At 41.6% G+C, this 72,089-nt stretch overlaps 4 protein-coding genes across 4 annotated transcripts; 1 reads left to right on the forward strand and 3 right to left on the reverse strand.

Annotated features, from left to right (window-relative positions):
• Positions 1-11,739: 11,739 nt before the first annotated feature.
• LOC134079145 (E3 ubiquitin-protein ligase TRIM35-like) lies at positions 11,740-16,193 on the reverse strand. The gene is made up of 6 exons (XM_062535327.1): positions 15,566-16,193; positions 15,242-15,337; positions 14,444-14,674; positions 14,272-14,294; positions 14,081-14,184; positions 11,740-13,054 (listed from the first exon to the last, which is right to left on the reverse strand). The coding sequence occupies exons 1-6, from the start codon at positions 15,959-15,961 to the stop codon at positions 12,546-12,548; spliced, it is 1,359 nt and encodes a 452-aa protein (XP_062391311.1). The 5' UTR covers positions 15,962-16,193; the 3' UTR covers positions 11,740-12,545.
• A 952-nt stretch (positions 16,194-17,145) lies between these two features.
• On the reverse strand, positions 17,146-26,117 carry LOC134079148 (E3 ubiquitin-protein ligase TRIM39-like). Its single transcript, XM_062535331.1, has 6 exons — positions 25,508-26,117; positions 23,120-23,215; positions 20,767-20,997; positions 20,600-20,622; positions 20,411-20,514; positions 17,146-18,243 (listed from the first exon to the last, which is right to left on the reverse strand). Exons 1-6 carry the CDS (start codon positions 25,901-25,903, stop codon positions 17,738-17,740), a joined length of 1,356 nt encoding a protein of 451 aa, XP_062391315.1. The 5' UTR covers positions 25,904-26,117; the 3' UTR covers positions 17,146-17,737.
• A 2,218-nt stretch (positions 26,118-28,335) lies between these two features.
• LOC134079052 (zinc-binding protein A33-like) lies at positions 28,336-45,705 on the reverse strand. The gene is made up of 9 exons (XM_062535221.1): positions 45,310-45,705; positions 43,405-43,500; positions 41,490-41,720; positions 41,034-41,056; positions 39,288-39,392; positions 38,002-38,015; positions 30,024-30,086; positions 29,341-29,428; positions 28,336-28,708 (listed from the first exon to the last, which is right to left on the reverse strand). The coding sequence occupies exons 1-9, from the start codon at positions 45,703-45,705 to the stop codon at positions 28,336-28,338; spliced, it is 1,389 nt and encodes a 462-aa protein (XP_062391205.1).
• Positions 45,706-57,061: 11,356 nt separating this feature from the next.
• LOC134079157 (zinc-binding protein A33-like) lies at positions 57,062-63,380 on the forward strand. Its single transcript, XM_062535341.1, has 7 exons — positions 57,062-57,191; positions 57,702-57,977; positions 59,561-59,644; positions 60,163-60,381; positions 61,228-61,244; positions 61,720-61,850; positions 62,011-63,380. Exons 2-7 carry the CDS (start codon positions 57,726-57,728, stop codon positions 62,484-62,486), a joined length of 1,179 nt encoding a protein of 392 aa, XP_062391325.1. The 5' UTR covers positions 57,062-57,191; positions 57,702-57,725; the 3' UTR covers positions 62,487-63,380.
• The last annotated feature ends 8,709 nt before the right edge of the window (positions 63,381-72,089 follow it).

A 72,089-nucleotide genomic window follows, 5' to 3' on the forward strand; every position in this document is an offset into this window, starting at 1 on the left:
TTCTTGTATTAATGCAATTGAGATATTCTTTCGCTTGAGAAGCTCTAAACATTTGGTGCGTTTGATTGGGGAGTTGAGACCATTTACATTCCAAGATAATATATTAACCCCCATCATCCCATATGCGTGATTGTAGCATCAGGATGCTGAAATGTAGTGAATCAAACAAAAAATAACATAATGGTAATGGATGAAGGCTCTGGCGCAGAACGTGTGAAACACACATCAACATGAACATCGAAACAAAAAAGATCCACCCGCAGGAGGTCAGACAAGGGTCTCCTCCTAGGCTGGACAGTAATAAAAAACTTGTCAAACCAATGGCTTAAACAATACATGTCTCAAGTCCTTGCTCTATTAGGTATCAAATATCTAGAACTACCTTGTAATGTAGAGTGATGATGCTGAAATAAACAACGACAAAATAATCTTTCGGCATAGCGTCGTCGCCCCCCTCCCACGCAGCCTAATGATAAACGGGTACAAAACCAGGTTGTGTGGACATGATCATACCAATATAAACAACCAGAAAACGAAAAAGAAATACATGGTGAACGGATGAATAGTGAGAGAGCAGCACGTATAGAAAATGTTTACTTGTAAGTCTACTTTGCCACAATATGTACTGGACAGTTCTTGTGCTGCATGCTAACGTTATTGTCTTACCACCACTCAGTTAGTTAGCAGGCTAGCAGTAGTATCGGGAGCTGCATGGGTATCCATGTCGTCGGGCAGTGGTGGCAGCGTTGATGAAGAAAGTTCATCAGGAAGGCCGTTGTACCTGGAGGATATGGTGACAGCAGGCGGTCGATCGAAGGTGGACATAAACTTTTCGGCGTCTTCCACGGATTTGAACTGACGAGTCAGGCCATTAACTTTGACTTTAAGGATTGCGGGATAGATCAGAAACGGACAAAGACCCTTCGCCAACATCAGCTTTCTCGCTGTATCAAAGTTCCTCCTTCTCTGTGCAGTTGCATTGCTGTAGTCTGGGAAAAAGGCAAGCTCGGCCGTGTCATGCTTAGCAGCGGAGGTGAGCGACCGTACTCCCCTCAGAATTCTATCCCTGTCCTGGTTGCGGAGAAGTCCAAAAATGAGAGTGCGGGGACGGCTGCTATCTTTACGAGTGGAGTAGATTCTATGGGCTCGCTGGATCTCGATCGGCTGGCCTTGGAGTGATGGTATCCATTTAGGCAGATGAGTTTGGAGAAACTGGATAGCATTTTCGCCCTCAGCTGCTTCAGGTAAGCCAGTCAAACGCAAATTGCACCTGCGTGATCTGTCCTCCATTTCAATTAGCTTTTCACTGAGATCAGAGATAGCTGACTGTTGTTCATTGAGATCTTGCTTGACAACTCTCACATTCGAATGCATGGCGTCCACTCGAGCCTGTAGCGTCTTGCTAACATCGGCTTGGTAGGCTATATCTTGACCCAGCTTGGTAACAACCTTATTCAATGTCTCCATCATGAGTTTTAGGGTCCGTAATTCGCCAGACAGTAGATCTTCCACGGCTTCTCTAACTACTAGCTTTATCATTGTTGTTAGCCTTTCTTCTTGTTCTTTTATAGCAGTCAAGATGGCAGCGTTCGATGCGTCTGTAGGCTCGTTGTCCTTGAATTTCTTTTTTATCGGTGAATCACCGTTAGGTGGCTTATTTTTCAGTTGTTTCGGTCCCGATATATTCACAGTTGTTTTATCTAAGTATTTTGTAGTCTAGTATTTGAGTTGAAGCGTATTGTCGTTAATTATCGGACTGAAGGAGACGGAGCTCAGATTTAAGCGTGCATCGTGGACAGGCAGCCACCGGAAGTCCCTCTGCCTGGTTTTCTCATGCAATGACTCTTAAGGATCTTTGATGCTGACTTGGAACGCATGTGCAACCGTTTTCACGTGTTCGTGCAGCTCGTGTTATTTCCCTGCCAGTTGTTTTTGGTCCGTATGACAGCATTTACAGACAAAAGCGTGATTTAAGCTACATTGTAACAACTCATGTTTAGTTTGATACTGATAGCAAAATGTGCAAGATCGTTCAGAAGTAGGCTGTAATATTTACACATGTGCAGGTCGCATTTACAGCACTTTTATATGTTGATGTTAAATAAAGCATAAAATGCAACTCCTCACTCATACTAATGAAAGGAGAGAAGAGGAATGCACATTCTAATATGCAGGGGTGTCCAGAACATCTTTATTGGCGATTTAATATATATTGCCTTCATCATTTCTATGAAAACAAATCTGACGTCAATTCCCTTCTGCCTTCAAGCGCATCCGAAATGTATCACAGTTTTAACCCCTACCCCTGAGTGTTACTTGAAAAGGAAATTCACTCGCTAACCGAGTCGAAGTGAGTAGGGACTTCGTTTCGGAAAGGGCCGAAGACTTTGCATTGACTTTGAAGGTGACTTTTTACTCTTGTTCTTCTCTTTAACACAAATTATTGCAAAGAGCCAAGAATGTGACTCACCTTAAGGTCAGCTGCTGCCTCATCCAAAAGGTTGGAACTTGTGGTTGGTGTGTTTTCTTGAGTCTCTACACACCACACACACAGGCTGTTTGTCCTCCACACAGAAGAGCTTGAGTTTCTCACTGTGCAGACTGCAGAGCACCTCAGACCCTGCTGAAGCTCTCTGACTTCTCTCCCTTAAATAAGCTTCACACAGGCTCCTTAATGCCATGTTAGGTTGATAGTTTTCTTTAGAGCACTTCCTCCTGCAGTAGGGACATTCTCTGGATCCTTTTTTCTCCCAGAACTGCTGCAGGCAGGCTTTACACACACTGTGAGAGCAGGGGCCTGTACTACGAAGCGGGGTTACTGGCTTAGCTGGGTAACTTCGAGAGTAAGTTGATCACGTGTGGCGTAACTTCCCGGTTAACCCGTACTACGAAAGGTGGATAGGTTTTAACCTAGGTATGCTGCCATGGCAATTTACGCTGCATCTCAAACCTGCTCCGAGCAGGTTATGATCTTGTTTAACCCGAGGTTTGCGCTTAACCACACCCCACAATGTCGACGTAGGCTACTTTGAAGATACATTATTGGAGCGCAAATTGTAAGCGCCTCTCTTCGCAAGGCGAGGGTTTTTAAAGACCGCCAGAATCTTTCTCCATATAATATTCTCTATGAAAGATAGCCTCTATACATTCTCAGCCGAGGGAATTCGTTGCATTTGTCAGCTGATCGAGGCAAAGTGGAGGCTATAAGCATGGGCAATATAACATATTTTCATAATTAAGAAATATTAATGCAAGCTATAACTAGGCCCATAAACCTTCTGAATGTTTTTGAGTTTCATTTTCACCTGCTGCCAGCGGCACTGCCGTTGCATCTAAAATGTTCACAGGATAGGCATACACTAAATCAGTCAATGGGGCTAAACATTCAATTATCCTGTATTAATATTTATTAATATACATGGCATGAATTGTGTTGCATCTGTAGGACTCTCATGAACTCAAAATGTATTTATTTCAACACATTTCAGACATTCTGCAAGCTATTAATCCTCCGTAACACATAGGCTATTTAAGGAACATGAAATAAAACTTTACTTTCATATATCCGATCTGCGATAGCCTACGTGCCAACAGCCTTGTCTTGCTTTGTTTGCTGCCGACGTATTTGATGTATCGTAAAGTGGGTTTTAATCTCGCAACTTTTTATAATCATTGCGCATTGCTTATCCGTAAAATAACGTGATCGCGTCATCATTAAAAGTGCTGATTTGCTGATTTGCGCTGCAACCCGCCCATTTTATGTGAACGCGCACCAACTCCGATGAGGTTAACCCCAGTTCAACAAATCAACTTCTTACTCAGCATCGTAGTACCGATTAACACCAATGAAGATAACCAGGTTTTGTCAACCCCGGTTAAGCAAAGTAACCCTGGGTTACATCTGGGTAGGTTGAGCTCCCTTCGTAGTACAGGCCCCAGGTCAAAATGACGGGATCCTTGTAGATGTCACAGCACACAGGACAGCAAAACTCCTCTTCAAGGTTTGAAGCCATTTTCTCCCGTGAAAATAACTCGTCTGGTTAGTTTCTACTTTCACTTTTAACAGCTAAGACAATTGTGATTTAGTCTAAATGACCCCTGTGTGTACCACTTCCTGGCACAGATTATCCACCTCTTACACGTCTGTTAACTACAAGAGTTACATCTCACTCTGAAATTACCTCTGATCAAACAACAATCAGTATCTCACCCAATCTGCAGGCTAACTCCGTCTCAAAGGTAACTTCCTTATCCAGGGAAGTGGATGGAGCTGTTTGTTTTTTTTGGGGGAACCTGATTGGCCAGTCTCAAATGAAGTCTCTTTTTTGCTGCTAGTCATTCCAGTACAGAGCACAGAGCAGGGTGTGGGTGTAACTGACTGTGTCTGTCTATAAGGAATGCATTGTATGAAAGTTCTGGGAACAAATTTAAACACAGTTTTGTTCCTCACATGACATCTCCAATGTAAATATTAATGTTACAGAATGATAGCATACACGTTTGAGTTACAAAAATCACAAGTTGTATTCTGTAGTACACCATGTGGTCTTGGAGAAGGAGACTCTTTCCACAGTGAACAGACTCTTATGGGGACTGCTATGTCTCTTATGGGGACTATAGTGGAGAAGGAGACTCTTTCCAAAGTGAACAGACTCTTATGGGGACTGTTGTCTCTTATGGGGACTATAGTGGAGAAGGAGACTCTTTCCAAAGTGAACAGACTCTTATGGGGACGGCTATGTCTCTAATGTGCACTATAGTGGAGAAGGAGACTCTTTTCACAGTGAACAGACTCTTATGGGGACTGCTATGTCTCTTATGGGGACTATAGTGGAGAAGGAGACTCTTTCCACAGTGAACAGACTCTTATGGGGACTGCTATGTCTCTTATGTGGACTATAGTGGAGAAGGAGACTCTTTCCAGAGTGAACAGACTCTTATGGGGACTGTTATGTCCCTTATGTGGACTATAGTGGAGAAGGAGACTCTTTCCACAGTGAACAGACTCTTATGGGGACTGCTATGTCTCTTATGGGGACTATAGTGTAGACAAGCTCATCATTAAGTGTTAAGAGTGACCTCATACGTCATACGTTGTACATACGTGATGCGTAATGTTTCCTATAAATGCTGGCGCACAAATAAAGTCTTTCTCTTTTCCGGCCTACAACCGATGTGAGCAGTGTGATTGCCTCTGTGCATGCTAGTGGTTTTCTACACACAACACGAATAGAAAAGCTCTCCAGATATTGCAGGACTATTACGCAGGTAAAGGAAAACCCAGAGTGATTAGCCTGTACACAGAGTTAACGTCTTTGCAAAAGACTGCAAACGAGACTGTTACGGAATACATTATTCGGGCAGAATCAGCCATTACAGCACTACGGAATGCTGAAGAGAGGCTAAGTGATGGACTTTTGATTGCAATGATTCTGAAGGGGTTACCCGAGTCATTTAACCCTTAGATGCATAAGTGGGGTCAAAAATGACCCCAGAGGTTGTTTTCTTGCAGTATCTTCTTCATTTTATTTTTTTTTCATTTAACCTTCTATGTATTCCTCAAATAGGTTGTCTTTGACATGAGGCCATTTGGATTTGTGTCTAACTGTTATATTTTTAAAGTAATTTAATGTTTTGTATCAGTACCACCGATCCGCATAGGTGGGGTCAAAAATGACCCCAAGCATTTTCTATGGAATTTCAAAAGTTAACCCTAGGATCTTTTGATTTTTATCAACTGTGGCAGTCAGGTATACATTTACTGTTGATTATCACATCTCATGTCAGCAGTTTCACCATCCTGAAGGCTATTTTTACACAACAACATAAATCTAAGTATCATCATATAATGTGGCGGCCAAGCGTTCATAGCGACGTCGCTTTTTGATCCTTCGATGTCCGCTCTTCCTATAATTTTGAAGCAGAATTCACCAAGCGATATTTACAGAGGGATTTGTTGATATAGCATTCTTGGCCTGATTTGTATGACTTTTTATGCCTAAAAATAGGGCAAAAATCATTTTTTTTAAGCCAATTGGCAGTACCTTCTGATTTACTGGATAACAAAAGAAGATATTCATAATCACCTCTGTAAATGTTTTTTTATTTGATATATTAACACTACAAAAAAAATATTTTCAACCTGGCTTTTTCCAATGGTCAGATTCTTCGCATCAAAACGTATATGCAAATCAGCGCATATTTAATTAGACATGACCTAATTAGCATATTTAAACATAAATACAGAAAACTTGCAATACGTTTTTTTCTCCTATTTATGTGAGTATTCAACTGGTAAAGTTTCATGAAGATATCTCTAAGTTAAAAATGTTACCCTATTCACCTATGTTGAGATCATTTTAGGATGTTTACCTTTTTTGCCTATCTAAAAGCTGTTTTGTAATAAAATGTTAATAAAAAGTGATGCATCAATATGTCCAACATGAAATAAAAACATTTTAGACAAATATATAATAAAAATCATCATCTTTAACCAAAATGAGAGACATTATTTGAGTTTACAGCAAAAAACACATGCATTCTAATTGGGGTCATTTTTGACCCCACTCATGGAAGAGTGTAGGTATTGGTAGCCTATGCATCTAAGGGTTAAGCCCTTCGTTATCCATATTACACAGGGCGATGAACATTTAGCTTTTGCAGAGTTTAAGACTAAGCTTAGAAGTTTTGAGGACACTGAAAAGTTGCGTGCTAGCTCTGATGACAACGTGATGAAAGTGAATGCCTCGACCCCTGCGTGGAGAGGGAGAGAGAAGACGGTAGGCCCTGACGTTGTATGCTACAACTGCGGTGTGAAGGGACACAAGGCCCGTGCATGTCCGAACGAACGACAGAAAAGACAAGCACAGTGGTGCGGGTACTGCAAGAGCTCGACACACTCCGAAGCAGCTTGCAGGCGTAAACGAAGAGACAACGTAAAACAAGCAGTTTATGAAGAAAGAAATGAACACGAATATGCTTTCAAAGTAAGCGACATAGACGGATTGAAACAGAAAGGACTGATGGTCGATACGGGAGCAACGTCCCACATAATCACGGACATCGGGAAATTTAAGAAGTTTGACGAGATGTTCCAGCCAGAGAAGCACTTCATCGAATTGGCCGACGGCACCAGAGCAAGCGGCGTGGCGCTCAAGAGGGGTGACGCTGAGGTGAGCCTGATGAACCGCGAGGGAAAACGAGTGAAGGCCAAGCTGAAGAATGCGCTGTACATCCCGTCTTATCCACAGGACATTTTCTCGGTAAAAGCAGCAACAACCAGCGGAGCTTCGATCAAGTTCCAACAAGGCCATGACGAACTCATCCACGAGAGCGGTACCACATTTGACATTAAAGAACACAATAGGCTTTATTATTTGAGTACTGTTAGTGATGATGGTAATGATGATGGGGATTTTTGTAACGGCTGTTATGATATCCAAACTTGGCACGAAATTCTTGGGCACTGTAATTATGATGATGTTTCCAGATTGCAGGATGTCGTAGAGGGAATGCAGATTAAGGGTAAAATTGATAAATCTAAACTAAATTGTGAAATTTGCACTCAAGGAAAATTTGTTCAGAGCAGGAACAGAGAACCAGATACACGGGCGACAGCAGCACTTGAACTTGTACACACAGATTTGGCCGGTCCTATAGACCCCATAGCAAAAGATGGATTTAGATACTCTAGCTTTTACAGATGACTACTCAGGAACAGTGTTTGTGTATTTCCTTAAAGCTAAGAGTGATACAGCGAAGGCTACTGAGAGATTTCTAGCTGATGTAGCACCTTATGGGAATGTGAAGTGTATTAGGTCGGACAATGGCACTGAGTTCACAGGACAAGAGTTCCAGACCTTGCTGAACAGGAATAGCATAAGACATGAGTCCTCAGCACCATACTCGCCACATCAAAATGGCACGGCTGAGAGGAATTGGCGCACATTATTTGATATGGCAAGATGCATGTTGATTGAGAGTAGCTTACCAAAAGAGTTGTGGACGTATGCTGTAATGACAGCTGCAGTGATACGCAACAGATGCTTTAATGGCAGAACAAAGCAAACTCCATGTTATATGCTGACGGGCAAGAAGCCTAACCTAGCTAGAATGAGAGTCTTTGGATCTGTATGCTATGCATACAAACATGACAGGAAGAAATTGGATTCACGATGTGATAAGGGAGTTTTTGTAGGGTATGACAAAAATAGCCCTGCATACCTAGTGTATTACCCTGACACTAAGAAAGTCATGAAACACAGGTTAGTTAAGTTTGTCTCAAAGAACATAGTTGAGAAAGAGACTCAGACAGACTCAATGATGTTGGATGATGATTTTCTTGGGAAGAGATATGTGGACCCTAGATCAAGAGCAAATGAGACAGAAGAGAGTCAAGGGCAGACAGAGGTATCTCAGGGAACTTCTGATAGCCACGATACTACTCAGATTGAGGGAAATGAGCCTCGCTATCCTAAAAGAGATAGGAGAACCCCATAGTACCTCTCTGAGTACATTACTGAGGATAAGTCAAAAGATCAGGTTTCAATTAGTATTGACTACTGTTACAGAATGTGTGATGTACCACAAACTTTTAAGGAAGCTATGAGCTCAACCAAGGCAGAGTTATGGGCTAATGCAATGAAAGAAGAAATTAATTCTCTTAGAGAAAATGACACATTCACATTGACTACCCTACCAGAAGGTAAACATGAAGTAGGAGGAAGATGGGTTTATGCAGTTAAAACTAATGCAGATCAGTCAGAAACATACAAGGCTAGATATGTTGCCAAAGGTTACAATCAGGTGATGGGAATAGATTACAAGGAGACTTTCTCTCCAACTGCAAATTTGACATCAATACGTGCACTTATGCAGATGGCTGCACAGTATGATCTAGACCTGCATCAAATGGATGTCAAGACGGCATATCTTCATGCTCCTATTGATTGTGAAGTGTATATAGAGCAACCAGACGGATTTGAGGTGCAATCCAACACAGGAGAAAAATTAGTCTGTAGACTAAATAGATCACTGTATGGTCTTAAGCAGTCCGGTAGAAACTGGAACAAAATGCTGAGTGATTATTTAATGGAGAGTGATTTTGTGCAAAACCCTGCAGATCATTGTGTCTACAGTAAACAAATCGGAAAAGAAAGAGCAATAGTGGTAATATGGGTTGATGATCTAATTATTGCTGCTAGTAATGATGATTTGTTGAATGATGTGAAGAGAACACTTGCTGTGAAATTTAAGATGAAGGATCTTGGAAAGCTGAAACACTTCCTAGGCATTGATTTTGATCAGAAAGAAGGAGTGGTAAAGATGTCTCAAAAGAAGTACATATCCAAGGTACTAGATAGATTTGGTATGTCTGATTGTAAGCCAAGGTCAACCCCATGTGAACAGAAGCTAGAATACAACAGTGATGCTGACCCTGTTGATTCCAGAACATACAGGGAGGTTGTAGGAAGCTTGATTTACATAATGATATGCACCAGGCCTGACTTAAGCTTTGTTGTGAGTAAGCTATCACAGCATTTGTCAGAACTAAATGAACAACACTGGGTAACAGCTAAGCATGTGATGAGGTACCTGAAAGGCACAATTGACCATGAGTTATGTTACAGGAAAAGTGAGACAGATTTAAAACTTGTGGCATATAGTGATTCAGATTGGGGAGCCGATTTGAGTGACAGACGAAGCACTACAGGATATTGCTTTAGTCTAACTAATGCTGGTCCACTCATTTCTTGGAAATCTAAGAAACAGGCCACCGTTGCTTTATCAACATGTGAAGCTGAATATATGGCGCTGGCTGCGACCACCCAAGAGAGTTTGTATCTTGTACAATTGATGAATGGAATGGAAAATGATTGTCAGTATGCACCAGTGAAGATTTTTGAGGATAATCAAGGTACAATAGCCTTTTCCAAAGATCCAGTGTGCCGCCAGAGATGTAAGCACATTGATATAAGGTATCATTTTGTTCGTTCAGCAGTTAATGATGGCAAAGTGGTAATTGAATACTGTCCTACAGGTGATATGGTGGCTGATGTTTTCACCAAGCCAGTGACGAAGTTCAAGATTGAGAGATTTATGCAATTTATGTTTGGTGTGTAAACTGTAAGCTCTAAACTTAACCATTGAAATGTGAGATTGTTTTTGTTAACATTATACCAATTAGAAGAGTTGGATACATTATGATTTATACAGCATGAGATCAAGTGGGGGTGTTAAGAGTGACCTCATACGTCATACGTTGTACATACGTGATGCGTAATGTTTCCTATAAATGCTGGCGCACAAATAAAGTCTTTCTCTTTTCCGGCCTACAACCGATGTGAGCAGTGTGATTGCCTCCGTGCATGCTAGTGGTTTTCTACACACAACACGAATATGGCTGCGCCAACATTAAGAATTGCAGACCTGTTGGTCCACAGATTAATAAAGTGGCAATTGTACAATGAAATACAGCATGTTACACAACACATGAGAGAGCAAGAGCACACAGGAGCGGTAACACCACTGCACCGTTTACAAGATGACTTTGCTGAAAGCTTGTGTTAAAGGAGTCATAGAACGCATTTTTTGACCATTACAAATTGATCTTTGAGCCTAAATAATGTCATATTTAAATTGGTGGGGCTGAAAACGCCCCAGGAGCACTGCTAGATCGCCTAATACAAGGTCATAAATAAGCCTTGCAATGAAACAGTTTGTTTTTCCCGCCCACTCAGCAAGTTCATGAATATTCAAATGAGATGCGCGCTGATTGGTCAATTGGCCGATATGTCCTGAAAGTTGATTGGCTCAATCCACCGGTCTGAAGCTAGAGCAAAGTGAAACTACGTTTACTGCTGGTAAATAAAGCCAAAGTCTTTGATAAAGCTATCAACAATGGATTTAAATAAGGAATACAGCCGTACATGTATAAACCGAGTCAGAAGAAGGTTCTGATGAAGATGAAGTGCAGCAGATTCCCCAACAGAATGAATGTGTTAGATTGGTAAGTTTTACATTTCTTAGTATAGTAACTCTCCAAAGTTAGCTGTAATAACGCTAGCATTACAACGTCTCTGCCATAGACCACATATCTAGATACTAGCATCGTAAGAGCAGTTTAACAAGAATTATTAATCGAAGGTATGCAAATGAGAGGGGGTGTATCTAAAGGGGGATGGGCGCCTATTACGTGTTATCTGAGCTCTGTTCAGATTGGACCATTTCAACACGGCTGTTTCTATTTCCCAATTTGCATACGAAAGCAGGCGGGGGACGCGGTAAAGTCTTTGGTGTTGTCCTTTGGACACTGCTTGCAGCCTAAATTGAACAGGAACAAGGTGAATGTGGTTTTGAATTCTAGGACTCCTTTAAACAAATAAATATCCAGGCACAAGGACAAAAGCATGTACACTATAAGTAGCTGAACAATCCTGTAGCTTCCATTATGACATTATACAGTAGCTCATTAAAAATATAGATGTTTTTTTTTTTTATCATCTACTGTATCTGTCTTTCAAACCTTCTGCAGTTCTTGGTGATGCCACTAGGTGGCACCCTATCTTCATGAATGTTTCCTCTGGCTGATTATTCAGTGCTGGAATTCAGCTGCTGAGTGTGGCTTGTTAGCTAATAGTTATCTGTAAATTGTCATCAAACTGCATTGTTCAAAAAAGGTGAAATTCAAAGTGGTTATCAGATCAGTCTTGTAGACATTTTATTGTTTGTGTCAGTATCACACCAGATCACCAGACTGCACAATCTTTGTCTGTTGGCACACATTTGGAAATAAGTGGCGTAAGTAATCAATCAATTTAATAACTTTACATTTACATTAAAGATAAAGTTACGTGAGCTACGGCTCCAATCTTGCTCTGCCCCACCCTCTTTTACCTTCAGCATCCAATAAGGGCAGAGCATTCCTCTGTTCTGAAGTGACACGGTCTGGGGGGAGGAGCAATTGCATCTGTACCACATTCAGGGTTCAAATCTGACCCACATTCATCATTAGCATGCTCGGTCATCATTAGTATACTCAGCCATCATTAGTATACTCGGCCATCATTAGTATGCTCGGCCATCATTAGTATACTCAGCCATCATTAGTATACTCGGCCATCATTAGCATGCTCGGTCATCATTAGTATACTCAGCCATCATTAGTATACTCGATCATCATTAGTACACTCGGCCATCATTAGTATGCTCGGCCATCATTAGTATACTAGGTCATCATTATGCTCGGCCATCATTAGTATACTCGGTCATAATTAGTATACTCATTCATCAATGGTATACTCGTTCATCAAAAGTATACTCGGTCATCAACAGCATACTCATTCATCAATAGTATACTTGGTCATCAATAGTATACTCGGTCATCATTAGTATACTCAGTCATCATTAGTACACTCGGTGTGTTAATAAATCAATACATCTCCTGGTTTAAGTGTGCTACATTCAGCACACCTCCTCATCACACCTACTGGCCTCATGAGAGTCCAGTCTGAGACACCATCAGCTCCATCAGTGCTGCTCTGATGCTACTGAGGACTCACTGGTAGGATCCTCAGAGGAGAGAGACTACAACCAGTATTCATATATGGGAACACTCTCTCAGTGAATGTGTGTGTGAGAGTGTGTAGGTGTGTGTTATTATCAGGGTCAGAGAACGACAGCTCTCCTCTGTCCCAGTCCAGCTGCACTCTGATCCTCTGGAGTTTCTCTGGCTGCACTGTGAGGAGAGTGGAGCGCTGTGGTGCAGCACATGCTCCATATTCACCATCTGTATACCACACATACCAGCATCCACTCACAGCATTATAGTTTCCCTTTCTCTGGGCAGACTCTGTCATTACACCCACATACCACCCTGTGTTCTCTCCAACTTCCACATCCCAGCAGTGAGTCCCTGAGTTAAAGCCCTCAGAGCCCAGCACACTCTTATACTTATGAAACCTCTGTGGGTTATTTCTAACATATCTCACGCTGGTCAGATCCTCAGACAGGATGAGATCTGGGTGTGCAGTGTTGGGATCCAGCGTCACAGGAGCTGCAGAGAGAGAGAACACACACACATGAACATGCAGAACTCAGCATTCCACATGGCAATGAGATCTAAATCAGACATAAAACTACTGTAGATGTACTGCAAAGCGGTAGAAAATATGACTTGTATGTATGTAAATGAGTGTGTGCATGTGTGTTCTTGCTTTTCTGCATGTGTGCTTCTCTGTGTGTGAGTTTTTGCTTGTATGTGTGGTGGGTGTAAAGGGATGCGTGTGTGTATGTCTGCTTGCCTGCCTTTGTGTGTGTGTGTGTCACTTCTGGAGTGTGTGGGAGGGGGGGTAATGGGGCGTGTGTTTTTTTTCATGTGTGTGTGCGTGTTTGTGTGTGTGAGTGCATCCGTGTGGGTGTGTTTGTGCATGCGTGCGTGTATGTGTTTGTGTGTGCAAGTGTGTGTGTGCATGCATTTGCCTCAGGGTGTGTGTGTGTGTGTGTGTGTTTATGTGTGTGTTAAGACCAACATACAAAAAAATAAGGTCCTCCTAGGTCCTACGGTTCTCCAGGTTCCGCCTTAAGGCCCCATCACATTACAGGCGGCATGCGCTGCGCCCACCGCTAGAATACTCTTGGTTGAGGTAACGTTCTAACGATTGTTGTTGTGGTTACCGCTGGGTTCCGCGCAAAAGACCATTGACTTACAGCGCGCCGCGGTCAAAGTTCAACATATTTCAACTTTGACCGCAGTAGCGCAAGAACGGCAAAGATGCCGCTATACTGAGCGCAGCGGCAGACCAGTTCTTGCGCTCTCAACCCATTGAAAGTAATGGGCTTCTAGCGCATGCCGCGTGTGATGTGACGGGCCCTTTACCCTCCTTTCGTGGGGTCCAGTCCGGCAGGGGGGCGACGGATCAAAACCAAAAACAATGCAATGGCAACATGCTATCCATGTGGGGCTACATGCCTACCAAGTTTCATGCACTCCAGTCTTTCAGTCTCTCGGGAATCCTTGACGGATATTTGGCTTGCACAAACAAAAAACTTACTTATATGTCATAATAAAGGTGTTACTGACCAATCATTTTTTTCCAGACCTTGACCTTCAGGTTGCCCAGGTGCTTTGCCACATTGATCAGAGCTCCTGAAACCCTCTCTGGATCCTGCAGTGTGCACTGGGCTCTGGAATAACATTCAGGAGTCAGTGCTGCTGTGGGTTTGGGTTCAGAACCACAGAGAAGAGAGAGAGACAGGAGGCAGATCACTCACCTTTCCACTGTGCTCTTGTAGGTCTGTAGAGAAACAAATAGATTACTGTAGGTCCATACTGTAGATTCATACATGAACACCAATGCCAAGTAATTACCCAAAGGCACTATTATGATCAGCAGCTATGCATGAATATATGCATATCTACCATCAACGTTAGATTTGTTTTTACCTGCAGGAATGTGACATCATCAGCTACCATCTTTTCCTGTATGGCTCTGATAGTGTCTGAAAGAGATGAGATCTCTCTGCTCAACTTCTCAATCTTCCTCTTCATCATCTGACTCTTCTGCTCCTCTTCCTCCCTCAGTGCAGCTATCCTGGCTGCCTCTTCATCTCGTAGAAACTGGTGAAGCTTCTCAAACTCCATCTTCATCTGCTTCTCTGTGTGCTGGGTCTGAGTCTGGAATAACACACATAGTAAGCCACCATGAAGCTGCTGCACAGCCAATCAAATGTCCCCCTCCCCTCTGAGCTTAGTAACATGCTGATTGGCTGAGAGCAGTTCCATTGTGTTTTTCCTGGAGTATTTTTGAGTGCACACACATGGAATAGAGTTCTATATCAGTGTACAGCATGCAAATCCTTCTACGGTATCCAGTGTTTAACTTAAACAATTAGCTTTAACTGAAACACAACGGACAATTTCTTTACCCCAAATTTCTTGACAATGTCTATTGCTGAGATAATTAAGGACCTCATATTTGTCCTTTTTACAAAGCAGTAGTACTTAGAACCCTAGAAAATAAATAATAATTAATTCTATAGAAAAGAAGAAGTTCGGTGTGTTTGATGAGGCTCCAATCTCCCATTGCTCTACACAGCCCAATTTAATCTGCTGTTAACAGACCTCTTGCTCCTGCCAACTGTTACCCCTCCATTCATATCACCCCAGTCCACTAAAGTTCAACACAGTCAGTGATGGTCAACAACAACATGCAGCTGCTACACACATTCAGGAGGACCTCACCTTAACATGTTCAGCGGTTTCATCACAGGAGAGTTTTGCTTCTTCAAAGACCTTCAGCTTCTTCTGTAAGGACTCTAGTTTAATCCTCAGCAGCTCCTGAGGTAAACAGAGAGAGAGAGAGAGAGAGAGAGAAGAGAGAGTGTGTGTGTTACATCCATTGTGTAACTATGCAACAGACTACAGTGTAAAGACTCCACCTGGTGGTGAGTGATGAACATTACAATTACTCCAAGAGGAGGACTTTGCACTTTGACACTGTAGGTGTTGTGCGCCGATTCTTCTCTTTAATACATATCATTTCAAAGAGTCAAGAATGTAACTCACCTTAAGGTCAGCTGCTGCCTCATCTACAGGTTGGAACTTGTGGTTGGTGTGTTTCTTGGAAATCTGACACACCACACACACAGGTTGGTTATCGTCCAGACAGAAAACCTTGAGTTTCTCACTGTGCAGACTACAGAGCACCTCAGACCCTGCTGAAGCTCTCTGACTTCTCTCCCTTAAATAAGCTTCACACAGGCTCCTTAACGCCAGGTTCGGTTGATAGTTTTCTTTAGAGCACTTCCTCCTGCAGTAGGGACATTCTCTGTGTCCTTTGCTCTCCCAGAACTGCTGCAGACAGGCTTTACACACACTGTGAGCGCAGGTTAAAATGACGGGATCCTTGTAGATGTCACAGCACACAGGACAGCAAAATTCCTCTTCAAGCTTTGAAGCCATTTTCCTCTGTGAAAAACTTAATACGTCCGGTTAGTTTTTACTTTCACTTTTAGAGGGTGAAAAAAACGGCGTTAGTTTAAATTAAACCTATGTGTACCATTTCCTGACGTAGATTATCGACCTCTTACATGTCTGTTAACCATAAGAGTTTACATCTCATTCTAAAAATACTTATCATCTAACAAAAATCAGTATCACACCCAATCTGCAGGCTAACTCCGTCTAGCAGGTAAGTAACTTCCTCATTCAGGGAAGTGGGCTGGGCTGGGGAATCTGATTGGCCAGTCTCAAATGAAGTCTCTTTTCCTATTTGCTAGTCATTCAAGTACAGACCAGGGTGTGGGTGTAACTGACTGTGTCTGTCTATAAGGAATGTGTTGTATGAAAGTTATGTGAATAGATTTAAACACAGTCTTGTTCCTACATGACATCTCCAATGTAAACATTAATGTTGGAGAATGATAGCATATACTTTTGAGTTAGAAAATCACATGTTGTATTCTGTAGTACACCACGTGGTCTTGGAGCAGGAGACTCTTTCCAAAGTGAACAGACTCTCATGGGGACTGCTACAGTATGTCTCTTGTGGGGACTATAGTGTAGACAAGCTCATTATTAAGAATTCCCAACGTGTTGGTCTCCAGATGAATAAAGTGACTGTACAATGACCATGAAACATGAAATTATATGATATTCTCTGTATTCTCTATAGTAGCCTATGTTTTCATTAAAAAAAAGTTTACTAAACATGATGCCTGGAATACATCAATAGAATGTGTTACTGTTTACTGTAATGTATCGGATGGTGGGGGTACGTGAGCCAAGTCAGGATGTAGAAGGTGGTACGTGGGATACAAAGTTTGGGAACCGCTGATCATAAAGATTACAGGGTTTTTTCATTCTTTATCTATCTACTGCTGTCTTTCAAACCTTCTTCAGTTCTTGGTGACCGCCACTAGATGCTAGACGATTTCACATTGACCGTAGAGTTAGCGTTTTCACAGGAGGGTGTATGAATCGACATGTTTGACACAGAAAGACTCTCAGATACTTCTGACCTACTTTTGTTGTTAATAGTAATTTGTACATTTCATCAAACTGCATTGTTCAAAAAAGGCTAAATTCAAAGTGGTCTTGTAGACATTTTATTGCTTGTGTCAATATCACACCAGGTCATCAGACTACACACTCTGTGTCTGTTGGCACACATTTTGAAATAAGTGGCTTAAATAGAATGCATTCTATCACTTTAAGTAATCAATCAATCTAATTTACATTGGAGTTGAAGTTATGTGAGCCAAAGTATGACTCCAATGTTGCTCTGCCCCTCCCTCTTTTACTTTCAGCATCCAATCAGAGCATTACTCTATTCTGAGGTGACGTAGACTGTGTGTGTGTGTGTGTGTGTGTGTGTGTGGGGGGGGGGTTGTTGACTGTGGTGCAAATGCATTCAGGGTTCAAAACTGACCGACGGTCATCAATAGTATACTCTGTCATCATTAGTATACTCGGCCATCATTAGTAGGCTATACTCGGTCATCATTAGCAAACTCGGTCATCATTAGCATACTGTACTTGGTCATCAATATACTCATCATTAGTATACTCAGTCATCATTAGTATACTCAGTCATCATTAGTATACTCGGTGTGTTAATGAATCAATGCATCTCCTTGTTTAAGTGCGCTATATTCAGCACAGCTCCACAATCACACCTACTGGCCTCATGAGAGTGCAGTCAGAGACACCATCAGCTCCATCAGTGCTGCTCTGATGCTACTGAGGACTCACTGGTAGGATCCTCAGAGGATAGAGACTACAGCCAGTATACATATATGGGAACACTCTCTCAGTGAATCTGTGTGTGAAAGTCTGTAGGTGTGTGTTATTATCAGGGTCAGAGAATGTCAGCTCTCCTCTGTCCCAGTCCAGCTGCACTCTGATCCTCTGGAGTTTCTGCTGCACTGTGAGGAGAGTGGGGGACTGAGGAGGAGCACGTGCTTTATATGCAGCACCATCATACCACACACACCAGCGTCCACTCATGGAGGTGTAGTCTCCTTTCCTCTGGTGAGACTCTGTCATCACACCCACACGCCACCATGTGTTCTTTCCAACCTCCACATCCCAGCAGTGAGTCCCTGAGTTGAAGCCCTCAGAGCCCAGGACACTGCGATACTCATCAAACCTCTGTGGGTTATGTTTAACAGCTCTCACGCTGGTCAGATCCTCAGACAGGATGAGATTTGGGTGTGCAGTGTTGGGATCCAGAGTCACAGGAGCTGCAGAGAGAGAGAACACACACATGAACATGCAGAACACTCAGCATTCCTCACGGCAATGAGATCTAAATCAGACATAAAACTAGATGTACTGCCAGGCGCGTAGGAACGTAGTAAGCATTGGGGGGGGACAAGAATGAGGTCTGTCACGCCGAATTTTTTTTATATTAATAAATAAAGGGGGGCGAATTATAAGTCACACAAGAGATAAAAACCTATTGCTGAAGTTTTAATGGCCCTCTGTAAGATGCCGTTTTGAAGTTGAAGTTTGAGTTATGTCAGCTGACAGATGGATGCGCGTTTTGGGCACAATGAATGGGTTTGCCCTTAGTTTAAATGGAGACGCAGGGAGAGCGTGCTGTGGCCAGAGCCATATAAATTATATGGCTCTGGCTGTGGCTATTGTTACCTATGCAGCCAGCTCAACAAAGTTACGTGGTTAGAAGATTCCTGCTGCATTGCCGTGACCATTTCCTTGTGGATTTTTGTCATTGGAATACAGCTAACGAACGCGAAAGCTGAGATTGCGTTGCACATCAGTGTTGGAACGACTAGGCTACTCAACAAACTGTGAAATAAACATTGTTTTTCGTGTCTGGGAGATCTCGTCGTCGTTTTGGACTGTCGGATTATTATGCTTATTGTTTGGACTTATGGACACTGAACTTTGGGGGGGGGGGCTTTGTGTTAATTAGTATGTCGGGCCTTCACCTCAGCGCGTAAGTTGCGCGCTAGGTGGCCACGAACTCATTGCTTAATTTGTGACTCAATACAGTGTGTAGCCTATTCATAATGCCTTTGTGTTTTTTTCATTTGTTAGATTATGGCATGTTTGACAAAGTTTGTAAACAGGCTTTCTGCCCGTTTATCTTAAGTCAACCGAGGTTATCAACGCAGTTGCTCATATCCGCCCATAACCTTATGCTATATGTGCGTCGTGACAGTGTCTAGATTATAATACGAGGCAAATTGTTACACATATCATTTTAAAAGCATATAATAGGATGAACAAAGTGTATGGACTTGCTAAATCCAGGTAAGCAGATAATTAGGCTATGTGCCACGTCCGATTTCGCAAGTGCCTACATTTAAAAATTGACAGCCGTCTGTAAGACTATGGCTAAAACTTATTTAGGCTATTGTAGACTACTGTATTCACCCACAATAGGCTATCCTCTTAACCATTTCGAAAAGAATGAAAGAAGGCCGTAGACTAAATATATGGACTGCGAGAGTAGCAGCTTTCAGACACTCAAGGTGAGGAAGTGCTGCATGCTGCATTATTGAGACGGGCTTCGTTTCGGGAAACATTCTTAAAACACAATGTGAAAGACCTCCGATGCGCACTGATATAGTTATGCTATAGTTAGCTATAGTTATGGGGCCGTAACTCAGGAGGATATAATTGAGCCTAAGAAATCAACAACATCTGTACTTTTCAGCGTTTTTCTTTCGGGAAGGGGTCCAACATTGCGGGTGTCCCGACCCCCCCGACGCCCCCGGTTCCTACGCGCCTGTGTACTGCAAAGCGGTACAAAATATGACTTTTATGTATGTAAATGAGTGTGTGCATGTGTGTTCTTGCTTTTCTGCATGTGTGCTTCTCTGTGTGTGAGTTTTTGCTTGTATGTGTGGTGGGTGTAAAGGGATGCGTGTGTGTATGTCTGCTTGCCTGCCTTTGTGTGTGTGTGTGTCACTTCTGAAGTGTGTGGGAGGGGGGGTAATGGGGCGTGTGTTTTTTTCATGTGTGTGTGCGTGTTTGTGTGTGTGTGGGGGTGTGAGTGCATCCGTGTGGGTGTGTTTGTGCATGCGTGCGTGTATGTGTTTGTGTGTGCAGGTGTGTGTGTGTGTGTGTGCATGCGTATGCCTCAGTACTGTATGTATGTGTGTGTCTTTGTGTGTGTGTGTGTGTGTGTGTGTTTATGTGTGTTAAGACCAACATACAAAAAAAATATGGTCCTCCTAGGCCCTACGGTTCTCCAGATTCACCAAAAACGTTTCCACCTTACCCTCCTTTCGGGGGGTCCAGTCCGGCAGGGGGCGACGGATCAAAAACAATGCAATGGCGACATGCTATCCATGTGGGACTACATGCCCACCAAGTTTCATGCACTCTCGCACAAAAAAACTGACTAAACCTATATGTCATAATAAAGGTGTTACTGACCAATCATTTTCTTCCAGATCTTGACCTTCAGGTTGTCCAGGTGTTTCTCCACATTGATCAAAGCTCCTGAAACCCTCTCTGGATCCTGCAGTGTGCACTGGGCTCTGGAATAACATTCAGGAGTCAGTGCTGCTGTGGGTTTGGGTTCAGAACCACAGAGAAGAGAGAGACAGGAGGCAGATCACTCACCTTTCCACTGTGCTCCTGTAGTTCTGGAGAGAAACAAATAGATTAGGTCCATACTGTACATTCATACATGAACACCAATGCCAAGTAATTACCCAAAGGCACTATTATGATCAGCAGATATGCATGAATATATGCATATCTACCACCAACATTAGATTTGTTCTTACCTGTAGGAATTTGATGGCATCAGCTCCCATCTTCTCCTGTATGGCTCTGATAGTGTCTGAAAGAGATGAGATCTCTCTGCTCATCTTCTCAATCTTCTCCTTCATCATCTGACTCTTCTGCTCCTCTTCCTCCATCAGTGCAGCTATCCTGGCTGCTTCTTCATCTCGTAGAAACTGGTGAAGCTTCTCAAACTCCTCCTTGATCTGCTTCTCTGTGTGCTGGGTCTGAGTCTAGAATAACACACATAATAAATCACCATAAAGGTGCAGTCTGTCTTTCTAATGAAAGGAAATTGATATTTAACTTGCACAGCCAATCAAGTGAGCCTCAGTGAGGATTTAGGCCCGAGGAGCTACCCTCCCTGCTGCTAGTCTTAGTCCTGCCACAACATGAATAACTACTGATATACAGTATGTGTTGAAGCAGATCGGCTTCAAATCCATCTAATTATAACTTTAGCTACACATCTAGTATTCAACTTACACAATTAGCTTTAATTGAAACACAATGGACAATTTCTTTACCCAACATTTCTTGACAATGTCTATTGCTGTGATAATATAAGACGTCTTATTTGTTACTTTTACAAAGCAGTAGTGTTACTTATAGAACATACAGTGCCTATAGAAAGTCATCATACCCTTTTGAAATAGCTACTTTTTTTGTCTTACAGCCTGAAATCAAAACCCATTTAAAAAAATGGGGAATAACAGGGTTGGAAAAGTCATCATACCCCTGACTTAATTCTTTGTAAAGCTTCCTTTTGCTTTCATTACAGCCATCAATCTGTTTGGATATGTCTCTATTATAGCTTTGCACACCTAGATAGGGGAATATTTGCCCAATTTTCCGTGCAGAAATGTTAAAATTCAGTCAAATTCTGTAGGGAATGGCGATGGACTGCTCTCTTCAAGTCAATCCACAGATTTTCTATAGAATTTAAGTCAGGGCTCTGACTTCGCCACTCAAGGATATTCACCATCCTATCCTTAAGCCACTGCTTTGTTCTTTTGCCAGTATGCTTAGGATCATTGTCGTTTTGGAAGGCGAATGACCTGCCCATCTTCAGTTGTCTAGGAGAGGGACGCAGGTTTTCCTTAAGAATGTGGGTGTACTTGGCAGCATCCATTTTCCCTTCTATCCTGACCAATTGCCCAGTCCCCGCTGAAGAGAAACATCCCCACAACATAATGTTGCCCCCACCATGTTCACACTAGGTATGGTGTGTTTTGGGTGGTGTACTGTGTTGGTTTTCACCAAACATTGCACTTGGAGTTCAGTGCAAAAAAACATCTGGAATATTCTGCTACCATGTGGAAAAAGCTTTTATGGTCAGATGAGACTAAGATCGAACTTTTTGGAGACTAAGATTGAAGTTTTTGGACTGAGCTCCAGGCGCTAACCAAACACACCCAAAACACACCATACCTACTGTGAAGCATGGTGGGGGCAACATTATGTTTTGGGGATGTTTCTCTTCAGCAGGGACTGGGCAATTGGTCAGGATAGAAGGGAAAATGGATGCTGCCAAGTACACCCAAATTCTTGAGGAAAACCTGCGTCCCTCTCCTAGACAGCTGAGGATGGGGAGGTCATTCGCCTTCCAACACGACAATGATCCTAAACATACTGCCAAAAGAACAAAGCAGTGGCTTAAGGATAGAATGGTGAATATCCTTGAGTGGCAAAGTCAGAGTCCTGACTTAAATCCTATAGAAAATCTGTGGATTGACTTGAAGAGAGCAGTCCATCGCCATTCCCTACAGAATTTGACTAAATTTTAACATTTCTGCATGGAAAATTGGGCAAATATTCCCCTATCTAGATGTGCAAAGCTATAATAGAGACATATCCAAACAGATTGATGGCTGTAATGAAAGCAAAAGGAAGCTTTACAAAGTATTAAGTCAGGGGTATGATGACTTTTCCAACCCTGTTATTCTAGTTTTACATTTTTTATTAATTTTCAGAACTGTTGACTTTTTTTTTCATTATTATGATGTTGTACAGCTAAATTTGTAAATAAAACTGGAAAAGATTTTTTTTAAAATGGGTTTTGATTTCAGGCTGTAAGACAAAAAAGTAACTATTTCAAAAGGGTATGATGACTTTCTATAGGCACTGTAAACATCAAATATAATGAATGTTATAGAAAATAAGAAGTTCAGTGTATTTGATGAGGTTCTAATCTTCCTCTGCTCTACAGTCTAATCTGCTGTTATCAGGCCTCCTGTTCCTGCCAACTGTTACCCCTCCATTCATATCACTGCAGTCCACTAAAGTTCATCATCAGTCAGTGATGCTCCACAACATTCTCATGCTGCTTGCTACACACATTCAGGAGGACCTCACCTTCACATGTTTAGCTGATTCATCACAGGAGAGTTTTGCTTTTTCAAAGACCTTCAGCTTCTTCTGTAAGGACTCTAGTTTAATGCTCAGCAGCTCCTGAGGTAAACACAAACAGAGAGAGAATGTGTGTGAGTGTGTGTGTGTGTGTGTGTGAGTGTGAGTGTGAGTGTGAGTGTGAGAGTGAGTGAGTGAGTGAGTGAGTGAGTGAGTGAGTGAGTGAGTGAGTGAGTGAGTGAGTGAGTGATAGATAGAGAGAGAGAGAGAGAGAGAGAGGAAGAGGGAGAGAGAGAGAGAGAGAGAGAGAGAGGAAGAGAGAGAGAGAGAGGAAGAGAGAGAGAGCGTTATGACCATCAGTATCCATTGTGTAAGTAACTATGAATCAGAGTACAGCCGCGGTTCCCAAACGTTTTCCCCACGCTGCGCACCACCTGCTACAGTACGTCCTGACTCGGCTCGCGTGCCCCACCATCAGACACATTAAAAAGGAACACGTTCTATTGACGCATTCCAGGCATCATGTTTAATAGGCCGCCTTTTTAAATGAAAACGTAGCCTACTACTATAGAGTTTACAAATGATTTCCATTCAATTCATGTTTCCATATCATTATAGCCCAATTCAAATGATTTATTAATTAAATTACAGAAATTCATTTTTATCACCTCTCCGCAATAGCCTTTTTATCTTGCGTACCGCCAGTTTGGGAATTCCTGGAGTACACAGTAAAGACTTCACCTGGTGGTGAGTGATGGACATTACAATTGTTCCAGACATGAGACTGGCCCTTTCCGAAACGTGCCCCTAAACCCTCCCCCTACACACTTCCCCTTCGTTTGCGCGTTCACGCGAGGGTCCGCCACATTGAGTAGCCTATCATCCAAAACAAAATTTGAGTCGAGTGAAGTGCCAGAGAATGGCCCTTTCAGAAACGTGCCCCTAGACCCTAGCCCTACACACTTTCACTTCATTTGCGCGTTCACGCGAGGGTCCGCCACATTGAGTATTATCCAAAACGAATTTTTAGTCGAGTGAAGTGCCTAGGGAGAGGGGCTACCACGCCTCCAGGAGCAAGTCAGCATGGATGCTGGCCCTTTCCGAAACGGATCCCTACTCACTTCGACTCGGTTAGCGAGTGAACTTCCTTTCCAAGTCCACTCGTGGGTGCGGAGAACACTCGCATTTGAAGGGTTAGGGGATTAAAACAGCGCTACATTTCGGATGCGCTTGAAGGGAGAAGGAAGTTGACGTCATATTCGTTTTCATAGAAATTATGAAGCCAAAATATATTAAATCGCCAATTAAGATGTTCTGGACACCCCTGTGTATTAGGATATACATCCCTCCTCTCTCCTTTCATTACTATGAGTGAGGAGTTGCATTTGATGCTTTATTTAACATCAAATTATAAAAGTGCTGTAAATGCGACCTGCACATGTGTTTAAATATTACAGCCTACTTCTGTACGATCTTGCACATTTTACTGAGTATCAAACTAAACATGAGTTGTTACAATGTAGCTTAAAACACGCTTTTGTCTGTAAATGCTGTCACACGGACCAAAAAACAACTGGCAGGGAGATACCCGAGCTGCACGAACACTTGAAAACAGTTGCACCTGCGTTTCAAGACAGCATCGATGCTGACTTGCTCCTGGAGGCGTGGTAGCCCCTCTCCCTAGGCACTTCACTCGTCTCGAAATTCGTTTCGGATGATACTTAATGTGGCGGACCCTCGCGTGAACGCGCAAACGAAGTGGAAGTGTGTAGGACTAGGGTTTAGGGATCCGTTTCGGAAAGGGCCAATGTCTTGAAACGCAGGTGCAACCGTTTTCAAGTGTTCGTGCAGCTCGTGTATCTCCCTGCCAGTTGTTTTTTGGTCCGTATGACAGCATTTACAGACAAAAGCGTGATTTAAGCTACATTGTAACAACTCGTGTTTAGTTTGATACTCAGTAAAATGTGCAAGATCGTACAGAAGTAGGCTGTAATATTTGAACACATGTGCAGGTCGCATTTACAGCACTTTTGTGATTTGATGTTAAATAAAGTATAAAATGCAACTCCTCACTCGTAGTAATGAAAGGAGAGAAGAGGGATGTATATCCTAATACACAGGGGTGTCCAGAACATCTTAATTGGCGATTTAATATATATTGCCTTCATAATTTCTATGAAAACTAATATGACGTCAATTTCCTTCTCCCTTCAAGCGCATCCGAAATAACCCCTAACCCTTCAATGCGAGTGTTCTCCGCACCCACGAGTGGACTTGAAAAGAAAGTTCACTCGCTAACCGAGTCGGAGTGAGTAGGGACTTCGTTTCGGAAAGGGCCGAAGACGTTCTTCTCTTTAACACAAATTATTGCAAAGATTCAAGAATGTGACTCACCTTAAGGTCAGCTGCTGCCTCATCCAAAGGCTGGAACTTGTGGTTGGCGTGTTTTCTTGAGTCTCTGCACACCAGACACACAGGCTGTTTATCCTCCAGACAGAAGAGCTTGAGTTTCTCACCGTGCAGACTGCAGAGCACCTCAGACCCTGCTGAAGCTCTCTGACTTCTCTCCCTTAAATAAGCTTCACACAGGTTCCTTAATGCCATGTTAGGTTGATAGTTTTCTTTAGAGCACTTCCTCCTGCAGTAGGGACATTCTCTGGATCCTTTTTTCTCCCAGAACTGCTCCAGACAGGCTTTACAGATGCTGTGAGAGCAGCTCAAAATGGCAGGATCCTTGTAGATGTCACAGCACACAGGACAGCAAAACTCCTCTTCAAGGTTTGAAGCCATTTTCTCCCGTGAAAATCTTAACTCGTCCGGTTAGTTTCTACTTTCACTTTTAACAGCTAAGACAATTGTGGTTTAGTCTAAATGACCCCTGTGTGTAGCCTACCACTTCCTGGCATAGATTATCCACCTCTTACACATCTGTTAACTACAAGAGTTAATATCTCAGTCTGAAATTACCTCTGATCAAACAACAATCAGTATCTCACCCAATCTGCATGCTCAAAGGTAACTTCCTTATCCAGGGAAGTGGGTGGAGCTGTTTGTTTTTTTAGGGGAACCTGATTGGCCACTCTCAAATGAAGTCTATTTTTTGCTGCTAGTCATTCCAGTACAGACCAGGGTGTGGGTGTAACTGACTGTGTCTGTCTATAATAAATGCATTGTATGAAAGTTCTGTGAACAAATTTAAACACAGTTTTGTTCCTCACATGACATCTCCAATGTAAATATTAATGTTACAGAATGATAGCATACACGTTTGAGTTACAAAAATCACAAGTTGTATTCTGTAGTACACCACATGGTCTTGGAGAAGGAGACTCTTTCCAAAGTGAACAGACTCTTCTGGGGACTGTTATGTCTCTAATGTGGACTATAGACAAGCTCATCATTAGGAATTGCAGACATGTTGGTCTCCAGATGAATAAGGTGGCAATTGCATAATGAAATACAGCGAGTTACACAACACATGAGAGAGCAATAGCCCACAGGAGCGGTGACTCTAAAGTCATTTCATAATGATGAATAACTGCACAGTTTACAAGATGACTTTGGCAAAAGCACATGTTCAACAAATAAATATCTAGGCACAGGGACAAAAACATGTACACTATAAGGATGAATGATCCCGTAGCTCCATTATGACAATATACAGTAGCTCATTAAGACATTAATTACAGTTGTTTTTCAATATATGTCTCTCAAAACTTCTGCAGTTCTTGGTGATGCCACTAGGTGGCACCGTGTCTTCATGAATGTTTCCTCTGGCTGATTATTCTGTGCTGGAATTCAGCTGCTGGTTGTGGCTTGTTAGCTAATAGTCATCTGTAAATTGTCATCAAACTGCATTGTTAAAGGGATAATCCGGAGTGAAATGCACTTTAGATAAATTTTTCGGACTATTGGGGGTAGCCTACATACGTTGAGTTGACACCAAAATCATGTAATTCGGATGTATTTTGAGAAAGTTCGAGCTCACCGTTTTTAGCCAAAACTCGTTAGCCTGGAAGTGACCGGGGCGTGTCCTTTCGCCGCTACAAAACACTATTTTTATACCTCTTCTACTGTTCCAAACAACACTACACTTACATGGTAGTGAGTAGAGGGTTCCTCAAGCCAAACCGGATAGAGAGTCCAGAATGAATTTAATCGAGTCCGTACCTTTCCGGAAATGTTAGTAAAGTGTTGTTAAAACGTTGCTAGCTGCAGCAGCGACATTTCCGGAAAGGTACTGACTCGATTAAATTCATTCTGGACTCTCTATCCGACCACATAAAGACGTGGGGATACTTCGGTTTGCCTTTAGGGACCCTCTACTCACTACCACGTAAGTGTAGTGTTGTTTGGAACAGTAGAAGAGGTATAAAAATAGTGTTTTGTAGTGGCGAAAGGACACGCCCCGGTCACTTCCAGGCTAACGAGTTTTGGCTTAAAACGGTGAGCTCGAACTTTCTCAAAATACATCCGAATAACATGATTTTGGTACCCCCAATAGTCCGAAAAATTGATCTAAAGTGCATTTCACTCCGGATTATCCCTTAAAAAAAAGGTATCAGTCTGCCCTGTAGACATTTTATTGTTAGTGTCAATATCACACCAGGTCACCAGACACAATCTTTGTCTGTTGGAACACATTTTGAAATTAGTGGCTTAAATAGAATGCATTCTCTCACTTTCAGTAATTAATCACTTTAATTACTTCACATGTACATTAAAGATAAAGTTACGTGAGCCAAACTACAGCTCCGATCTTGCTCTGCCCCGCCCTCTTTTAACCTCAGCATCCAATCAGGGCAGAGCATTACTCTGTTCTGAAGTGACAGTCTGGGGGGAGGAGCAAATGCATCTACCACATTCAGGGTTCAAATCTGACCCACATTCATCATATGTATACTCAGCCATCATTAGTATACTCGGCCATCATTAGTATACTCGATCATCATTAGTGTACTCTGTCATCATTAGTATACTCTATCATTAGTGTACTCTGTCATCACTAGTATACTCGGTCATAATTAGTATACTCGATCATCATTAGTATACTTGGTGTGTTAATGAATCAATTCATCTCCTTGTTTAAGTGTGTTATATTCAGCACACCTACTGGCCTAATGAGAGTGCAGTCAGAGACACCTTCAGCTCCATCAGTGCTACTCTGATCTTACTGAGGACTCACTGGTAGGATCCTCAGAGGAGAGAGGCTACAGGCAGTATTAAAGTACGGAAACACTCTCAGTGAAAGTGTGTGTGAGAGTGTGTATGTGTGTGTTATTATCAGGGTCAGAGAATGACAGCTCTCCTCTGTCCCAGTCCAGCTGCACTCTGATCCTCTGGAGTTTCTGCTGCACTGTGAGGAGAGTGTCAGCATGAGGAGGTGCACATGCTCCATATGCAGCACCATTATACCCCACACACCAGCGTCCACTCATGGAAGATAAGTCTCCAATCCTCTGGAGAGACTCCGTCATCACACCCACATTCCACCGTGTGTTCTCTCCAACCTCCACATCCCAGCAGTGAGTCCCCGAGTTGAAGCCCTCCGAGCCCAGGACACTGTAATGTTTGTCAAACCTCAGTGGATTATTTCTTTTTTTTTTTTTGTTAAATCTTTTTATTTCAAAGGACATTCAATGCAAATACATTTTCTTTGTCTTTCATATACTTTACAAGTCCTTTTTGATTATTTCCCCATGCCCCCCCATCCCCCCCACCCCCACCCACACACAGGGATAATCCAATTAACAACTTAGAAATACTATAACCAAAAAATTAAAAATAAATAAATAAAAGTAAAAGAAGAGATTACGTAGAACAGAAAATACATTCATATGTCTATATATACACGCGCACACACACACACACACACGCACGCACGCGCACGCGCACGCGCACGCGCACGCACACGCACACGCACACGCACACGCACACGCACACGCACACGCACACGCACACGCACACGCACACGCACACGCACACACACACACACACACACACACACACACACACACACACAGAGAAGATAAAAGATAGGGCTACGTTATAAAGAAAACAAAAAAAGTAAAGGAAATGTGTATGGAGGGCATTGCTTTCAATCTCAAAGTGTGCATATATTTAATAACCAACATAAGATTTATTATTAGTAGAAGTAGTATTGTTATTATTATTATCTTTTTTTTTTTTCCTTTATAATGTGAATCATGTCAAGGCTTAGAATCTACCTGTTCATATTTATCAAACCAGAAATTATAGGGCACCAGAACTCATCAAACAGATAGCCTTTGTTATATTTCTCTAATGTCATTTTCTCTAAAGGCAAAAAAGAAGATATTTGGTCCACAAAAGTCTTAAAAGATGGGGGTAATGCATTCTTCCAAAATAAAAGTATACATTTCTTTGCAAAATAAGTAGTCAAAATGAATATTCTTCTTTTTGGCTGATCTAGGACTAAAGCCTTTGTATCATTAAGTAGATATAGACTCCTGGTAGGTTCGAACTGTCTACCCAAGACTACTTCAATAAATGAATGTATTGAGCCCCAAAAGTTTTTTAACAGGCTACAATCCCAAAACATGTGTATGAACGTCCCTTCGGCCTTATTACATCTTTGACACACAGCTGTGATATCTTTTGATATTTTGTGCATTTTTGAAGGGGTTAAATAGGTTTTGTAGAAAAATTTGAAATTTGCTTCTTTGATTTTATTGCTAGTGAAAGGGAAATTAATGTTATTACAAATATTTAACCATGCTTTGTCATCAAATATTTTCCCTATATCGTTCTCCCATATCTTTCTCAACCCCACAAATGATGATGGGCCTTCTCTTGTCATAAGGTTGTAAAATATACTTATTTTCCCTTTTAAAGTTTCAGAAGAGTGGATTATTTCTAATGTATCTCGCACTAGTCAGATCCTCAGACAGGATGAGATCTGGGTGTGCAGTGTTGGGATCCAGAGTCACAGGAGCTGCAGATTAAAGAAGACACACATGAGCATGTGCAGAACACTCAGAATTCCACACTGCAATGAAATCTAAACCAGAAATACTAGAATAGAATCAGGATAGAATTAAGGTGTTACTGACCAATCATTTTCCTCCAGACTTTGACTTTCAGGTTGTCCAGGTGTTTCTCCACATTGATCAGAGCTCCTGAAACTCTCTCTGGATCCTGCAGTGTGCACTGGGCTCTGGAATAACATTCAGGAGTCAGTGCTGCTGTGGGTTTGGGTTCAGAACCACAAGCCGTTTTCAGACAGGTTTTCTGCACATTCTGCGATAATTGCTTACCGCATTTCTGACGTTAGCGGACATTCAGACATGAAGCATATATGCGAAATGCATATGGCCACCTGTTCACATCTAATGTAGAATTTCCGTCAATTGGGCTTTAGTTCGCTGAGCAGATAATGACGCCTAATAAATGCGGCCGCACTGTCAGCTGTGCATGCCTGACAGCGGAAGAGTGTCATTTTAACACCGGGAGTATTGAGGAGGCTATAGCCTTGCTGCATTACCTGCAGCGTGTTAGAGAGATGGAACTGTTTAAATACACTTAACACTTCCCTTGATCATCACTGACAAGTGCAGATTTTTTACGCGATTGCATTCACATACAGTAGCAGCTGTGGCGACAACATTACGGAAACAGACAGCACAACAACAAAAAAAACCCTGCCATAAAAACTCTGTGAACATTGCGGAAATACACGTCTGTCTGAAAGCGGCTACAGACAAGAGAGAGACAGGAGGCAGATCACTCACCTTTCCCATGTGCTCTTGTAGGTCTGTAGAGAAACAAATAGATTACTGTAGGTCCATAGTCCATACTGTAGATTCATACATGAGCACCAATGCCAAGTAATTACCCAAAGGAACACTTAGCTATGATCAGTAATCATGCATGAATATATGAAAGAACATTTATCAAGTTAGATTTGTTCTTACCTGCAGGAATGTGATGTCACCAGCTGCCATTGTCAGGGTTTGGAATGGAGGACCCAAATGCAGGACGCCAGAAAGGACAATTAACAAAGTTTTAATCTCACAATACACGGAAAACAGGCACAGCTACACACAGTAAAGACGACGATCTGACAGAGAACAAAAGCAGACACAAAACTTAAATACAAGACGAGCTAGGCAATGAGCAACAAGAACTTAACAGGGTACAGGTGACAACCATCACACAGGAGGGCAGGAAGTCCAAATATGGCAAGGGGTGGGAACAGGAAGACAGGACAGGAAACCAATGAAGAACTGAATCACACAACAAAACCAGGAAATACACAAGCAGCAAGAACAAGGCACATGACAAGTTAACATGAACACATGGCACCAGGGAAACAAGACGCAAACACAAGGTAGTACACAGAATGGCCACCGGGATAGCCAAAGTCCAGGCAGGTTCCTGACAGCCATCTCCTCCTCTATGGCTCTGATAGTGTCTGAAAGAGATGAGATTCCTTTGCTCATCTTCTCAATCTTCCTCTTCATCATCTGACTCTTCTGCTCCTCTTCCTCCCTCAGTGCAGCTATCCTGGATGCCTCTTCATCTCGTAGAAACTGGTGAAGCTTCTTAAACTCCTCCTTGATCTGCTTCTCCGTGTGCTGGGCTTGAGTCTGGAATAACACACATAATACACCACCATCAAGGTGCAGTCTGTCTTTAATGAAAGGAAATTGATATTTAACTTGCACAGCCAATCAAATATGCCCCTCCTCTCCGGATCTTTTTTTTTTTTTAAAGCCAATCCATGTGTATGGTCATGTAAACCGAGTCCAATGCAGCGCAGAACATCACAGCTGAGTTCAATGTTGGGTCATTCCACGTCAGTTCAACCAGAGTGCACGCACTTGCGTCTCAAAAAAATCTGAAATAAATACCATGTGTACCTATGTTATTAGACACTCTGTAAAATGTTTTTGTGCTGAGATCAATACTTTTCAAGTAACAGCCAGTTTTACGGGAGGAGGGGGGTGTCAAATTTGTTCTGCCTCTTTTTTTGTCAAAGTTCACAATTGCTCAAGGACTAAAATATGTAGGCGGCTCAAATTTTGCAGGCTGGTGCATAAATAGTATAGTATGTAGTAAATTCACCGTAAGTAGTCTGGATGATCACATTTTTACTCAACATAGGCTCTTGTTTTTTTTTTTTCTTATTAAGCTAAGTAGAAACACTCTCAGAAAAAGCAATGAAGAGAAAATAAATCCCATCAAGGACTGAACAGCAGACCTCACAAGTTTGAAAAATAAATTTGGATCTCATATTCAGAGCACCCTAACTCCTTGTGGGACTATAGAAAGATTTTTGGTAACACTTTATTTTAATGTGTCCCTGTTACAGTGTACCTACCTAATTAGGTACAGTGGAACAACCTGTGTAACAACATATAATAGAATAGAATATATACTTTTTTGATCCCGTGAGGGAAATTCAGTTCTCTGCAATTAACCCAATTTAACCGAATTAGTGAACACACAGGACACAGTGAACATACGGTGAGGTGAATCATACAAGCCAGAGCAGTGAGCTGCCTGCCCAACCAGCAGTGAGGGGTTAGGTGCCTTGCTCAAGGGCACTTCTGCCATGGTGGACTGGTCGAGGATCGAACCAGCAACCCTCCGGTTACAAGCCCGATGCGCTAACCAGTACACCACGGCTGCCCGTGTATTAGGATCCGTGTACTAGGATGTAATAGCATTGTACTTACATTATGTATGTGTGGATACCAACATATAGTCGATGACACCCCCCCCCCCCCCCCCCAGTTTGTGTGAAAGAATTTAAAGGGACACTTCACCGTAGTTGCTAAAACATGTTTTTGTGACAAAACTGTTGGGAGTAGAGAGCTAATATTTGGGACTACACCTATTAAGAAGTGTGTGAACAACCTTGATTTTTTTTCAGCCAAATCTGTGACGGTCGAGTGGGGACATTTGTACGTTTGACCCAAATAAATCAAATATAATGAATGTTATAGAAAATAAGAAGTTCAGTGTTTGATGACGTTCTAATTTTCCTCTGCTCTACAGTTTAATCTGCTGTTATCAGGCCTCCTGTTCCTGCATACTGTTACTCCATTCATATCACTGCAGTCCACTAAAGTTCAACACAGTCAGTGATGGTCAACAACACTCTCATGCTGCTACACACATTCAGGAGGACCTCACCTTCACATGTTTAGCTGTTTCATCACAGGAGAGTTTTGCTTCTTCAAAGACCTTCAGCTTCTTCTGTAAGGACGCTAGTTTAATCCTCAGCAGCTCCTGAGGTAAACAGAGAGAGAGAGAGAGAGAGTATGTGTGTGTGTGTGTGTGTGTGTGTGTGTGTGTGTGTGTGTGTGTGTGTGTAAGAGAGAGAGAGAGAGAGAGAGAGGTTTTGTTTCATGACCATCAGCACATCTATTGTGTAACTATGCAACAAAGTAAAGACTCCACCTAGTGGTTAAAGATGAACATTACAATTACTCCAGGAGGAGGACTTTGCACTTTGACGCTGTAGGTGTTTTTGTGCACCTGCTCTTCTCTTTGATACAAATCATTACAAAGAATCAAAAATGTTACTGACCTTCAAGTCTGATGCTGCTTCATCTACAGGTTGGAACTTGGGGTTGGTGACACACCACACACACAGGCTGGTTATCCTCCAGAAAGAAGAGCTTGAGTTTCTCACTGTGCAGACTGCAGAGCACCTCAGACCGTACTGAAGCTCTCTGGCTTCTCTCCTGTAAGAAAACCTCACACAGGTTCCTTAACGCCAGGTTAGGTTGATAGTTTTGTTTAGAGCACTTCCTCCTGCAGTAGGGACATTCTCTGTGTCCTTTGCTCTCCCAGAACTGCTGCAGACAGGCTTTACACACACTGTGAGAGCAGGTCAAAATGACGGGATCCTTGAAGAGGTCACAGCATAAAAGACAGGAAAGCTCCTCTTCAAGTTTAGAAGCCATTTTCTTCTGTGAAAATGGTTAATTTTTACTTTAACTTTAACAAGGCAGAAAAAAAAGAATTTAGATTAAATTACCATTGTGTGTAGTGTGTACCTGAAGGAAAGTATCTACTTCCAACACTGAAATGACTTCTAACCAAACTAAAACCTGTATCACACCTTTGCAGAGAAAATAACCTGCAGGCACCCACCGTCTCTCAGGTAACTTACTCATTCAGAAAGTAGGGAGAGGAGAGGGTGGGGCTTGAGTTTGGGAGAAATCTGATTGGCCAGCCCCAATCAATTTGACAAATGAGATCACTTCTCTTTTCACTTCTGGTGCTTTGTCATTGCAGTTCATATAGTGTACTGTGTCTCTGTACTTATACTGCCTTCTTGGCCGCTATTTAAGCTTGGAGGACACGACTTTAAAACGCTCCTGCATAGTTCCTAGAGCTAATAATGCAATTTTTAATCATTCCTTTACACTAGTATCATAGCATGGAAAAATGTGCCTACTGCTACAAAGCTCCTATCTTTGCAAAGGATTTTTAAAAGGCAGGTCAAACAGCTTTTATGGAATAAGGTACATATTTGATGATACTTTGGATAGTTTATGTTTTTACAGCATATGTCTTTTATTTTGTTTTGTTTTATGGGATGTCCTTTCTCCCTTGTAGCCTAATTGGTGAACTGTGCTTTTAGCCTTTTAGGGAATTTGAAAGACAACTGTTTATCCCACCCCTCCGATTGCGCCCTGTCTACGGTGAGTGTCCAGACCCTACAACTTGATGTGGGTCTGGCTCGTCAGGCTATGTGCTTTCGCCTTGTCTGTATGTCTTGTCTATTTGTCTGCTTTGTTGTGTCTTAACACCAAGGACCATGCTGGAAATAAGTATTTTACTTTTGCATGTCATCCTTTGGATTTGTCTTTTGGACATGTAATCCAGAAAAAAATCAAATCAAATACTATGGATGAGCAAGAGGGAAAATGTCTCTAGCGAGTGTTCCTATCTGTAGTGTTAATTTAGTGATAAATTTGACCTTTCCTGGTAGCAAGGGAGGCCACCGTGGTTGGAGAATATGATAGCGACGTCAAGTCGGATACTTCGGGGGACAAGTCGAGTCTCTGAGCAAAAAATCCGACCCGACTTTGCATTCGAGTCAGTTTTTTGATCCCGTATGGGAAATTTGTTTCTCTGCATTTAACCCAATTTAACCAAATTAGTGAACACACACAGCACACAGTGAAGTGAATCACACACTAACCCAGAGCAGTGAGCTACCTGCCCAACCAGCGGCGCTCGAGTAGCAGTGAGGGGTTAGGTGCCTTGCTCAAGGGCACTTTAGCCGTGGACTGGTCGGGAATCGAACCGACACCGGCAACCCTCCAGTTATAAGCCTGAAGCCCTAACCAGTAGGCCACGGCTGCCCCCAATCTCTATCTGAAGTCAGAATGTTCGAATATGTAATGTAGCATGAAGGTACTATTAGATGAGTGGATTTAAACACACATGTTCAAAATAGATTTTACCATTACAACTTTAATCAAAACATTAGTTTTAAAAATAAAACGTGCATTTCAAAAAAATCTCCTGGCACACTCAGGTGTGAGAAAACACTGCAGGTTTATTCATGATACCAGGAGCAGGTCTCTAGTAGCTACAGCACGTTCCAGTAACACTATTCAAAGTTCTCTAGGGCATGGCCCCATCATGTTAGTTACATCGTGGTGATACAAATCACATGAGTCCAATGTTCTATTCCGAAACTCCGAATACTTCTTGGACATAGCATGTGATCTGTGCACCACACACAAGTCATGTTGCTACTCCAAGTACTGTAAGATAATTGGTCACACAAATATAAGTTACATCCTTCAGCATTTTCCTGCAGTAGTATATTCTCTGCCTAGTCTGGCTATCACCATACTAAACTCAATCTTTTAAGATTGAACATTGGTATGGGGAGTCTCTATCAGCTCTGTCAGCATATGTAGTATGTGTAGCTGTATATTGCAGATATGTGGGATAGTTTTGAAACAACTACAAGAACCAGAGCATATAATGAATCAGAACCAGAGCAGATAATGAATCAGAATTAAACGTGTTGCTAGTTGCAAATTGATGTCTAAGACCAGCAGACTAATGCTACTCTCTTCACATACGTATGTGCACTGAATGTGTGGAGCACAGCAGCATGTCATGGTGTGTAAGAGAGGGGATCTGGTGAGCACGAGGTGTAAAAGAGGGGATCTGGTGAGCACAGCAGCATGTCATGGTGTGTAAGAGAGGGGATCTGGTGAAAATACACCCACATGTTTGAAACAGGTAAGAGAAGGCAGGGCATTTTCCACAACCAAAGACAAAATTACAGAAAATTACAAACGCTGAAAATATTTATATAACGGTAATTTTCCTTTTTTTTTAGAACTTTTCTTAGAAGGTTCCTCTGGTGGAGGAGTGTCCTCAGTGTCCACGCTGGACCCCCCAGCCCCCCCGACCCCCCCATCCCCCCCGGCCCCCCCGACCCCCCCGGCCCCCAGTAATTCCACATAATTGGAAGGAAACAGTCCGAACTGGCCATCAGGGCCAGTGCCTCTCCACCATCCTCCGTCAATCATCTCTATCTCAGATATGATGTCATCTGGGTTAAAACTGATCTCATCATCACCATCTGTTGAGGGAAGCGAAAAAAGAGAAAAACTGTTTACTTGTTGTTCATCATATTGATCATCATATCAAAATTATATCCAGTATATCACCTGAAAGCTCTTGATAAGCTCTTTCTAACTGACAAAATTATAGAAGTAAAATATTTATAAATATACAGTTATTGAACAAAAAACAAATGTCTTTAACTGTGAACATAGAAGCTGTTAGATTTGTTTTGGCTCTCCTGTAAAATTGGTGAAATGTCACTTACGCCCCTTTGCTTCTCAGCCCTCGATATGCATGTTATAAAGACAGCCTATCCTGGGTGAGGAGCAATCAGGATGGGCCTGTCGCTCCGTATACTCACCTGCTTGGAAGTCATAGAGAGCTCTGGCACTGAGGAACCCGCCTCTATCCCCTCCAGTGGGCAGCACATAGTCTGTGGTGAATCAACATGACATGGTCATTACAAACGGAAAAAGGACAAAATGTCTGCCTCTGGTGGAGAAACGGACATTAATTAGTAAAGAATAATGGATGCCATTTAAACTGTCTGGCGAATTGATAAAGACAACGTCACAATAGCTCCGCGCAAAAGTGTTCTAAAACTCTGCAACTAAGATTTGACATGTTGAATGTTTAGCGACGGCTTGAAACTGCTTGCAACTGCTTGCAACTTTTGATTCACACCGCCCCAACTGCTCTCCGCAATCGTCTCAGACCGTCGCGAATCTTCGGTTTGAACTGGCCTTAACAAAACATTGACTTAATGAAATTTCACTTTTGCTCTGAGGTTTATTTATAAAAGTGGAAATGTGCTTGAGGTGTATATAAACTCGCTGTTGAGAAAGAAAGGCAGTTTCAATGGCAGCTGCTTCTCATAATGTCAATTTATCTATGCTAACAAAGCTGAATTGGAAAATATAAACAACAATTGATGCGCGACAATAGTACAAGTGTCTGCAAACATGAATGGATGACTTTGGTTAAGTTGGAACAAAATGGACAACTTGTTTGGAAGCCATCTTTTCAATGGCCGTGGAAAGGAATGGGAGGTGTTGAAGGGAGTACGGGAAGGCTTATTGAGCAGTGCTGTAACTGGAAGCAGTTGGGAATGTCCCTGAGGGCAGTGATACACTAATCACACGTGTGATTCCTGGCATGATGGTTGGAGATAAGGCTTGGAGGAGATTGACTGGAATTGGGTCCAGTGGGCGTGTAGTAAGATGGCCACATGTTAGGAGTTGAGACACTTCATTCTCTGTGTGAGAGGTGAAAGAAGGGAATGATGCCTCATAAACCGAAGGAGACACGGCTGCGCTTGTGCGGATCAGAGGACTGACCTCTGACCTCTTTGTCAGTGACGAATGAAGCAACGATATCAGCAATGAGACTGGTAGATGCGGGGGGTCTATTAGAGGTGCTAATAGTTTCCGGGTATCAGTAGCATTGCAGATCTTATCGTTATCAAGCCGCCTTTGAAGCAGTGACGTTGGATGAGAAGCAGATAATAGGGACTGGTAGCTTGAAAGATCGGTAGGTGGTTTGGTTTTGTGCTGTAGCTCGACTGGTGATAACAGGAATTGGACAGTGGCACATTGCTTAGGGCGAAGAGAGAGAACCAGGGCAATGGGTAGGCAATAATGTAACTAGGCAATTAAGACAGGTTTGCCTTATTTAATGGCCTTACTTTGTGGACTTGCGCAGGTAGACTCAAGAATATCTTTGTGTGTGTGTGTGTGTGAATGTGTGTGTGTGTATGTGTGTGTGTGTGTGTGTGTGTGTGTGTGTGTGTGTGTGTGTGTGTGTGCACTGCCCACTGTGTGTTATACTTAGCTATTTAAAAGCTGGTCTATTCATTCACATGTGAAAAGCTCTTTTTCCAAAATGCTATAAATACATTTTTGAAAATCATGTTATTTAATTGTGCATTTCAGGTGATATCAATAAAAATGCAGTTGAGTAGCAATAATTCAAATTACAATAACCCACACACAGTTCCACTAAAATGACTTGGATAGCAAAATGTAAAAACAAATGATGAAAATGCATTAAAATGGAGGGTATAGCATTTTGGAAAAGAGCTATTCATGTACCGGTAGTTCTATTTCTTTGACTGAGTAAAATGCCAATAAATATCAAAAGTGTTGATCCCACGCCTACCATACTCTGACTCATCTATGGGGGTGGGGATCTGGGGGGCTGTAGCAGGACCTGAGAGACAGAGAGACAGATGGAGGGAGGAAGAGGAGGGGAGATGAAACAGCATTCATGAGTACAGATTTGTCTGGGTCTGTGAGATGTAGTCACTGGGCTAAACAATCTTCCTCATTTTAATGCAGACAGCAAAGCTCAGATGGTACCAGGGCTAGACATTAATGGATGCCCGGTTGCCCTTGGCTATCAAATTGTTACAAGTGGCAACCTGATTTGGTTGGCTTTTACAACAAAAACCTCATGCCTGGTCGCCAAGCTGACAACCAATTTTAACCACTTTTAAAAGGTAAAATGTTGAGCCCTGGATGGTGCAGATGTTGGCTGTGTGTGTGTGTGTGTGTGTGTGTGTGTGTGTGTGGACTTACAGTGCTCCCGCATCTTCTCCCAGACTCTGAACTTGAGGTTGTCCAGGTATTTCTCCACATTGATCAGAACTCCTGCAGTGCTCTCTGGACTCTGCAGTTTCCTCTGGGCTCTAGAATAGATGGACAGGTACAGCAGCCAACCAGTCAGCCAGGATCACCCAACTCCAACAGCAGGACAATCAATCAGGTAGCCAACCAGTTAGCCAGACAGTCCCAACTTCAACAACAGTGTAATTAAACCTAGACAGACCTAATTACGCAGTACTAGACCTAGTACCATGCTGGCTATGAAGGATAGCTGTGTTAGTGGCAAATATTGTGAGAAACAACAATTAATCCGTCTTCATAAAATGTATATTTGAACTCTATGTGTCACAACTTAATTCTGCCTCTGGAAACATGAATGTATTTCCCACTACCTGGCCTGAAGGTTCACAGTTAGCTAGTTGGCAAGGTTGGTAACAATTCTACATGGGAGCTAGCAGTGATTGTTAGCTATGAATCACATTCATCAACAACACTGCGGTCGGTATTGGACAAATTAGGTTAGTACTGTACATAGTTTCACCACAAATCAGTCATATATACATTTCTTCATAACCATTGTGTCAGTAAAGACTGATTCTCGTGTGAATTATAAACTGGACAGTAACAGTAACGTAACAGGAAAATGCGTGCATATAAAGCTTTCTATCCCAAGTGTGAGTGAATCGACTAAAATGTATACACACTGGGTTTGTCAACCGGATAGCTGCACTGTACAGTATACGACGGGCCAGTGATTCTCAGGCCACTTGATAATGTCGTCTACTCACATTAGCTGCGGCATTTTTCTGACCCTATGTTGTGAGATCACCCAACCTACAGTAGGCTCTAGCTGTTGACTCACATTATAGGGGTCTATATTGATGAGATCACCCAACCTACAGTAGGCTCTAGCTGTTGACTCATCTATATTGATGAGATCACCCAACCTACAGTAGGCTCTAGCTGTTGACTCACATTATAGGGGTCTATATTGATGAGATCACCCAACCTACAGTAGGCTCTAGCTGTTGACCCACATTATAGGGGTCTATATTGATGAGATCACCCAACCTACAGTAGGCTCTAGCTGTTGACTCACATTATAGGGGTCTATATTGATGAGATCACCCAACCTACAGTAGGCTCTAGCTGTTGACTCACATTATAGGGGTCTATATTGATGAGATCACCCAACCTACAGTAGGCTCTAGCTGTTGACTCACATTATAGGGGTCTATATTGATGAGATCACCCAACCTACAGTAGGCTCTAGCTGTTGACTCACATTATAGGGGTCTATATTGATGAGATCACCCAACCTACAGTAGGCTCTAGCTGTTGACCCACATTATAGGGGTCTATATTGATGAGATCACCCAACCTACAGTAGGCTCTAGCTGTTGACTCACATTATAGGGGTCTATATTGATGAGATCACCCAACCTACAGTAGGCTCTAGCTGTTGACTCACATTATAGGGGTCTATATTGATGAGATCACCCAACCTACAGTAGGCTCTAGCTGTTGACTCACATTATAGGGGTCTATATTGATGAGATCACCCAACCTACAGTAGGCTCTAGCTGTTGACTCACATTATAGGGGTCTATATTGATGGCAACAGCTCATAATGGGAGTGCAGGATATGTGAAGGGTCTCAGAGGATTCTGCTGCTGTGGGCTTGGGGTCAAAAGAGAGAGAAAAACAGGAGGCAGATCACTCACCTTTCCACTGTGTTCTTGTAGTTCTGGAATATAACAAAGAGATAAATAGAACAGTTAATGCAGCCTGGCCAGATGACTAAACACTTTTGAATTTGCTCAGGCAGATCCATTTGGTCTTCCTCCCATTCAAACCAATTTACAAAATCACTGAAATCCCAGTAGCCAATGACAAGTGCAGGCTTTATACATAGACAAAAAGAGTAGGACAGTCGGCACCGCTTTTGGGTGTAACCAATGGGCTGATGGCGTCCATATAAAAAAGGACACAGACATGTATTTTCTTTGAAATGAAGTAAATAACTGCATTTAACATTTTCATTGACAAGATGTGGTTGCTTTACAAAAGGATTATAATGTACTAACTCAAGTTTATTTTTACTGCTGGCAATGTACCTTGGCAATCAAAAATGAACTGAGAGGTTCCAGAAATTTAGTTTGAAGGAAATGTTACCTTACCTGAAGAAATGTGATGTCATCAGCCCCTATTTCCTTTTCTGTGGCTCTGATTGAGTTAGATAGAAATGCAATCTCTCTGCTCATCTTCTCTATCTTCTCCTTAATCATCCGACTCTTCTCCACCTCTTCCCCCCTCAGTGCAGCTATCATGGCTGCCTCTTCATCTCGTAGAAACTGGTGAAGCTTCTCAAACTCCTGTTTCATTTTTGTCTCCGTTTGTTGTACCTGAATCTGCAATATTGTAAAAATGTCAATCGCATTTGTCTATTCAATGTCTATTCACACATATAATCATAATTCTTAATCTCTGTATGTTACACCTGGACCTGAACGATCGCAGCATCAAAGACCTAACAAAGACACCTAAGATTTACATCTGACTTTCAGAGCTTAAAGTGATCAGGCACCATGCCTGCACTCGTGATCAGCCGCTATGTTTAAGATTTACATCTGACTTTCACAGCTTAAAGTGTTCAGGCACCATGCATGCCTGCACTCGTGATCAGCCGCTATGTGATTTACATCTGACTTTCAAAGCTTAAAGTGTTCAGGCACCATGCATGCCTGCACTCGTGATCAGCCGCTATGTTTAAGATTTACATCTGACTTTCAGAGCTTAAAGTGTTCAGGCACCATGCCTGCACTCATGATCAGCCGCTATGTTTAAGATTTACATCTGACTTTCAGAGCTTAAAGTGTTCAGGCACCATGCCTGCACTCATGATCAGCCGCTATGTTTAAAAGATTTGGAAATAGGCAATGAGACTACAGTATACTGTATATGGCGTCCTCATAAATGTCTGATAACTTCAGGCAGAGACATTTTTATTGCTTTGAGCCCTGGACTTTAATCAGGGAAAGGCTAACTGTAATTAGTGCAGAGACACAGAGAAACAAGCCCTGAGTGTCTCTCAGTGCTCCCAGGCATGATTATTTTTGATACGCTGTGTTTCTGTTTAATAGAACACATTGCAGCACGTGGCTAAACAGCACTGGATTGGGTGCAAGCTATGAGCATATTGCAGCACGTGGCTAAACAGCACTGGATTGGGTGCAAGCTATGAATACATTGCATGAGTAGTTAGTCTTCTTCCGTATTAAACAGATAGCCTACGGCACGCTCTTTGTTCCGTAGGCTATTTTAAGGAACTACTCAATGCATGTTTAATAGAACACATTGCAGCACGTGGCTAAACATCACTGGATTGGGTGCAAGCTATGAACACATTTCAGCACGTGGCTAAACATCACTGGATTGGGTGCAAGCTATGAGCATATTGCAGCACGTGGCTAAACATCACTGGATTGGGTGCAAGCTATGAATACATTGCAGCACGTGGCTAAACATCACTGGATTGGGTGCAAGCTATGAGCATATTGCAGCACGTGGCTAAACAGCACTGGATTGGGTGCAAGCTATGAGCATATTGCAGCACGTGGCTAAACAGCACTGGATTGGGTGCAAGCTATGAGCACGATTGGCATCACACCTGTGCCACGTTGAGCCAGCTATGCGATTGGGTCCCTTGTGTGTACGTACGGCAGTGATTGATGAAATATTCCTTATTACAGTGTTCATCCACATACTGTATATTCACACGTCTTGCACAAGCAGATCCTTTCCCTTTGCAGACACATTACCGTCACGTCCCCTTAGAATTAGGTTTAGGTTTCATCTACATTCTGAGAAGTTCTGAGATATTGAGCTTCAAAGTTTTAGAATTCCACAAAGTTATACTGATAAGCAGAACAAACCACTTCAGTATCAATATCCAAAAATGCATGCAGCTACAACAAACAGCTCACATCAACATCTTAAGGTGTCACAGAATGAGGTCATTCTAAGGGGACGATTAAGCAAACTCGCCATCACAACAGCAACAATAAGAATGTTGATATAAATGTTCATTCTCACCTTAATGCATTTTTCTTTCGCATCACATCTGCGTTTTGCCTGTTCAAACTCCATTAGCCTCTTTTGGAAGACCTCCAGTCCAGTCCGCAGTTTTTCCTGACGTAAACAAAAATAAATGATTCTATACTATATGTGTGTGTGTGTGTGTGTGTGTGTGTGTGTGGGTGTCTGTCCTTTGAAACATACATTGTGCATGCATCAGAACAACATAACATGTGTATAAGGAAAATTCACTGTATTATGATAATTAGCAGTATTTTTGCAATTCCTTCAAATAATATGGGAGATGTGAAGAGCAATATATCACAGAATCGATTTGCAAAATACTTGTTATATCATATAATATGTTAAGAATCACAATAGTATTGTATAGTGGCCCAAATAACGCCATAGTATTGAATCATACTTTTGCCAATTCCCATCCCTAGTATTTTGCTTTATATGTTAAATGTGCAGTCAGGGATTGAACACGATTTGAAGCCCATAACCTTTTTATGTCACTTTAAGTAGTCATCTCCTCACAACCACTAATTAATTCCATGAGGCTCCAAAAGCTGGAATCAAGGTGGGGACAGCCTGCACTCAATTCCTCTACTGAAGGTAGGGGTGAGCTACAGTATGTCTCTGCTGTGTTTCGTTTGGTCCTTGGTTAAAATAATAATGTTTAAGGAATATAACATTCTCAGATGTTATATTATAAGCCCATGCACAACCCTATTATTAGGTTAAAGAATAAAACGGCCCATTAGCGGATATCAAGTGACCCCTCACTCATCAGTCTGTCCAGCAAAATATGTAAGAAAATACTTATACATTAGCATAGATATAGTCTGAGCTTTAAAAGATAGCCTACAAATAGAAGATAAGATATACAACTATGAATGTACGTAGGCATACGCGCCCTACGTACATAAATAGGCTACGACGAAAATATGTTTTACACATGTAGGCCTGTCGCAACGTTTTCAAAACAAACTCGCATTTTAACACTGTAAATCGCCTCCATAGACTATGCCATGTAAATGAAAAATAGTTATTAAAATAAAGCACATATATAATACATATTGCACATATATAAACGATATGTTTTATGGTAAAATATTATTCTCATGCCCGACTGACAGGAAATCCTTGCGACATCTGCTGTGAGAAAAGAGAATAGCAGCCTGGACAAAAATGGCCGAACGCGAGACAACATAGTGTTGTCACATAAGTGAGCGCAAAATAGCTCTAAACTAGCTTGTACCGGTGTGCTTTTGATCATGTACAAATTCTGGGTGACAAAACACGCGTATTTAGGAAAAGTCGTGAACGTAGGGTCCTGGAATTTAATCGAGTGAAAAGATTTTTTTTTTTTTGTAATCGCTGCGGTCAAATGACCGCAGCCCGGCAGTTCTAGGTATATCTAGGTCAAACCCACACGGCGCTTCTAGGAATACGCGTCAGCGGTCAAATGACCGGCGCTTGGCGCTTCTAGTGTTAACTGGGTGGCCTGTTCTTTGTTTCCTGTTTGTCACCCCCATTCATGTGCACTTGTGGGCTTGGTCGACTGCTTTGGGCTAGCAAAGCTCCAGCAACTTCCTCAACTCAAAGTGATAAAACAACATACGGAATGGGGAATACCGGTCATTTCAAAGTCCGAGATGTCCATAATGAGGGAGGAAACAGGCATGTTTCTCGTTCTTGGTACCTTTATGGACATGCACTGAACTCTCAGAATAGCATCAGCTTTATTGGCCAGGTTTGCGTAAACAAACAAGGAATTTTGACTTCTTACAGCACAGTAAGAATAGAACTAGGGCAGTAGAATGAGGCTATGTAAAATAAAATGGACATTATTCAAGCCAAAGGGAAAATGGCTTTCCATCATCTTTAAGACATTGTAAAGCAATAAGTATGACTCACTTTGAAGTCAGATGCTGCTTCATCAAGAGGTTGGAACTTGTGGTTGTCGTGTTTTCTTGAGTCCCGGCACACCACACACACAGGCTGGTTATCGTCCAGACAGAAGAGCCTGAGTTTCTCACTGTGCAGACTGCAGAGTACCTCAGACCCTGCTGAAGCACTCTGGCTTCTCCCCTCTAGGAAAGTCTCACACAAGTTCCTCAAGACCAGATTTGGGGCTGGAACCTCCTTTGATGACTTCCTCCTGCAGAGAGGACATTCTCTGGACCCTTTGGTTGCCCAGCACTGCTGCAGACAGACTTTACACCAACTGTGGCTGCAGGAGAGGACCACAGGGTCCTTGAAGATGTCACAGCACACAGAACAGGTGAGGTCATCCTCCATGTTCGAAGCCATGTTTTCCTCCAGTCAAAATCTTCCGTCTGGTTAACAAATTTTGCTTTGACTTTAAGAAGATGAAAACACAGTTTCTAGTTTTCCCCAATTACAGCTCATTATCAACCCCTCTTTTTGATATAAAATATAGTCCCTAAAGTCATTCTTACCAGAAACACTCACACCATGTCCTTTGTCACCCGTCTGAAGCAGGTCAGAATGATTTACAGGAGCACAAAGTCGGCCATTCACTTCCTCATTGGGCCAATGGGCCAATCAGGGATGACAGGAGAGAGACAAAGGTTGCAAACATAAAACTCACAACAAGCTTAACCCATAAGCACATAGCAAGGTGCGGCTAGGAAAGTTGGATTTTAAAATGTCATGACTTTTCCAGGATTTCCATTATTCAATTCAATTCAATTCAATTCATGAATTGAATGGAGGCCTTTAATTCTAAACTGCTGAATGTTGCACAGGCCTGATTTGTAGTCTCTGAAGTTGTGACCAGGTCCACTATCCTGTATTTTCTGGGGTTTTCAACTTGGTCTGTTGATAATTTAGAATTTTGCATCAACATTTATACACATTATTACATTTATACAAACGATTACATTATTATGACCACCGTGCAGTGAATATTAAGTGGAGCCCAGCTGGAGCCCATCTATTGCCCATGCTTAGTGTGGCCCCTCTATTGCCCATGCTTAGTGTGGCCCCTCTATTGCCCATGCTTAGTGTGGCCCACCTATTGCCCATGCTTAGTGTGGCCCATCTATTGCCCATGCTTAGTGTGGCCCATCTATTGCCCATGTGTGGCCCCTCTATTGCCCATGCTTAGTGTGGCCCATCTATTGCCCATGCTTAGTGTGGCCCACCTATTGGCCATGCTTAGTGTGGCCCATCTATTGCCCATGCTTAGTGTGGCCCATCTATTGCCCATGTGTGGCCCACCTATTGCCCATGCTTAGTGCGGCCCACCTATTGCCCATGCTTATTGTGGCCCATCTATTGCCCATGTGTGGCCCATCTATTGCCCATGCTTAGTGTGGCCCATCTATTGCCCATGCTTAGTGTGGCCCACATATTGCCCATGCTTAGTGTGGCCCATCTATTGGCCATGCTTAGTGCGGCCCATCTATTGCCCATGCTATTGCATGTTTAGTTTAGTCTGCCTATTGGCCATGTTTAATGTGGCCCAACAGCAAAGTCCACTCTGAGCCCATGCCATTGCCCACCCCAAGCCCACCTAGCCCAAGAGAGGCCCATGTGGACCCAACTGGACGTGTTTGCAGGGTAGCAACAAATCAGATGTTTGGGGATAACGTGGGGATTCTGAATGGCACCTGATAAACTCTTGCAGTTTAGAAGAAATGCAAACCTTTTGCTCTACACACTTGGGTCCTCTGCCTTTGAGAGGATACTGTGGTCAAAAATCTCCAGGCACACTCAGGTGTAAGACAGCACTGCATGTTTATTCACGATACCGGGAGCAGGTCACTATTAGTAACAGCACATCCCAGTAACACTACTCAAAGTTCTCTAGGGCAAGGCCCTATCTTATACATACATTTATACAGTACATTACACATCACATGAGTTCAATGCTCTTTTCCAAAACTCCTTATACATGCAGAAATACAACAATATATGGACACTTCTCTGACATAGCATGTGATCCGTGCACCACACACAAGTCATGTGGCTACTCCGAGCAAGATAACTGGTCAATGCAATACATACACATCCTTCAGCATTTTCTTGTCACAGTATATTCTCTGTCATGATATCAGTCCGTACGTTTAGATGGCACACTTCAATTTTTGCTACCTCAGAGCAAACTTGGGTAGCTAAAGTATTAAGCATAATGGCATTACTAACAGAGTTACTTTTTTCAGTAACAAGTAATCTAATTGATTACTCTTCCCATTTTAATAACACTGTTACCGTTACTGTCAAAATATCTGGCACAGTACTATAATTAAAGCTGTTTTTTCATCAGACCAACTAGATTTCTGAGCCGAGAGGCAAATACATTTTTACGGTTCTTCCTTGGTTAGCAGGCAGTGCACGAGACGAGCCCATAAATGTTAACCATTGGTTGAGTCTGAGTAAAATGTCATGGTAAGCTGTGACATACAGTATCCTGGGAGTTACTATCTTATACAACACCTAGACCAAGCATGATTTAAATTGAGGATTCATCACCAGTCCCCAGTAATTCCACATAATTGGAAGGAAACAGTCCATAGCGGCCATCAGGCCCAGCCCCTCTCCACCATCCTTTATCAATCATCTCGATCTCAGATATGCGCTCACCTGGGATGAAACTGATCTCATCATCACCATCTGTTGAGGGAAGCGATAAAGAAGAAAAACTGTTTACTTGTTGTTCATCATATGTGCATGCATGGTATAAAGACAGCCTATCCTGGCTGAGGAGGACTCATGACGGACTTGTCTCTCTGTTTACTCACCTGCTTGGTAGTGATACAGAGCTCTGGCACTGAGAAGGCCACCTCTGCCCCCTCCCACTGTCGCAGGCAACACCATCTCTGTGGATAATCAACATTATACGGTCATTACAAACTGGAAAAGTACAAAATCAAAGGAAAAGACAAAAAATGCTCATGGTGGAACACCGATATCAATAACATCAGTAAGGAATAATGGACGTCACAGCGTTTGGTTACCAGAAAAATAATGCATGTTCAAAGTGGAAGCCATATGAAAGCCACAGCAACTGGACTAATAGTTAGTTAAGTTGTGCACATCACATGGGTTTTGCCTCCAGCACGTGGTGCATTTGTAAGGAGGTAAGAAGGATAACTATATTGTGTAGCCTTAGTGTCACTGTCACTTGGTTGTATTTTATTTCAAGAATACGTTTCAGTAAGGCTTTATATGTGATATATTTGAGAATATGTTGCCTGGGGCTGTTGCAGTCTGGGAACAAACTTTTTCTAATTGAGGAGAGGGGTCAAAATCCCACAAACCGTCTTGTTCCGCCATTTTTAATCTTTGATAAAACTATTCATGGGTTTCATCAGGTCCCTTTCCATTGGTGTAGAAAATCAATCACCTAGATCAGGGACTCCCAAACTGTGGCACACAAGCTGCTTCTAGGGCGCACGCGAGATGAAAAGGGCTATGGCGGATTTTGAATCGAGTTATATTGATATGGAAACATGAAATTAAAGGAAATCATTAGTAAACTCTGTTTTCATTAAAAAAGGTGGCTTTTCTTCTATTGGGTAAAATGCCAATAAATATCAAAAGTGTTGATCCCACGCCTACCATACTCTGACTCATCTATGGGGGTGGGGATCTGGGGGGCTGTAGCAGGACCTGAGAGACAGAGAGACAGATGGAGGGAGGAAGAGGAGGGGAGATGAAACGGCATTCATGAGTACGGATTTGTCTGGGTCACTGGGCTAAACAATCTTCCTCATTTTAATGCAGACAGCAAAGCTCAGATGGTACAGATGTTAGCAGTGTGTGTGTGTGTGTGTGTGTGTGTGTGTGTGTGTGTGTGTGTGTGTGTGTGTGTGTGTGTGTGGACTTACAGTGCTCCCGCATCTTCTCCCAGACTCTGAACTTGAGGTTGTCCAGGTATTTCTCCACATTGATCAGAACTCCTGCAGTGCTCTCTGGACTCTGCAGTTTCCTCTGGGCTCTAGAATAGATGGACAGGTACAGCAGCCAACCAGTCAGCCAGGATCACCCAACTCCAACAGCAGGACAATCAATCAAATAAACAGGTAAGGATATAAAAAAAAAACCTGAATAATATTTAAAATACAGGAATAATACAATACATAATTATACTCCTGAGGTGCCCTAAGCATGGGCTGCAGCTACCATGGCTTATTCTATCCTAGTCTAGTGGCTGTTGAGATGTTTAATTGATACCAGAACAGTAGAGTTTTTCAATCTATGGGGATCGTTCAAATGACTCCGTACGCTTGGATAGTCCTTCAACCAATCAGACCAACGATCTGGTGCGTCTTTTGGATAAGCTTTGTGATTGGACCCAAAGGTTGAGGACAGGAGGCAGGGGAGATAGATGTGCAGGTTTCCAGGTTTCCTCCGCTACAGGTTTCCAGGTTTTCTCGCCTGCGCGTCGGGGTCCGTTTTACCCTGTCGAGACTATTTCCCGATATAATGACTGGCGTTCCATACATTATCCCTTACAGAGGACCTCTGAAAAAAAAATAGAGTTTGGAGTCAAAAGAGACTACTCACCTTTCTACTGTGCTCTTGTAGTTCTGTAATATAACAAAGAGATAAATAGAACAGTTAATGCAGCCTGACCAGATGACCAGACCCTTTTGAATTTGCTCAGGCAGATCCATTTGGTCTGCCTCCCATTCAAACCAATTTACAAAATCACTGAAATCCCATGCAGGAGCCAATAACAAGTGCAGGCTTTATACAAAGGCAGAAGAGTAGGACAGTCAACACCGCTTTTGTGTGTAACCAACTGGCTGATGACGGCCATATAAAAATGACACAGAGGTGTATTTTCTTTGAAATGAAGTAAACAACTGCATTTAAAATGCAGTGTGTATTCTACCTTTTTAAAAAAAAATAATAATAATAATAATAATTTGTTTAAATTGTTAAGAGAATTGGTTTAAAAAGCTTGAACTGTTAACCATGTTGTCGCTTTGGTTAAAAAAGTGTCAGCAAAATGTCATGTAATATACTAACTCATGCTTATTTTCCCTGCTGGCAATGTCTCTTGACAATCAAAAATGAACCGAGAGGTTCCAGAGCATTACTGTAGTTTGTAGTTTAAGAAATGTTACCTTACCTGAAGAAATGTGACGTCATCAGCTCCTATCTCCTTTTCTATGGCTCTGATTGAGCTAGAAAGAAGTACAATGTCTTTGGTCATCTTCTCAATCTTCTCCTTCATCATCTGACTCTTCTGCTCCTCTTCCTCCCTCAGTGCAGCTATCCTGGCTGCCTCTTCATTTCGTAGAAACTGGTGAAGCTTCTCAAACTCCTGTTTCATTTTTGTCTCTGTTTGTTGTACCTGAATCTGCAATATTGTGAAAGTGTCAATGGAAAAATTCACACGTAAAATGATCCTTAATCCCCATATGTTACACCTGACATATCACTTTGAGTTCATTCAGAGCAGATAAATGGTTGGGCTGGTAATTGATCCTCAGGTAGATGATTTATTCACCTTAATGCATTTTTCTTTTGCATCACATTTGCCTTTTGCCTGTTCAAACTCCATCAGCTTCTTTTTTAAGACCTCTAGTCGAATCCTCAGTTTTTCCTGAAGTAAACAAAAACAAATGATTGTGTGTGTGTGTGTGTGTGTGTGTGTGTGTGTGTGTGTGTGCGTGTGTCCTTTGAAACAAACATTGTGCATGCATCAGAACAACATCAAATGTGTGTAAGGAAAAGTAACTATTATGACGATTAGCAGAATTTGTGTAGTGATGGGGGAGAAAATTGATTCTGTTCAGTAATTCTGTTCACAATTGTATCGATACAGGAGCTCAAATATCTTGACACTTAATTACAGAATTGAATACCTACCCCTTGGTCCTTGGTTAAAATATAATAATGTTGGGCCAACTGCTCTCTCAGTTAGCATTGATAATGACATGTCAGTCAATCAATTGTCATGAATAGAACATTACAGCAAAGAACAAAAATGATATTGCTCGTCGTACTTCACCCCAAGGTATTTGACCTTATTTGATGCTAACATTGGAAATGTGCAACTTTGCCGGTCAAAAAACATTCTCAGATGTTATATTACAAGCCCATGTACAACCCTATCATTAGGTTGGAGATTAAAAGGGCCCATATCTGATATCAAGTGACCCTTCATGGTTATCTGGCACCCACATGAATAATTAACATAACATGCAGAATGGGGAATAGGGGTCATTCAAAGTCCTAGATTTCCGTAAGGAAGGAGGAAACAGTCATGTTTCCCGTTCATGGTAGCTTTATGTACATGCTCTGAACTCTCCTTACTCAAGTCAAAGGAAAAATGTTTTTCCACTCTATGTCATCTTTAAGACATTGTAAAGCAATTAGATTGACTCACCTTGAAGTCAGATGCTGCTTCATCAAGAGGTTGGAACTTGTGGTTGGCGTGTTTTCTTGAGTCCCGACACACCACACACACAGGCTGGTTATCGTCCAGACAGAAGAGCTTGAGTTTCTCACTGTGCAGACTGCAGAGTTCCTTAGACCCTGCTGAAGCACTCTGGCTTTTCCCCTCTAAGAAAGTCTCGCACAAGTTCCTCAAGACCAGATTTGGGGCTGGAACCTCCTTCGATGACTTCCTCCTGCAGAGAGGACATTCTCTTGACCCTTTGGCTGCCCAGCACTGCTGCAGACAGGCTTTACAGATGCTGTGACTACAGGAGAGGACCACAGGGTCCTTGAAGATGTCACAGCACACTGAACAGGAGAGGTCATCCTCCAAGTTGGAAGCCATGTATTCCTCCGGTCAAAATCCTCCGTCTGCTTAACCGATTTTGCTTTGACTTCAACAATATGAAAACACAGTCTCTAGTCTTCCCCAATCATAACCCCTCTTTATCATGTAAAATAATTCAACATATAGTTTCTAAATTAATTCTTACCAAAAACACTCACACCATGTCCTGTGTCACCCTTGTGAAGCCGGTGAGAATGATTTGCTGAAGCACAGAGTCAGTCATTAACTTCCACATGGGCCAATCAGGATGGCGAGAGTAGTAGGAGACAAAAGGTTGTAATAATAAAAACTCGCAACAAGCTCAACCCATAAATAGATACATTACATTGCCATTCCTGAGCTGGGCTTGGTCCCTTGGTTCCAGTGAAAGACCAACCAAGAGATGTTGGACAATTGTCATGCTTCTAACATTGTGGGAACAGTTTGGGGATGGCCCTTTCCTGTTCCAACATGACTTTGCACCAGTGCAGAAAGCAAGGACCAGAGAGACATGGACGACAGAGTTTGGTGTTGATGAACTTGACTGGCCTGCACAGACTCCTCTTGACCTCAACCCAATACAACACCTTTGGGATGAATTAGAGTGAATACTGAGAGCCAGTCTCCTCATCCAACATTAGTGTGTGGTCAAAAAATCCCATAAACACCTAAACCTTATGCAAAGTCTTCCCAAAAGAGTTGAAGCTGTAAAGGGTGGACTGATGTCATAATAAACCCTATGGATTAAGGATGCGATGTGACTGAAGTTCATATGTGAGTCAAGGCCGGTGAGCGAATATTTTTGGCAATATAGTGTATGTGTGTGTGTTTATTACTGACCAATCATTTTCTTCCAGACGTTAACCTTCAGGTTGTCCAGGTGCTTTGCCACATTGATAAGAACATCTGGAACCCTCTCTGGATCCTTCAGTGTGCACTGGGCTCTGGAATAACATTCAGGATTCAGTGCTGCTGTGGGTTTGGGTTCAGAACCACAGAGAAGAGAGAGAGTGGTTAATCTGACCAATTTTAAAGACAACATTTCAATATGGAGGCAATTTACATTAAGCCAACACTTTTAATCCAAAGTTACTTACATAGTTACATTACAAGGGCTTATTTTGTCCCTGGAGCAACTTCAGAACCACAGAGAAGAGAGAGACAAGGGGCAGATTCAAGGTTCTCACACATTTTAATGATATTTATGGAAGAGCACAACAATATCATTCATTGCATTAGTCTAATTTGACTAAGTTGAACTTAAAGGAACACTTCACCGTTTTTTCATTTTTCATATTAAACTACGTTATTCCCTTAACTAAGACGAGTGGATACACATCACTTTTCAATGCGTGCACTCATTGGCTCTGGCGCGAGGCGCTACTTTGATAGCACTTAGCTAGCCCAGTTCATTCATTAGGATCCAAACAGAGATGAATTTAGAAATCTCCATGTTTTCCCTACTAAAATACAGTAACACAAGTAGTCACATGACCAAGTATGGTGAGACAATATATAACCACACAATATACTGTAGTTATCCCTCTTATCTTATAATAAGAAATGCACCACGTTTTATTTTGTCTATATTATTTATTCGAACGGCTTCAGGGTTGACAAAAAAAGATGGCGAATGCCAGGTGAATTCTCTCATTTCATAGCCTAGTTAGAGGAACAATACAGGCGGAGGTCTGCACTCTCTTAGTGATTTTCTAGTTAGAATAGCTTACTATAGTTGAACAAGAAAGACATTGTCTCGGGCTGTTTGTACTGTATATGCAATGTTAAAGGAACACGCCGCCCCCATCCAACTCTAGGGACTGCGGGGAGTGACCCAATTTCACCTGGGGGTGGCGTGTTCCTTTAATTTAGTGATAAGTTACCTTTTCTATTGGTAATGAGAGTGAGATGTGCCTCTTCTATTGTTGCAGCCAGGGGAGGCCACAGGAGGCCACCGTGTTTGGAGAATATGACGATATCCGATGTGGCATGATACTACTACATGTATGTAGGTAGGCCTACATAGGTGCTTTGCGGTTAAAGTGCTTTATGAATTACTCTTAGTAAAAAAATTAGGAGTCTAAAGGTATTAGTTACATGCCGTTATTTTTAGTTTCTACTAAATTTGCCAGCTGGGAGCTATACTTTTATCCTTAAAATTCTTTGTGAATATGGGCCCTGGTAAACAGATAAATGGGACAAGACTTACGTTTGTCCATCAATACTTTTGATCTACATGTACAGAGAAGCTTTAAGATGCTTTAGCTTACATTATGACAATCTTCCTAAAATTGACCTTTTTTGTTTCCTTATTTGGTTCATTCTCTATCTAGTCTTTCAAACCCGCAGTTCTTGGTGACCGCCACTAGATAGCACCCTATCTTCATGCTTTCAACATGTTTATCTTTTTATTTTAAAATCACAGTCTGTGACTGGTTTGTGACTTAAAACTCTATGACTTGTCTTTAGATGTGAGAGGGTCTGAGACTTTCAATTTTTTTTTCCAAATCTTTGTAAAATCGTACAGTGTCAGGAGGGCTTTAACCGTCTCTGCTCAGTCTGTGAGCTGTTCTAGTGGACTTCAGCCGTTTTCAGCTGTTCTCGTGTGTGCGATTTGTAAGTGGACACACTGGCTGTTTCTCAGTCGAGGATTCGCGCTTGAATCATGCCTCCTGTTTGCTTCTTTTTTTAAAAAAAACAAACAATTAATCACTCTCATTGGAAAAGCTTAATGAACCTTTCCTGAATTACCTTTGACCCTACACCTGAGATCCCCCTGTGTCCCTCACAGATAAAAGGCAGATGAATGCATTATCTAGTAAAGTGTGTATGGGTTAGTTACAATGAATTGCATCCTATTCAGGAAATGTGTATATGTTCTGGTTAGTTATTACAACAAATTTCACCCTATTCAAGCCACAGAGTCGCTGGCGCAAACCTGTTTGTTATATTTCATAACCTTGAATGGGTAGTGAGGGAGAGATTGAGCCACACTCTTAGATCTCACACTCTCTTGCAGTTCAGTGTCTCCATAACTTCACAGAGGCGTTGGGATTGATTTTTGACCATTTACTGGCTAGCCACTAACACAACTTCCAGCAGCAACTTAGTTTTCCAAGGAGGTTGATAAGAGACTTACAGTATCTTCTGCTGCTTGTGACTCTTACAGATAAAGAGCAGAGGAATGCATTCTCTAGAAATGTGTGTCAATGACAACAGGTTTTGTGCTTCTTATTTATGTCTTTCATATCACTTCGCAAGTAGTCCATCACTTCCTGCCATTTTAGATCAGATCAGATTAGATTAGACTCAACTGTATTGCCATTTTAGATCAGATTAGATTAGATTAGACTCAACTGTATTGCCATTTAGCAGAGTACAGGTACTGAGCCAATGAACTACAGCTGACATCCAATCAGAAGTGCAAGGAAGCGTTAAATACCGAGAGCAGGTTGAATACAGTTGTGTAGACAATAGAGAGCAATAATGCACAGTGTATACTGTAGTTGGATAAATACAGGTTTTCCAGATGACATGTCTACAGATATAAGTAGAGCATATGTATGTAGAGTATAAATAGACATTATATATAACTAGTTTATATTATTATGTATTATATATACAACAGTAGAATTCTGTTAGAATCCTAGGACATACAGTGGGTGTGCTTTCTTCAGGGTTCGTTTCGTAGAAAGTGAGGTGCTCACCAGATTGGAGGAGTTGAGAGACCAGATACCCCAAGGAAAGGTAGACACAAGTTCCAGCTCAGCACTAATGACCGGCTGTCCACATTACTCCTTAGATAATCATAAATGCCATGTATGATTTTAGAACCAATTATGCTCTGTATTGTCTCCACAGCGGCCATTATCATGCATTCAGTTATTACAGTACATTATCTCCCTCTCTCTCTGTTGTGTTGGCGTGTTTTATCACAGAGTGATTCAGGAAATGCAGCTTAACCAGCCAAACTGCTTGTTTGACCTGCTGTCCGTCTGTGTGTGGGTAGGCTCCATATCCTCACTATCTCCCACCTACAAGATGTGAGAAGTAAACTAGGATCCAGACATGCCATGTTTGTGAAAAACAATTGCATATTCTTTTTTTATTTTTTTTTTTGGGGGGGGGGGGGGGGGGGGTTGCCTTTATTCATAGGACAGAGAGACAGGAAGCAAGTGGGAGAGAGAGATGGGGTGGGATCGGGAAATGGCCGCAGGTCGGACTCGAACCCCACCCCCCACAATTGCATATTCTAATGAATTTCAGTTTGAGTGTTTGTGAAAATGTATAAATAAAGTTTCAGTTTTACTTTACACTAGTAGTCCGTATTATTCCCCCTCCCTCCGAAGCTGAGTGGAACAGGCTCTTTAGCTCACATTTACACCAGAACCATGATCATTTTATGATATAAAACTGGTGAAAAAAGATTGAGACCAGTATAGCATAAGAGGGAACGAGACATACTTAATCTCTGCAGAGATCAGAAGAGAAGAGAAAAGGTAGTAGGATGGTATACTTTAAAGGTAAACTATGTAACGTTTTTCAGTTAATCAATTCGTTCCATGCTGTTATATATGATTAAATGAGTCATTACCATATAAAGTCTCATGAAAAGGCACGGCAGACTGACCGATTGAAGAGTTTTGTAAAATATACACGCTAAAGCTGTAGGGGAAGCTCTGCAGAGAAACATGCAAGCATAAAATGAAAGCATGAAATGCAAGCATGAAAGCGAAACCGGTGAATATATGCATTCACCTGCATATATCATAACTAAGATTAAAAAAAAGTAAACCATCTGCACATAAAATAGAAACATAGCACCTTCTGCAGCACTAACCAATCAGAATTCCCCCTCCCTCTGATCAACAAGATAAACAAGTGAAACACACAGACAAATACCATAAGACAGGACTACACATTACAGCAGCGATCAGAGGAGAAAAGAAGAAGAGAAGAGAAGAGAAGAAAAATACCATACGACAGGACTAAATGAACCACATTTCAGCAGCGATCAGAAGAGAAAAGAAGAGAAGAGAAGTAACATTAGGTAATGTGTGTCTCATCTCCTCTTCTGATTTCTTATCATTGGTCAGTTACTAACACTCACCTAACTGTTGAGCTCCTTTCCTGAAGGACCTGTAAGGTTGATGTTGAATTCCAGTTATGTTGAATTTAAATACTGTACATTTACAGTCAAGAGAATAGGAAACCATAGGAGTTACTACGGCATCCGTCAATACTATTAAGGAGAATTACTACTGCATCAGTCAAAACTATTACTAAAGGAGAATTACTACTGCATCAGTCAATACTATTACTTAAGGAGAATTACTACTGCATCAGTCAATACTATTACTAAAGGATTGCAGGTGTGCAACAAAAACATATGGAGTCTTAAGGCACTTTAAAGAACCCAGATTGAACCTGAACTTTGCTTTGAACTCATTTAACAGTGTGATAACAAACATACTGTACAATAAAATATGCTATATGACGTTGCAAAAATAGGTGTATCATGGAGTATTATGCATAACAAGTGTGATTCGTTATTGTACAGACTTTCTTTCAGATACAGTAAGATATGGCAGAGTACACCACAAACCCAGTTAAGGACGCATTATCGCACATCTTAGACAACCTCAGCGAAGCTGATTTCAAGAAGTTCAAGCACCATTTGAAGGGTGATGTTCCATGGTCAAAGCTTGAGAACGCTGACCGGGATGATGCCATATGTCTAATAATACAAAAATATACTGATGAACATTGTGGGAAGACCGTGGTTATCATCTTAAGGAAGATGAATCTCAATCAGGCGGCCAAGGACCTGGAGGAGGTAAGAATCCACTGATGCCACCTTAGATCGCTGCCCAATCATCATCTTTGCTCTCTCTCTCTCTCCGTCTCTGCTACTGTACAGTAGATGCACCAAAGTGAAAACATTAGATCTATCAGTCAAACGCTTGCGTGATGTTCAGGAATGAACAACAACCCATTTCTGATCGAAATTACAGATAGACTAAAAATATTGACTAATCTTTTAACCAGTGTTTTGCAGATTGACTAGCTTTACTAAAAACAGATTTTTTTCCATCTGCATGCAATTAAAACGTAAAAACATGCCGAGCATTATCTTATGCCATTTCACCACCTTGAACGTGCGTTTCTTTCAGTGAACCGGATGAGTAATTGTGGCATCTTTAAATGTCATGCTTATCAAAGGATACGTTCATGTGTAATGTGCAAACTGTACCAATGTACCAGATTCTGTTGTCAGTTCAACTTGTATTCAACAGTCAAATTATTAGGCTGGGTGAACCCTGCCTGAACTTCTGGGATTTTGAATTGTATTCAACAGTCAAATGATAGCATTAGGAGGAAACAAAGGTGTGTTTCATGGTCAGAGCATGCATGAGATTTGCCCTGATAGGACAGCCTGTGGCTCATCAGTCTGAGACAGGGAATGCATCCACAGCACAGGAATTTATTTATCAGATGATTTTTCTGTTTTTTATCAGATTTTTCTCTCAGACATGCCAATACTTGGAAATGTGTGTGTTATACAAGTATTCCTCTGAAAGTGATGAAACCTGTTTTACCACAGTTTTATAACCTTGCAAGCACTGTAAAAATAGAACTGGCCTTTTGTTCTTACGTAATTTCCCGACTATTAGCCGCGACTTATACATTGATTTTGAAAAAATTCTTCCGCTATGAGGTTAATACAGGGGGGCAGTTAATATGGTGTTAATATGGTTTTGTTTATTTTAACGTGCATAAAACACTGTCCTGCGGCTTATACACAATGCGGCTTATATGCAGGAAATTACTGTAGATGTAAATAAAGTGATCACCAGAGTCTTCCCATGATCGACCGTATGTTGGTTCTGTGATTTGACACTAAGAGCCTTCATATCAGATTAATATGCATTTTTTATTATCATTTTATTTTTTGGCCTTTTTGCCTTTATTATGATAGGACAGTGAAGAGGTAGACAGGAAACAAGTGGGAGAGAGAGAGATGGGGTGGGATTGGGATATGACCACAGGCCGGATTCGAACCTGGGTCCCCGTGGGCACTCGGACCTGCAAATGGTATGGACGCTGTAGCCTGCTGCGCCACAGCGCCCCCCATGGCTGCCATCTTGAAAAAAATATTAGCGGTTTTGAAATTTAATTGTACAATTCATGTAATAAACTTACCATGATAATAAATATGCATAGTAAATACATTTAAATAACTAGATTATCAATATCATATTGTAATGAACATTAATAAAAACATTCGACTTAAAATTGTTATCAATGTTGGCCATTTTGAAAAATGCAACTTATTTTCACAAAGTGCACAATTATTGTGAATGATCCAGCTCTCCAACACTCCACTAGTCTCTAGAATAAAGTATTCTTTCATTACAGAAGGAGCAGGAGATCAAACTGGAGAAGCTGAAGACCCTTGAAAAATCTAAATTCAACTGTGAACAAATAGTGGAGAAAAATGAGGTGATATATAGATCAGACTATCAAGGGAGAAATCCAGCGGATTTGAGCTATATCTTGATCACTAGACGTCACCGATTCCGAAAATAAACAAACTAAATCGGCAGGCAAAACAGTTGCTGCATCTAAAGGCTATATAGTGCTGCCAGTAGTGTTGTCATGTTCATGTTGCAGAACTTGTGATGACATTTTGTGTCTTATGAGAGGAACAAAGGTACTTGTTGAAATGATGTCCCGAGACCTAACTTTGTAGCTCAATGACAGCTAATGGCTGCAGCAACTCCAGTTTGCTTGCACCAAATATGTTGTTGTTTTTTTTTGCTTTCATATCAACATTACTTGTGACATCTAGTGATCATGTTATACAGTAGGTAAACATCTGATGCAGCACTGTCAATGACAAACAATGTAATTTAGTGTGTGTATGTAATATATAAAATAACATGTGATGTCGTGTTTGCAGTAATATACCTTTTCATATAATACAATTGACATTTAATCATTGTTTACATTTCATTTAGGCTCTGGCCAGGTACGTAGAGAATCAGGTGAAGATGGAGTTTGAGAGGTATAACCAGTTCCTACTAGATGACATGGCAGCCCGGGTAGCTGCGGTGAGGGAGGAGGTGGAGCAGAAGAGTCAGGCCCCGCGGGAGAACATCAAGAAGATCAACAGAGAGATGTCCTCTTTAGCCGTACAGGACGGGAGGAGGTCTGATGAGGAGGACACATCCCTGCAGGTAATACCATTACTGTACATTACATTACATTACATTACCTTACATTACATTACATTACCTTACATTACATTACATTACATTACATTAAGCAGACACTTTTTTCATCCAAAGTGACTTACATATGTCAACTATATTACAAGGAATTACATTGTTTTACATGTTTTTTTTTTAATATATATATATATACTGTATATATTGAGGGCTAAGAACCAAAGGGGCGTAAGTGACATTTTGGTAAAAATTGAGTTATATATCACCTGAAAGCTCTTGATGAGCTCATTTCTAGCTGACAAAATTATAGAAGTGAAATATTTATAAATATAAAGTTTTTGAACAAAAACCAAAGGTCTTTAACTGTGAACATATACAGTAGAAGCAGTTAGATTTGTTTTGGCTCTCCTGTAAAGTTGGTGAAATGTCACTTACGCCCCTTTGGTTCTCAGCCCTCGATATATAATCCTGACATAAAAGCTTTTGGCTAATTAGTGATTACATTTGCATTCAAATCAACACCTTTTGGACACTGTTCCCATCTTATATCCTGAATTTGCGTCATACATTATGCCAATAATGTTATTAGCCATCAACTACTGTGCAAACGTTTAAGTTGGTATCTACTTTATTTTCAGATATAGAGGCTTTAAAAAAACAGGGTCATAAGTCTGATAAAATAGTTGCTAAAATGCTTAGTTTCACTATTGAGTATGGAGTATTATAAAGTATGAAGCCAATCCAAGATGGTCAAGTTGGAAGCATCTGTTGATTTCACATTGAATTACTCTTTTTACTTTACTGTACAGTATAAGGAGATACATTATAATCTAATATCTCTTTTTTATTTCACAGAACGGAACAGCAGAACGGTGAGAGATAACTGCAGCTTTGCAACTGTCATGAAAATCCTGGAAAATTCATGATATATTAAAACCCTTAAAACCCCATTTTCCAGCCTGTCTACTGTCAGGCTATTCACAATGCTTGTGACTGACTCCTGGATATTTGGTGATTCTGGAACAACTGTGAATAGTCTAGACACCAGGCTGATCTGCAGAGCAAATCCAATTGAGTTAGCAGATTAATTTAGGTTCATCCAGGATACCAATTGCTGAACCATTCAAGTCAAGTCCCTTTAATTATTTTATCAATCAGCCGCCGTTTGGTGGTGGCAGATCTCTGCCATTCAGTACACCATTCATTGGATAATTTGGAAGTCATGAAATGTGCCCTACCTAGAATGAAATGGATGATGTTGTACTATTCCATGGATCATATTTAAATGCTGTCATTAAAAATGTGTCAGATTGTTGGATCTGCCTCTTGTCCGTCTCCTCTCTGTAGTTCTGAACCCGAACCCACAGCAGCACCAACACCAGAGTACACACTGCAGGATCCAGGAACACTGATCAATGTGGCAAAACACATGGACGACCTGAAAATGACACTTTGGAGGAAATTGATGAAAATGATGAGTCAGTATGATAAACACACACACACACACACTCCTTTTACCACACTAACACCACAACTTGCGTTTATCTGGTTTATATTTCATGTCAGTGTGAATCTCTGAGTGTTCTGTAAATGATGTGTGTGTGTGTGTGTGTGTGTGTGTTTTGTTTCTCTCTGCAGCTCCTATGACTCTAGATCCCAACACTGCAAACCCAGACCTCGTCCTGTCTGAAGACCTGACCAGTGTGCAATATGTTAAAAAGAACCCACAGAGATTCCATAACAACCCATGTGTTCTGGGCTCTGAGGGCTTTACCTCAGGGACTCACTGCTGGGATGTGGAGGTCGTAGAGAAAACATCTTGGAATGTGGGTGTGACGGGGGAGTCTGTGCGGAGGCAGGGAGGGAACGTCTGGTGGATTGGGATCTCATACGTAAATAACGGTTTTGTAGTACATAATCCAAACTGGATTGAACTCAAATTGACTCAGAAGCCCCAGAGGATCAGACTGAAACTGGACTGGGACAGAGGAGAACTGTCATTCTCTGACCCTGATAACGACACACTCCTACACACAATCAAACACACTTTCACTGAGAAAATGTTTCCATACATTGAAACCCGCTCCTTTCTGAGGATCCTCCCAAGTCGCTAATATCAGCAGAGCTGCACTGGTGGAGCCGATGGAGCCGATGGTGTCCCGTATGTGTGTGTGTGTGTGTGTGAGTGTGTGAGACAGGAGGGAGAGAGGAGGAGAGAGATGGTGTGTGTGTGTGTGTGTGTGTGTGGTGGAGGGCAGATGGGACAGAGTAGTTAGGCATTAAAACAGCTCTCATGATAATGAGGTGGTGTGTGTAATTTAGGAATAAAAACAGCTCCCAGGATAATGAGGTGGTGTGTGTAATTTAGGAATAAAAACAGCTCCCAGGATAATGAGGTGGTGTGTGTAATTTAGAAATAAAAACAGATCTCAGGATAATGAGGTGGTGTGTGTAATTTAGAACTGCTTAGCAATATCTTGGGTCTTGGTGATCATGTGTCTAGCTATATACAGTATAGGTGTACACCTTTATAGTCATGTAACACTAATCAGACAGGAATTATTCTGTCTTTTCTGTTTTGATTTACAAATATAATTTATGGATCTTTGTTTTGGTGATGACAACTTGTCCTACCTGACCATCTTGGATTTGTGTCATATACTTTATGTCAATAATGTTATTAAATTTGCTTGAGTAAAATGTACTCCAATTGAGTAAAATTGTACTCTGCCAGATAACATTTGGTCTCCCTCTGAAAAGAGTAAAAGTTGCTCTTTTGAAAAGAGGTGGGTGAGCTGCTTCTAGGGACTATGGGTAAATGCTAATATGTATTTTCTCTTAAGAGTTTATCTTCTGAAGTTATTCACACTGTTACACAGGTCACAAATATTGTGTTGAAGACTTTCAGAATATGGTAAGAAATACCATTAACCCTTGTAAAGTGTTTGGGTCTGTAGTACCCATTTTCAATGTTTGCTAAATTAAAAGAAATATGCTAACTATCTCAACTCAAACTCATTGGCCTTGGCTCATTTTCTGTAAAGAACATAAACAAGTTTTTAGCAGGGAAAAAACAGCAAACAAGGAGGGGCAAGAGGAGGCCGTAGCTCACAGTGATAAACATTCCTTTGACACCATCCCAGTTAAAGGAATAGTTCGGAATTTTGGACATAGGACCTCATTTCCAACTTAGTCGGGATGATATAGATCGGTGAAGACCATTTTCAGTGAATTTCTGCCCTTCCTTGAGTTGCAGCGTTCATCTCGTGCTAACCTAGGTGCCGAGATAACGCAAGTCAACGGTAACATCCAGCCTGCCACTGAAAACACTCCACAGAACACCCGAAACAAATAATTTATTACTTCAGACTATCCATGCACATGCCTGTGTTGATAGAACAATGTTAGAAATAAAACTAACCTTGCATCGCATTGCAATAGCCTACTTTGTTTCCTGTATGGCAGTGGCGGATTGATATTGAGAAACTAGTCCCTCAAAATGTAGTAAATCATTGAGTTGCAAGGTTAGTTTTATTTCTAAAATTATTCTATCAACACGGACATGTATATCGATAGTCTGACATTTTAATTGACTTGTCTCGGGTGTGCGGTGGAGTGAGCAAGACTGTTGTTGATGTCAGACTGATGTTACCGTAGAAATGGGTTAGCAAAGGGGGACGCTGCAACCGAAGGAAGGGGCTAAACGCGATAAAAACGGTCTCCACCGACCTATATCACCTCGGTAAAGTTGGAAATGAGGTCCTATGTCCAAAATTCCTAACTATTCCTTTAAGTGAACTCAGCCGAGGACTATCCTACGCCCCACAAACAAACTAAATGCATTCAAATTGAAAATGAACTCAAACAATTTTTTCAGAAAGTTGCATCTTAACATTTTTTTTTCTAAACCTTCTTGTGACACTGTGAATTATGATTTGATAGACCCTCTGCATAAATGTAAGCTCACAATACCACCTGACTGACCTATTAGAGAATGGTTTGAACAAAATGACAAAGAAAGCAAACAGGAAGAACAAGTACAACATCAGTGTGCAAGAGAGAAAAGCCTTTATTATGTTATTGCTAAATCAGCAGATAAAGGTGGGGCAATTGTGATACAAAACATTAAAGATGATGTGACCGAAGCAAAGACAATTAAGCAGCATTAGCTTTTATGAACAGCAACACTGACATCTGCTGCTGAAGCCTTGTTATCGCATTAGGTCACCTAATGCACCACGTCAGTCTCATATCTGAAAGTCGTGAATGTGATCCTCACACGGAGAACGATTTTTTTTTTTTTATCAACTATAGTGATAAGCCATGGGTACCCTAAAAAAACATGGTCAAAGCATGATGAAGTTTTGTAAGGGAGGGACAAATATATATATATTTTTTTTCATTAATAAAGTTAGAAGTACCGTTTACAATCTACTACCACTGACATGACAAAATTATTAGTAATTAGAAGTGTAAACATTATGTCAGCTGGACACATTCTGATCATCTGGGACCACACTCTAAGAAATGGAAGAACCAGTGTGTACCTAAAGCCTTACACTGACAGACTTTGACAAGATTTGTGATAAGGCTGTATACACACGTAGCCGGGTATTTTTAAAACGGAATATTTCCCCCCTCCGTTCATATGTAAAACAGGAAGGGTGTCGCGCCAGTAAATCCAGTCCTGATGGGTGCGTCAGTTCCAAAATTAGTATATTCAGCAGCAGTCAGGAGGAACGGAACTCGCACACCACTGTAGCCGATGCAAAAAGTCGATTTTTATTGCATTTCAAAAAAGTGCTACCCAAAAAAGTGCGTGCAGTGCAAAACGTTTTCGGTCCTATTCAGACCATCCTCAGTGCAACCATAACATAGGGAGAGACTTCCTTATATACAGGTAACGCCTATTCGGCAGCATACATCAATCAAAAGGGGCTAGTTCGGTAGACGTTAACCGTTTTTATAAAAGGCACAGTTCACCTATTTATAATGGCAAAGAAATAATAATGTATGTTGGACAATACAGACTAATGGAAATAAAATAAAATAAAGAAATAAAAAAATATAAAAAAAACAAGTGCATATAGAATAAATCAATAAACAAAAACATCTTGAAGTCTTGAAGTGCATATGCAGACATTTCGAGTTATAAAATTCATAAAATAAATTTTATCCACACTACCTCGTTCTCGTCGGGAATATTTGGTCTGAACCCTACTAAAGAGGTGTCCTGTAAAAACTACAGTACAGGCAGTTCAGTTGCCAGAACTTTACTGTTGTTATGTACAACACAGTACTGTAATACAATATATTGCAGTTGGTCACACACATTATATATACAATCAGCACATCCTAATCAAGCTTTTCAGTCACTCTCAGACCACTCCCCTCCTGTCAGACGAACACAGCGGATGCAATTAACACACAAGATGCAGCTCATTCCAGATCAACTGCTGGCAGCACAGGGTTTTCTTACACTGAGCTCTTTTCAGTGATGAGTGCTAAACATATTTCTAAAGTTTTCTTGCGTTGCACGTTTATCGCATGTTGTCAGGAAAATCTTCCCAATATTATGACACAAGAACCACAAACAAGTAGTATAGTTTTCAGCAATGACTCCCGGCCGAGAGGAGAGAGTGGCCAGAGAGGAAGTGCTTCTCCTCTCCAAAACAGTCTCTGAGCTCTCCGACGCAAAGAGGCTCTTTTATTAAAGAAAAGCACAGAGTAGAGCAAAACAAGTCAGCATGACCTTGGTCGAAACCTCCCTAAATCTTCCTCTCGCTCATGCCCAGTTTCTTATCTGCAGGTGCATAGCGTTGAGGCTCCCATGTGAAACTGTGAATAACAACTTTGAACACACATATGAAAGTGTGGATTATAACTTTGACGCACACAAATGAAGTTAATAATGATAATATATACATTTCTTTGTCATTTCCCTCCTGTTTATCATTAGTAAACTTCACAATCATTTGTTCCATTGCTACATAGATCAAAGCATAACTAAAACTAATAAAAAGAAAATTGAAACATGTATATTTTGTCTTCACACTAAACATACCCTTATTCCAACCACACACATAAAATCAAATCAAAGTGTGTAGCAATTGTTACCAACTCGAATAGCAAGTTTCAAACCTTTTGATGGAAGCGAAAACCTTACCGGAAAACCTCAGTCATGATTGATCTTAATTTGAGGAGAAAACCGTTGAAGGAAAAATTCTTCCATTACCCTGCTATAGCAGCGGCACTTGTTTACACAAGCAAGAGGAGAAAAACTCACCTTCTACTACACATATGCTTTTCCCAGCCCCATATTATCACAACAATCAAGGAAACAAATTCACATCAACATTTTGATGGGTTATATGCAATGAGGGCTAGTCTAAGTAAGCTTAATTCTACAAAATGTAGGGCTACATTCCAAACTTCACTGATAACACCTGTAGAGAGGCAAACTCCCCACCGGCACAGAACCATCTCTGAAAAAACACAGTGGGAATCTTGTTTTAGTGGCATAAGGGGTCAATGTTACACTAGACTTTATGTACTTCAAAGGGTGTGTCACTGCACAGGGTTCACAGATCATGTTAGTACCATTTTCATGTATTGTCATGTGGGATGAATTAAGAGTAATCTTTGCCAGACTTCCCTTCACCTATACACAAGCTCTGTCCATGAGGAATTGTTACGGCTGTTAAACGGGAATGATAAGCAGATATTGGCATCAGAGAACACACAGCAATCAGACACATTATTCAAATCATCCAGCATTTGAGCATAACGATACCATGAATTTAAATGATACACATGTGTGATGTAGGTATGCACATCCTCTGACAAAATCCATCTCTTGTTTCGGCTTTCTTTGTTGCACAGCAACAAGTCTTTGTTCAGTCCTTGTAACCAAAGTGTTAGCAAGATGAGAGTGATAGCCGCTCCAAGGACCATCCTCCACACTAAAAGTCTGTTATCTCAAGGCATCGTCACTAAGCTTAGGAGGATCCAAAATCTTCACCGACGTTGAGACGACTAGATTCTAAACCTCTAATCCCCTTTGGAGTCGGGCTTCCCCTCCTCAGCGGTTGACTGGAACCTTACAGTGAGAGAGATGCGTCCAGCGGTCCGGCCCTCCACCTTCACTGCAGTGGGTGTAGATAGGATGATTCGGTGGGGTCCTTCCCAACGCGGGTCAGACCAGCACTTTTTCTTTATGACTTTGATGAACACCCAATCTTCTGGTTTCACTCTAGGATCCTGTGGAAAAACAGAGAGAGAGAGAGAGCAGTATCCGTGTCTACACATTCCTTTGAACACAGTGTTTTAATTAGTTGCTCCACTACAACTACATCATCATCAGGTGTAGCTTTACTATGAGAGAAATCAGGCATGGTGTACGGTCTGCCCTGTGAATTGTGTTAAATACATATGATGCACTTATAACAAAAATGTTTTGAGTAGTTTGTAAATCTATACGTTATAGTGTTTGTCTACTAGTTCACACATCCCTCCTGTTGAGACATGGCTCTGCCCATGACTCAAAATTGCTACCCATTTGTACATTGATTTCAGCAATGTAAGACGCAGCAAAGGCATATTGGCTGTCTGTGTATATTGTCACTTTCTTTTTGGCAAAAAGCTCACATGCTACCTGTGCAGAGCATGTGGCAGACAAAAGTTTAACTTCTAATTTAGCAGTTAGTCACTGCATAAGCTGCTTTGTTTACACCATATTCAATGTGTGGTTTTGATAACAATACTGTCATACGAGATAAGAATGTCATGTTAGTTTGTAACAGTAATAGGGTGACGGCATGTGGGATTTTCACAGTCAATGGGTGAAAAAAAAAACACAACTTCAGCAGAATTCAAATATTTAATTCAAATATTTAGTTTAATATGTAGGCTATCACTTTCTTAGTCATTTAAACACACATCAGCTCTAGTCTAGAAATTCCTCACACATTTCTAGCTCTTCTCCTTCTCCACTTACTAGTCAGGCAATACTGATCTCTATCGTATCTCTGTTCTTTCTTATCTTTGGTGGGGCAGACACGAGACCAATGCCCGTGACCCCCACAGATGAAACACTTGTTGCTATCATCACCTTCATTTTCCTGTTCTTTCTGTCCTGGCCTATTACCTTGTCCTCCTCTTCCTCTGCTATCATTTCTTCCTCTGCCTCGGCCACGGCCCCAGCCACGGCTTTGGCTTCGCCCACGGCCTCGCCCTCTACCAGCTTGTCCACCAGCTCCTTGTAATGCTATCGCAAATGCTTCCACTACTTTGTTTGAGTCTTTATTTTCTTTTTCTTTCTTTTTGTTTTTTACTGTCTTCTCTGCATGTTTAGCTTGTTCCATAAAATCTGGCAGTTCTGCTGTTCTGAAAGTAACAAAATGTTTCTCTATCCAGCCTTTTATCTCTGGTCTGAAACTCTGGAGTAATGCTTGTTTTAATTGCTGTCCATAAATTATCTTATCTTCTGCACTCACTGACTTCAGGCCGCTATAGGCTTTAAACACTTTTTCAAATCTGTCTCTAAACTCCCAAACATCTTCATCATCTTTCTGTGTGGTGGCGTGTATTTTGGTGTAATCACAATGGTTTTTAAACACATCTTTACATTTATTCTCTAGGCTTTGGACTTGTTGATTTAAATCCAGAGAACCAGTCGCATACGCTGTACCAGCCTGATGGGCTACAAAGCTATCTTTAACACGGCTCCAATCAGAGCCCATTTTAAAGCGGAAAATCCTTTCGACCTCGAAACCATTCAGGTGGTACACCACTATTATGTTTTTCATTTCGTCGCAAAATTCTTCAATTTGGGCTTTATGAGACGGAATTCCCTCCAATGCATTTTTCACGTCATCCTGTGTCCATGTTCTATAGACATACATTAACCGTGGGTTATTGTCACCCGCAGCCACATTTGGCCTAAAAGTTGGATTGGGCAGTTCTATCATTGGAAATGCCTCCACCTGAAGTGGCTGTGGGGGCCAATCCGGAGATTTATCATAATGTGAGGGAGGGGATGCTACAGGCAAGAGCGCCGGTTGTGCTGCTGCAGCTGGTTGTGGTTGTGGGTTATAGGGAGGAGGTGCGTCGCATGGCATATCGTCTTCTTCTTTAACATACGCTACAGTATAATTTTTTCGTTCCTTTATTTTATTTTCACGCTTTTTTGCCTCTTCCAGCCATAATTTAGCGGCATCAATCTCTTTTTGATGATGCGTTTTTAATCCGCTTCTCTCTTTAGAATGGTGCTGTTGTATGTCGCGCAGCAATTTTGAACAGTCAGGAACTGTTAATTTGCCTTCAAATTCGAACTCATCTTTCCATCGTATTAGGCAATGTTCAGTTCCTGGATGGATTCTAGCCATAAATTTGGCATCGCCTTTCAAAAGTTGTTCTGTATCTTGAGTATTCCCCATTTTGCACAAATAAGAGTTTGTTCTGTGTCGTCCTCTTAGGGCAAACAACAAGCCTGGGAAGCGAGCTTCGAGACCTTAGTCCGGCTTCCCCTGGGTGTTTTATCTCTCACAGGCTCTGTTGTTCGTTTTAACTCACAGACAATCCCTTCACACACACTTCTCAGTCACACTCCTTCTTTCCCTCTCCTGTCGACTTAAGCGGGACTCAAACCTCTTTTTTATGTGTTTTTTTTTTATTTGTAGGCCTATGTATTATTTTATTTTATTTTTTTTTCTTGATTTTCACTATTTTATCAACATAGCCGAATTCTATAACTCCCTATTTGATAGCTTAGGTGGGACTTCAGGCCCCCCAGCTCAGGTGGGACTTCAGGCCCCCTTTTTTAAAGATAAACTATAGCGGTCATGGACCCCTTTTTACCTCAGGCCGGACTCGAGCCCACGGGACTCGATCCCCCTGAAAAGTTTTATCTTTTTTGACAGCTGTATTAAGAGAACGGCAACTTAATGCGACTTTTCCCTTGGGAACGGCAACTTAATGCGACTTTTCCCTTTTTACAAATAGTCCAAGACTATTAGGCCTATGAAATTATACTCACACTGTTATGGTTCTGCTCTGTTGTTCGGAAGTCGTCAATCCAATCCAGGGGCTGGTCGCCGTCGGCTGGCCAGCACGGAATTCACCGTGCGGGGCTTTCCTCCACGGTCCTAGTCCGCGGGCTGTGGCCACAGTCTTCAACTTCCGACGATCAGTCCCAGAATGGATATATTGACAACCGGCTTCGAAGGACCAAAGAATGTCAGGAAAATCTTCCCAATATTATGACACAAGAACCACAAACAAGTAGTATAGTTTTCAGCAATGACTCCCGGCCGAGAGGAGAGAGTGGCCAGAGAGGAAGTGCTTCTCCTCTCCAAAACAGTCTCTGAGCTCTCCGACGCAAAGAGGCTCTTTTATTAAAGAAAAGCACAGAGTAGAGCAAAACAAGTCAGCATGACCTTGGTCGAAACCTCCCTAAATCTTCCTCTCGCTCATGCCCAGTTTCTTATCTGCAGGTGCATAGCGTTGAGGCTCCCATGTGAAACTGTGAATAACAACTTTGAACACACATATGAAAGAGTGGATTATAACTTTGACGCACACAAATGAAGTTAATAATGATAATATATACATTTCTTTGTCACATGTTCTTGTGATAAATGCAAAGGGTTTACAGTTGGTTACAGGAGCTGAATTTAGGTTACTTTCTTTTGCATTTAAGATGCAAAGTTATTTCCTGTAGCATGTTTTTAAAATGCATTCTTTGTAATTAAATCCTTTTTCCAAATTCTTTCATACTTTGACTTGAGTGTGACACTGTTTATTCATGCTGTTTCTAAGAATACCAAGTGTTATACCAGGCAATATTGGTTTTCAACAGTTTTGTTTCTGCAGCAATACTGACGGCAGCGGATATTTAAGGTAAAATTACCCTTTCCGTTCACATGCAGTGGAATTTGCTGAAGGCTGCTTAATCCCCATGTGTCCCATCCACTGCAACCATGCACTGAGGAAGGCCATGGATCTGTTAAATGTTTTCCACTAGTGAATGCACTGCACTTTCAGTTGTTGGCAGTTGTATGAACTGGGGTCCCAAGTGCACTGTTATGGCTCTACACACCTGCTTGACAATGTTTGAGACAACCTGTCTTGACTCCAAATGCATTAGCTGTTTTCCGTAATCTGCCCTCGTCAGCTAAATAGTGCAGTGTACACGCAACTTTTTTGGTCACACTGACGGATGATCGCATGACAGTGGACTGCCCTTCGATATGTGGACGTAATATCTCCGACAGCGACAAGAGTGGCGTTGTGTGCCTTCTGGTTCTTCCACCGACTGGTTTCCGAGCTGTTTCCGAGGCTGGCCAGCTGTCATGTATACCTATCAACAGCAACGGCTACCCACGATTCGCTACATATTCATAAACATTTTACTGGCCTTTGCATGTCACACCTCACCTTGAACTGAACTGAACATTTGAGCACTACATTACCATGACTACTGGACGGTCATGTGCCAAGGGAAAGAGGGGGAAGATTATGTGGAAACTAGGATACCAATGTATGACCAACAGAGGGCCAAATAAAGTCTGGTACTCCTCCCTGACAAACACAGTTTCAAAAGAACATCTGAAGAGGTCCAATTTACAGGCGCATATGTGGAAACAGTGCCTAGATCAAGCTATAGATAATCCCACACCAGAGGGAAATGGTTGGCAGCAAACAGTTTTTTTGGTTCA

Source organism: Sardina pilchardus, chromosome 4 (genome assembly GCF_963854185.1).
Source record: "Sardina pilchardus chromosome 4, fSarPil1.1, whole genome shotgun sequence".
Taxonomy (NCBI): Eukaryota; Metazoa; Chordata; class Actinopteri; order Clupeiformes; family Clupeidae; genus Sardina; species Sardina pilchardus.

Bases quoted from the DNA above. Each gene is read 5' to 3' on its own strand.
- LOC134079052 (XM_062535221.1), bottom strand. From the start codon at position 45,705: ATGGCTTCGAACATGGAGGATGACCTCACCTGTTCTGTGTGCTGTGAC. The intron at 39,393-41,033 runs GTGAGTGATCTG...CATCTATTCTAG, and splicing joins TACAAGAACACAGTGGAAAG to AGCCCAGAGGAAACTGCAGA. The intron at 29,429-30,023 runs GTGCGAGATACA...TTTTGCCTTTAG, and splicing joins CCTGTCTGAGGATCTGACTA to AGAAAATGACATTAGAGAAA.
- LOC134079145 (XM_062535327.1), bottom strand. From the start codon at position 15,961: ATGGCTTCAAAGCTTGAAGAGGAATTTTGCTGTCCTGTGTGCTGTGAC. The intron at 14,675-15,241 runs GTGAGGTCCTCC...GTGTTATTCCAG, and splicing joins AAACCGCTGAACATGTTAAG to ACTCAGACCCAGCACACAGA. The intron at 14,185-14,271 runs GTGAGTGATCTG...ATGTTATTCCAG, and splicing joins TACAAGAGCACAGTGGAAAG to AGCCCAGTGCACACTGCAGG.
- LOC134079157 (XM_062535341.1), top strand. From the start codon at position 57,726: ATGGCAGAGTACACCACAAACCCAGTTAAGGACGCATTATCGCACATC. The intron at 57,978-59,560 runs GTAAGAATCCAC...CTTTCATTACAG, and splicing joins CGGCCAAGGACCTGGAGGAG to AAGGAGCAGGAGATCAAACT. The intron at 59,645-60,162 runs GTGATATATAGA...CATTTCATTTAG, and splicing joins AAATAGTGGAGAAAAATGAG to GCTCTGGCCAGGTACGTAGA.
- LOC134079148 (XM_062535331.1), bottom strand. From the start codon at position 25,903: ATGGCTTCAAACCTTGAAGAGGAGTTTTGCTGTCCTGTGTGCTGTGAC. The intron at 23,216-25,507 runs GTGAGTCACATT...TGTTTACCTCAG, and splicing joins AGGCAGCAGCTGACCTTAAG to GAGCTGCTGAGCATTAAACT. The intron at 20,515-20,599 runs GTGAGTGATCTG...ATGTTATTCCAG, and splicing joins TACAGGAGCACAGTGGAAAG to AGCCCAGTGCACACTGCAGG.